The sequence below is a fragment of the Notothenia coriiceps genome, unplaced genomic scaffold (assembly GCF_000735185.1).
Source record: "Notothenia coriiceps isolate Sejong01 unplaced genomic scaffold, NC01 NC01_scaffold00037250, whole genome shotgun sequence".
Classification (NCBI taxonomy): Eukaryota; Metazoa; Chordata; class Actinopteri; order Perciformes; family Nototheniidae; genus Notothenia; species Notothenia coriiceps.
The window spans coordinates 15,784,839-15,856,092 of NW_011369951.1; the positions used below are offsets into that span (position 1 = coordinate 15,784,839).

Here is a 71,254-nt window from a genome sequence, read left to right on the forward strand (position 1 = left end):
CTTTATACCTAACCTTTTCAGTTTCCTCCTTCCTTGTATAGCCTTCTCAATGTCCCCTAGGTAGAAGGTACTATCCTCTTATTTTTTATTTTACATTATCCCAGAAATGGCTTTAGTTTGGTGCAACTCCAGAAAACCTAAGCATGTTTCGTCTCCAGGTTGTCATAGAGCCTCCCTCAAAGTTATAGGTCGCCATCTGTCTGCTTTGGTCTGCAGTGTCATAAGGAATAGATTAGATTTTTCCTGCCAAAAAGTCTCAATACTCATGGGAGAGTGGTAGTACATTGTGTAGACATTTTGCACCATCATTAATCCAAAGAAAAGGTATATTTAACTCTTTATTCTTATTCTTTGTTCAACTATAGCATTGATCCTCCTCGTTCTTTTCCAAGTTTCTGAAATGTACCGAAAATCTCTCACACTGTCAGTGCTTACTGCGGGGTATAGTGGTCTATAGGTTTTATATATATATTTAATGAACATATCTCTTCTTGTTTACACGCAACCTTTAACAGGTTAAGTGGGTATATGGGATGGATGGATGGCTGTTCTTGTTTATTATTACTACGCTATTAGACTACAGAAGCTACATGGATATGAATCATTCAGCAGGTTTTAGAGAGGTTATCTCACCTGCAGCTAAAGATGCATACAGTGATTTCAATCTGTGTATGCGTGTGTGTGTTATCCCCAGATGCATTGCAATTAGTGTACATACAAAGCTTTAAGTAACCGTTCAGTCAAATTCACACTGTAAAAATCAGGATGTAAGAGAGGAAAGCATCTACCAGCGCTTTAAAAGCCATTATTTGAAACATTCATAATTGAATGTGAAGGGTTCGGCTGTCATCAGTAGTCCTATGATTGTACTGTAGGCCTGCCAGCCCAGCTTTAAGTTAATCCTTATACCGTCCCTCGTCCAGCCTGGGGTGATATCTCTCTCTTTTATTACTCACAGTGAAAGTCCCACTATCGTTGACCCTTTTTAATGACACCATAAACACATTTTGAATGCAGGAAACCTTGGAGGACATTGACAAGAATGGTGACGGACATGTGGATGAAGATGAGTATATTAGTAAGTTTAAGCAATACATTGAGATGAATTAGGTCAAACAAGCTAAGCTCATCATTTGCTATCCAATGCAATACATAAATGCAGGAAAAATAGAAGCATTAACTGTCGCTTTTAATGTGCGTATTCCAGGTTACTTGTTTCTGAGTTGTTTCTTTTGACCTGATGAAGAATCAAAGCTGTTTTTTTTGCATGTGAAATATGTCTGCCTAAAATTGGATGTATATCAACGTAATTTCCCTTGGTTGTTTCAGCTGACATGTTTGCCCATGAGGACGGGGGACCGGAGCCTGACTGGGTCAAGACAGAGAGGGAACAGTTCTCTGACTTTAGAGACTTGAACAAAGATGGTAAAATGGACATGGAAGAAATCCGCCACTGGATTATGCCCCAAGACTACGACCACGCCCAAGCTGAGGCCAGGCATCTGGTGTACGAGTCTGACCAGGACAAGGTGCGTTCACCTGCATCAACATGCCTAAGAAACCTCTCTTACCATGTTGTGTATATGAGATACAACTTTAAAGAGACAGCTTTCATCATCACATTTACACATGTTGTATTTTGATAATGATGTTGTTGGAATAAGACTTGCTTATCTTGCCATTTCCTCTGTCCTCCCCTGCAGGATGAGATGCTGACCAAAGAGGAGATCCTGGAAAACTGGAACATGTTTGTGGGAAGCCAGGCCACCAACTACGGAGAGGACCTCACCAAGAACCATGACGAGCTCTGAGCTCTCAGGGCAGCTTCTGAGGTGTGGGTGTGAAGAGCGTTGGTGAAAATCTTCGAAGACAGAATTACAGACTCTTTCCCTCCTCCCACCACCCCATCCACCACGCCATCTTTTCCAAATAATACTGGAACAGATGTCAGAGTGTTGGATTGTAAACCAACACTGTAGATACCAAGCAAGAGGGGGCAGGGGTCTCTCCTACCACTAACACTAAGGGTCCATCTCGATTTGGTGCTTCTGTTTCTGACATTCAGGAGCAAAGCCAGATCCAGTGGACTTATTTTCCATCAATGGTGCCTTCCAGCCGCACTGCCGGCTCTGCTGCCTCAGAGATCTGTGTAGAAAGTCTTTAATAAACGCTGTCAAAGCTGAATGCTGAGCTTTAGGTGAATTGTCAGATATAGGAATAGTTTTTGATAGCAACGTTAATGTGAAACAGCGCAGCGCAGATCATTCATTCAGATTTTATTTATTAATGAAATCTATTCTTTGTTTACACATTTCCTGGCCATATGATTTTAATGATTTGTTTGTTTGATTAGTTAAGTGCTTTTAAAACTGTTAAAGACTGATTAACTGATGTTTAACGGCATGGTTTTTGCACGTTTTTGGTTTAAAAGTAGTCTGTGAAATATATTTTCTTCATATATTTAGTTCGACATTTATTTATTGGTATACTTCAGACCAACAGTGCTCCATGTTAGATTTGTATTGACCTTTGCTGATGTTACATTTGAGCTTTATCGTTTTATAGATTTCTTATTTAAATACGCTTTTTTTTTAGTACTTTGTTTATTTGAACACGTAACTCCACAGAACTCCTTGCATGGTCATCTTTTTCAATCAGATTTACCAATTTTATTTCCACTGCATTGGCTTTGTATATAAAAGCATGGTGTTTACAACATCAGAAATTCATCTTCTGTATTTTTTTTATCACAATTTCTGTATTATTATAAATAAATATGTTATGTGACAGTGCATGAACGTATGCAACTTGAAAAGATCAAACTGACCAGAATTTGTCATTTTAGTCAGCACTTGTTGTGCTTTGTTGTCCCTAACCTCAGTTGCATCAATTTTCCACATATCACACAAACACATTCATGTGTCTTCTTTTCCAAACGGCACATGTGTCAAAAATAAAAACAATAAAAGACATTGTGTATTCTGTGTATTCAAAGCATCACCATGTATTATTTCTAATTTCTACTGTGCGTGGATAGAGATCCAACAAACTGCTGAACTGTGATGAGCAGCCTAAAGGGAAAGGGCAATATCTTTTTTTAATCCACGGATGATACTTGCTAAGAGTTAGAAAAGATCAGTACTGCTAGCAGCTCCTCAGCTTAGCTTGGCACAAACACTGGAAAAAAAGCTTTTAATTCTGCTGCATGTGTGGCAAGGTCATATTGACATAAATAGGATATTATATATTATAAAGAGAGCTGTAGATGTACTTTTTATTGAGCCATTTTTCCATTTCCAGTCTTTGTGTAAAGCTTAACTAACCGACAGATATGATTGGTATTGACCTTCTCATATAACTCAGGGCGACAAAAATAAATAAGGTAGCTTCCAAGTATTTGAAAGTATTCCTTCATTCAATTGAATCAGTATGTTATGACGTATCTGTTCTTAGTCTTGACAGATATAGTCAATAGTGTATAAAAGTGAAATACTGGCTTCCTCCTGTCCAGATTAAGCAGTGGCTTACTTTCCTTCTCCTGATGCTAAAACACCTGGATACAGGTGAACACTTCAGAGAGAAATCAGAGTTCAACCACATATCACTTAAAGCACCGTCTGTGCACTAGTTTCTTACAATCTTTTCTTAAGCTCCAGCTAATGCTCCGTCTTTCTCCGTCTTCTCACCAACAAAGGACATATTCCAAAGACACATTTTGTCACGATTTGGTTCCCTTTTTTGTGCTGAGTACATGTGTGCTGCATGTTTCCTAAAATGTCACATGTTCATGCTGTATTTCAGGAGTATAGACCTCTTATATGTTCAAGTCTGCATTTGACTTTGAGGTCATTGAACACCAGGAACAAGCGGATGCTGTTGACACTTCTCATGACTAATAGCAGAGTTCACACACGCACAGCGGAGATGGAGTTATGCTGACTTGCTGTTGCTGCTGGCTGTTGCAGTAAAACTCTCAGATGTAACTGAGAAAGCAACTCTGCCACCCAGCCTGTCCCCTCTGCTTGCTCATGTGGAACATATGGATATATGTGTGCCAGTTAGCAAGACAAGTCAAGCGGGACCAATGCGATAAAGCTCATTAGGAACAAGGGACAGGGCGATGTATGTGTGGGCTGTGGTATTCTGTTGTGAGCTTCTTCAGACACTCTCAGACTAAAGACTGCAAGAAGCCATAAACATCTGAAAATCTTTTAAATATTCAGCTTGTTGGATATTCTGATTTTTATATGAATTTCTTTGACATGTACCAGGTTTAAATAACTTTGTAAGAAGGCGACATGACAATAACAATGATTATTTCATAACAATTTTGCAGAAATAGGTTACCGAATTCTGGCATGGCTCCACTTGTACAGCTTCTTCCAGGAATACAGATTTGTTCTTTTCCTCATTTGTTCATCTAACAAAAAGCTCCAGGTCTGAGGACATTCAAAGTGGAGGTGTTGCCTGTGGTGACATTTTAAGTTTTTAGTTATTTTTTGTCTTTATAATGTCCATTGGATAATTTATTTTTGCTCTATTGCCTTGCTAAAGAGTGTGGGGTCAGTCTTGCATCATGCATTTGAATAATTGGGAGGCCTTAACCACTAAGTAGCTCAATGCACTTCCTCCAACTAGCATATGAGGTTTGTCATGTGTCAGGGTGCATCTTTGTGTCTGGGCCAGTGTAAATGAAGGTTGAGTATAAGTGGTGAGCGGAGATGTAAAAGAACCCAATGTGTGTTTGCCTGAGTAAGATGGGGGCACATGGACTATTTGTGCCTCGCGGCCATGTTTAACAGCCTGCCCCTCCTGTTTATGATAGGTTCCTAATCATTCACACTGAGGGAGTGTGTGTACAGTAATGCCTTTGGACAGTTCTCATATGAGTGTCTGTGTAGATCAACCCCTCTCCACTAATAATAATGAGCCCTCTGGGTGAGAACAGGGTGAAGACAGTGGGAGAGGGTCATAAAGTGTAGAATATTAATGTCTAAGACTATAAGCCCCCCCCATCCAGTATAATTTACACTTAGTCTTGTCCTCCAACAATCTCCTTTTAAAGAGCTTTTTTCATACACTGCCATTTCCATATCAGCAATTAACAGCAGCAATGCCAGAATGACTACTACAATTAAACTGCCTTCATAACAAACTGCAGTGCATCCCCCCACAACTCCCCTGCTCCTCCCGGACTCTTATCATCATGATGCCCTATTTTTCATCGGAATATATATCCGCCTCTTCTTGATCTTTGTCTTTTATCTGTTGTGTTTGTTCTTTGTACCCTGGGGATTTGTAGCCCACTGTGTTGTTTGTAATGATCTTTGGGACATCTGACCCATCCTGTGCTGAGGCTTCCATAACAGGATTTCTGCCCATTATATAATAACAGGCATAATGGCAAAAAAACAAACAATACAATGTCCGTTTGTTATCCAGCTACTTAGACAAAATATTTGATATTTACCAAGCTAAATGGTGACTTTACATGGTTAGATGACAGCTCGGGGGATAGGCTGTCCCTTTGTCTTAGTTGTATCACTAAACTGAATGAGTCAAATGCACAAACTCTTTTTCATGGTAGGTTTGTACAATTTAAGTTAACATTGTATCACAACATCGTTATTATAAAAATGTTATTTTTACAATTAGAGTTATAAACTCTTAGTGTAACATTTAAATTGTAATTTCTTTGTTCATATGACAGTTTTACCAACTTAAAGGGAGGATTCTATATACTGTATAGCTTAAAATGTGCACACGGAAAATACCTTATAGGATGATTCCAGATAGTTCGTAACATTCCTCCAGCACCTAGTCAACATAAAACATTTAAAATACTGTAGCAGTGGTGAGAGAGTTCTGTCAGACATGAATACAACTTTTTTCACATTACGCTGCAATTTGTCTCATTTACCTCTTAAAATGATTTATTCAGAAGAGTGAAGATAAAGGCAAATAAAAGAACAGCGAGAACAGTCTGGTAAATAAAATAGTTGAGTAATTTTACTGTAATGCAGTCTTTAAAACAAGGAAAATTACGGCAATTACGAAATGATATCCAAAATCTAAGATGACATAATAGTCTCATAACACAATATCCCTATAATATAGATATATACTTCCCATATCCTCTCAAATCTTTTTCACACACACAAGAAAACATAATCTTTCTTAAATCTCAAGAAGATCAAAGTTATTGTATTTGAATTTGACTAAATAAGGGCAATAAATAAAGTATTCAAAATAGTTTTGGCTATTTTTAACTAGAATTGTGTTCTGGCAGTGTAAATTTAGACCATCATTAAAATGTATTGAAAATATAATTGAACAGACAAATCATGTAATTTGCTCTTGTTTGTGGTGTAGGGGCTGAGTTTGGTTAACTTTGACCCATGACCTCAGCTTTTCCAAAATGCTGGCGACAGCCCTGATGCTACACAGGCCGTTCCTTCTGTGCTTGTGCAAGTTATGTGATTGTATGTGCGTGTGTCATATGAATGAAGGCTAATTCGGCGCCTCACATGCTTCTACTTCTGGAAAATGAAGCTTGAACGAATCCATCAATCTTTCATGTCATCCCAGAGAAAGTGCTCATCCCTCCCCTCTCCCATCACAAGACTCTACTCCTCCTAGTGGTGATGACACAGAACAAGAAACGATCTCCTCTCTTTTTAACAACTGCACTTCTGCTCGTCTATCATCATGAGTTTTTATGTACCCATCAACGCAGTGTAGATAGGGAATCGGCCATTAATGACTACACAATTAGAGAGGAGGCTTTAAAGAGCGATACATTTCAATTTAGGAAGCATAAACCTAGTGAGTTGGTAACTAATTGTAACTGCCTCTGGAGTAATGGGAGCTCTTTGGACTGAGGTCAGGATGGCTCAAAATCAGTTTCAAACAGCTTTTACACAGCTACTTCTCTGCTTTGGTTGCCCACTCAGTCTGACAGTCTGCTGCGTATCTTACAATGATATATGAAGAAAGAAGCTTTTACAAGTTTTAATTAAAAGATGAGCAAAGCTGCCCAGAGTAGAGTTGATTTTGGAGTTCATGACAGTGAGAGTGGAGAAAACGCTTTCCCAGTGAGACTGATATCTTTGGACAAAACGCCTCTCTCGCTCCATTTGTCAACATTTGTCTCTTTCGTTTCTCTGGTCCTCTCTCCATGTCCCAGCATCTGGATACCTTTAGGATGGAGGGGAGGAGAGGGTAGACGAGGCCTTGTTTCATCCCTCCCGTAACGATGTTCCCCAGGGGGTTTGGGTTGGTTTGTGATCTTGTGTCTCACATGATAGAGACACATCTAATCCTGTTAGGCCTTAATATCTTCCAGCGGAATAGAGGAGACAGCGGGAGGGAGGAAAGAAGAGAAGATGAAAGACCTGATGGTTGAGGAGAGAGAGAATATTTAAAAAGCTCTGCCTCTATTTGCTGGCCCACATATTGGTTTTGGGTTGGAGTATACATCCATGTGTGTGTTTGTGTTTCTGTGTCTGTGTTCCCTCATGGGATCTTCCCGGCTGCTGCCTGCATATCTGACAGACTCCTCTTAAGGTGTTTTCCTCTCGCTGTCTTTTTGTATTTGCTCCATCTCTGCTCCCTGAGTGAGAAAGTTTACCCTCTAGGCCCCATCTGAGCTCCAGGCCCCCAAGGCCTCTGCATTCCCAAAGCTCCTACACACCGGAGCCCCTCAGGCTCCCTGCTTTACCACAGGGAATACCCCCAAGAACCCCTAGGCCCCTCAGACTGTGGAGCAGCAGCTCTGCACAAGAGAGCCAGCCCGAGGGGAGGGGGGGCGCTGTCTGGGAATACAACTAAGTACATGCTTCACTTAACATTTGAACATTCCCCGACAGCGCCTCCTGTTGGTGTAGCATTGTTTTTGCATGCAGGGCTCCCTGTAACCCCCTCTCTGGGGCCTTGACCTTGTTAACAATCCCTCGGGGCTCATAGAGGCCTCTGTGTGCTACATGTGCATTGACCTTTACGGCACCCTGAGGTTAAATAATATATTTTTGGCACAAACAAACACAGCCGGATTCATAGTGATGTTGAATGCACCTGGGACTTCTCAGAATGTCATATTAACAAATAAGACTAAATAAATTAAAAGACTCATTAGTGCAAAGAAAGTGAAGGCGGAAACTTGCATGTATGGAGTCAACTGTTCTTGTTTCATGGCTTTTTAAATGTGACAGTGAGGTTAAATCACACTTGCATTCAAAAAGAAACCTTTTCAGAGGGTTGCATGTGGAGATGGAGGCTGTGAAGCTATAGCAGGCCTGCTGTCCTACAGATGTCTTGGGCTGTGCGTTACCAGGTGTACGTCACCTGAGATTACCCACGCTGACACCCCTTAAAGGCAAACAGCCAGCAGTACAGCTGAGGGGGCATCTGGTGGCGTGTGTGCATGCGAGCTTGTGTGCGTGTATATGTGTGTGTTCATGCATTCAGATTGGCGGTAACGTTTGGAAGAACGAGATTGAGCCCATACATTGTGGTGTTATCAGATATTTCCTTACACTATCTTCAACAACGAACATTTTGAAGGAATGATGACCCCATAGATCAGTCAAGGGTTTAGGTTAGTGTCTCTTTGAATGTGTGAAATAATGATGGCAGTATTAATGGAGGAGATTTAAAGCATGGGTTCTTCACGCTGCACACAGCCTTGGCCGTCTCAGTTAAGAGTGAACTGGAGTGAGTAAAATGTTCAACTCTGCTGCTCTTCTGATCTTCCTCCGCTTCCTGGTGCCCCTGTGGAGATAGAACAAAGAGAAGCACATCTTAATCAAAGTGTATTGGATTAAGAATCAGAAAAAAACAGAACATCACAGAGATACTAGCTCACAGTCATTTAGTGGATTGGAAAACAACCTGATCACCACTTCAAATGAGCAGTCGGTGACCCTTAAACAGGAGAACGGCATTTTAATCTTTCTGTTAGTTTGGCAAATCTCAGGATCTACTGAGGAAATGAGAGCAGCAGTGCAGGAGCAGATGTGAGAGTGTGTGTGTGTGTGTGTGTGTGTGTGTGTGTGTGTGTGTGTGTGTGTGTGTGTGTGTGTGTGTGTGTGTGTATAAGTGTGTTTCTGGTTCTGTGTGAATGAGAGCTGTGGTTTCCATGTGTGAACATGTAGCTTACAGCTAAATATACCATATGCGTGTTTACATTGCTTTTTCAGGTGTGTGACATCATTAGCCCACAGAGCCACGCAACCGTTCTATTCTTCCCACATTGAGTCATATTTTATTTACATACCTGCTGTAGCTGAATCATCTCTTATAGACTTGAAACACAACTTCATCCACATCATGTATATTTCATGGGCCAGGGCATGCTCTGAACGGGCATCCCTCTTTCTCACTTTCGATGATTTTAACATATTTATCGTGGCTATTCAGGGCGAAACTTTAGTGGACATGCACCATACTGTATGAAGACGGAAATGTACAAATTATAAGCATCGGTTCAGTCACACTCCAGGGCTCAGCTCAAGTCCCATCTGCTCGACTGTAAAGGCTAATACTGCCATCATGTGGCTCGATGATGTAAAATACCATTTAGGCTTTATATAGGGACCTGAGTGTGTGTGCTATTGTGTGTGTGTGCATGTTGAGGCCCTGCCTATATGCAGAAAGGGGCAGTCAGTGGGGTACAGCCAGCTGACACGGAGGTATGTGTCTTTTCTAATGAGATTTACTCAACTCCAGATGTTTCTAGTTATGAAGATGTGTGTTAGAGATTAAGGAGGGAGAGATCTGCACCCTGTCAGAGTCACAGTGGGGTGCTGTTTTACTGTCAGTCACCCCCTCATCCCCCGCCACCACTACTCATAGGTGGCCTCTTAACCTGACAACACCAACACCTCTTCTGTCTCTCTCTCTCACACACACACACACACACACACACACACACACACACACACACACACACACACACACACACACACACTCTTGACTCTTGACAACCATGTGAATCGAAGTTTTATAAACTTAAAAACAGAAATTACAAAAAGGAATGCCTATAAAAGTAAGCAAATACATCACATATATACAGAGCAATTTAGTGAGAAATTAAACTGTAAGAATATCAAGATGTTCACATTATTCAAAGCAAAAAATCTCAAATGAATGGACACATTGCCCATTTCGTAATCCAGTTTACAAGGTGACACAATAAAAAAAATCATTAAAAAAAAGCCAGTGCAAGTTTACTAAAATAGTGTATCAACATTTTCCTCATCTCATAAAAAAAATATTCTTCTTGGCTCAGAATAACTGTGGTTGTACCCTCTCAGTCTGAGTTTTTATATCAAATAACCCGAACGAGTGCTAGTTGAGGTGCATCCTGAAGTTCTCGAGGATTACGAGTCTCTTTACGTCGGCTGGCAGAGGGAGGCATCAGCTGGGCTCAACACAGTCTGGCAAGGCACCATAACTGCTGACCAGGCTCCTGCGGCTTTCACCACTAGCTGCCTGGCACAACATATTGTCAGCTTCCTCATCCTCCTCATCCTCCTCCTCTCGCTGCTCAGATGGCAGGCTGCAGCTTGGTCAGGTTCCTCTGGTGCATGCTGTGGTGGCGCACCAGCTCATCAGAACGGGCAAACTTCTTCTCGCAGCTGGACCAGCGGCAGGTAAATGGCTTCTCACCTGACAAGGAGGGGACAAACAAGAAAAAAAACAAGCTAAAGTTACTACAACTATAGAAATGCAAACTTGTGTTATAATGTATTTGAATAGTCTCAGAATGGAGCGGTAGGAAATAAAGGTATACGCACTTGTTTTACCTGTATGAGTCCGAGTGTGCGTCTTAAGATGATCTGACCGTGAAAACTTTCTCTGACACGTCTCGCACTGAAAGGGCTTCACTCCTATACAGGTGTGCAAACAAGTGTTGTATTGACAGAGATAGAAATGAGAAGAAAGCAGAGCAGGGGTCAAAGGTTATAAGATGGAGCAATCAATGTGGAGGTTGTAAGCATTACAAATTGAAACCATTCCGGCCGATTTTACAATCTCAGCATGTTTTATGTATGCATTCATATTATTTATATATCAAATTAGTTAAAGCAACATGGTTTACAATGTTCTTGTTTAATTATATGTTGTCATAGTTTAATATTGATATGAAGCTACAGTATGTGTTGGAAATAAGGTTAAGTTGGTTATAACTGCTTGTTTTATCATTTTTGATCTGAGATAAACAAATATTTAGATTATTTGGATTTGTCATATACATTATCTTGTCTATTTAAAATCCAATGCCTATTTTTGGCCTTCTTCTCAGTGACAGGAACAGATAGAAACATACCAAATCCTACTTATTTATTCATATATTTATTGGCCTTATAGACAAATTTAACTATACTGGGTCCAAAAACGATTGAATCTCCCAGTGGAGTACCAACAGTGGGTTTATTTTGTTATATTGTGGAATGGACAGTTCCCATAGGATCTATAATTTTTTTTAATTCCCAGAAAAGGGAACTGAGTTCATGACGTCAGTGTCCTCAGAGGCAGTCAAGGCCCTGGAGGGATGTCACACCCTAACTCATACAGTAGCTTTACGCCGGTGTACCTGTGTGTCTGCGCTGGTGCCTCTTCAACTGGTCTGAGCGAGAGAATCTGCGGCCGCAGTCTGTGAAGTCACACTGGTAAGGCTTCTCTCCTGCAAAATAAACCATCCATATCCACAGCTTTATCAATTTACTTTTTACACAGCAATACACATTCACACCTGGGCATCATACCAACAACCATATCATTTCTTAAGTTTGTATGAATTTCTCAATTTCATTTAGCAGCAGTTTAAATGAAATCCTCTCACCTGTGTGTTTGCGGCCGTGCATCTGCAGATGTGACAGTTTGAAGTATCTCTTGCTGCAGCCAGGGTAAGCACAAACAAATGGACGCTTTTCACTGGCTTCTGATGACCTCACACTGGGTGGAGCAATGCCAGCTACGCGCCGAACATCCTTTAAGAAAGAGAAGTCAGAAGGCTTAGTAGTCCAGAAGTGCACTTTGTGTATGTATTTACTGTAAGGCTGTGTGTTGTTTTGAGCCTGCATGTGTGTAACTCTGACTGACCTGAAGTCCTCTGAAGACACCATGTGTGTGTATGTGATACTGGGCACTCATGAGCATGGGTGGGGGTGGGGCTGTGGGGTCACTGTCATAGCTGGGTGCATGGGCACTGCTGGACAGAAGCAAAAATAAAACAAATTGAGTAAAACCTAAACAGTTTGAGTGCAAAACTGAGAGTTTTAGCAACAACAAAAAAATGCATCAATTGGTCAGGACGGTGTATCTAGTCCAAATAAAGAAAGTTAAGGGAAACACCTGAAAGTGTTAAAACCTTAAAAATTCCAAAGTCTTGTGGCAATCGTGTCACACACACTTAAAAAAAATCACAATAAAATAGCTATCCTAAACAAGACACACACACACACACACACACACACACACACACACACACACACACACACACACACACACACACACACACACACACACACACACACACACACACACACACACACACACACACACACACACACACACACACACACACACACACACACACACACACACACACACACACACACACACACACACACACACGAATACACTCATCCCCACTTTCTAATTTCCTTAGGCAGTGGGCAAACCACAAACACTGGTCAACAATGACGTATACAGAATTTTATTTAAATAAAAACATAAAAACTCACCTTTTCATCGAAGTTGCCAGGTTGTTCATTTGGTTCCAGGTTACACAATCCAGCTGGGATGCCATTTGGTACAGGTTATCACTGAGGAAAACATACAGCAAATTTATTAGCTTTGGGCAATTTTCGTAAAACATTTTAGGTTTTTGTTGATTGGTGAACAAAATGTTATACTTCAATAATTCAAAATGTTATGGAGGTTAGTTTTGAGGGTGGGACAGATGAAGGGAAAATAACTGAACATTTATTCATTTTTGTCTCTATAAAACTGACAATATTTATGTTACTCTGCATTCTTCCTGTAATTTCTCTTCCCTTGTATGGATAATACTGGGGGAACTTCAAATGGCTCACTTATTAACACATCCTGTCCACCCAGCACACTCCTCACTGGCTTCATTAAAAAACATGGGCTCTGAGCCAATCTTTACCTTGGCAGATCACACTATTGCACACACACACACACACACACACACACACACACACACACACACACACACACACACACACACACACACACACACACACACACACACACACACACACACACACTTGGGGATGCAGTTGTGCACTCTGCGGGGGTGAGTGCCTCCGTGCCGTGTGTGTGTGTGTGTGTGTGTGTGTGTGTGTGTGTGTGTGTGTGTGTGTNCAAAATAGCACAAAATCTCAAAATTGACCAGTGCTTGAAAAACGATGTTTTTGCCTGCCGTGTCTCGCCTTAACTACATTATTCAAAAGTGTACAGTAACTTTGGATAATAACACGGGAATAATAAACGGAGCCTCTCTTTCTTTCTTTCTTTCCCTCCCTCTCTCTCTCTCTCATGCAGCTCGCTGATCCAGTAATGAGTGAACCGACAGTAAAGAATAAACATATTTATAACTAGTAGGGATGGGTATCGTTTGAAATGTATCGATTCCGGTTCATATCGATTCTCCGTTTTCGATTCCAAAATTGTAAAAGAAAGAGGTCAAACGTTTAGATAACAAAAATATCTTTATTCTTTAACTGAATTTTTTACAAATAAAAAATATACATGCAATACAAATGTATTGCACAATAGCTGTGCTTTATTTGAACTGAGCTATACCTGTGGCAAGCTATTAACAGGCATTACACTGTGCCCTGTCTTTATCTTTTTTAGTGCAGTGGAGCCTCACTTTAGAGCGTTTACTGCGATCCATCTTTGGTGTTATGAAGTGACTGAGCTCGTGAACTGTCTACTGGAGGGCGGGGGGAGCCTCGCTGCGGGGCAACTGTGGACCTTTGTCGCCTGTCAGCGCAACTTACATGATGCCGTTTAAAAAAATGAAGGGCGGTTCCGGCCGTCGGCGTACCACTGACGACCGGCCGTTCTGTGATTCTCCAGAACACACAGATGGCATCCGGTGGAATACAGGGTCTACCGCGTTTAGGAACCGTTAAGCAGGACCAAAATTGTGTATTTTGTATGGGTACCCGGCATTTTCTTATCGGTTCTCACCTGGAACCGAGTTTCGGTTCCCAACCCTAATAACTAGTTAAGGTTGTTCCAGAGTTACATAAACTAGCTAAGTGTGTTAGGTCTAACTTGAATTGTGTGTTTTGCTCCGCTCACCGGTCCGTCACAGCGGGCGGAGCTTTGATCATGCAGAGCTGCGTGTCTCTGTCACTCTCTCTCTCTCTCTCTCGTCTGGTTATACTTCGCGTTTATGTCCATATCGATCAGATCTAGCTAGTTCTAGCTAATGATGTGACTGCCTGCGTATCAAAGGATACCTATAAGCGTTGCTTGGCAACGGTTTTGTGGCGGCAAAAGTATAGCGCAGTATTATGCAGCATTAATCATTTGTTTACATGAGGGCTCAAAATGAGGATAACTCTTTCTCCACAGTAAATGTCAGACATTAGAAAGGAAGTGACTGTGCATGTAGCGTATTGACTCTTCTTGTCTGTCACAAAAGTGGCACAACTGATGCGGTATTGCGCTAAAGGGAAATTATATTGACCGGAGAGATTTAGATTTGCCGGTCTTCCGCATATTTTACCGGTCATAGTCCGATAATTACCGGCTAACGGAAACTCTGTTGTATGTGTACAGACTTTTGAAAAAAAGCTAAAACAGTTTTGAGACTCCAAACCTGCTGATCTAAAGTGTGCTTAACCATATCTGCGCTCTTGAATAACATACACTTCAGTGATGAATCGCTTATAAAAACATGTGTTTGAATGTCAAACTGAAAATATAACATTTTTGAATGTGCACTCCAGCCGTATTACAACTGTGCCCTTTGTCTTGCCTGTGAGAAACTGACAGTACACTTAACAAGGTTGAACAGCAAGGATTCATTTGAGGTGAAGTGCTCTTACCGTCAATGACAAAGGCCTCAACGTCATCAGCTCCAATCTGCAGCTCCTGCTGCATGGTGTCGAAGGAGATCTCCTTGAATTCCACAGCCATGCCCATCAATGTCAGCAGGCGCATCTTGGACATGTTTTGCTCGTGAGACAGGCCTGGAGAGCAACACGCAGGGATCATTAAGCACAAACAGTCACAGTCGATTACTCTCCACTCAGGGAGTTTCCCTGTGATAATTGTTTCTGCATTTAGGAGCCTGAAGTCAGGGAATCTACTCATTAACAAAAACACTGCTCCAAATTGTCTGTTTTGAGAGTCCATCCTACACATGCTGGTAATTACACAAAAGCCGTAGTAGTGAAAAGACACACTGCTGACATACGCACATTCCTGCAATGTATCAACAGGGCGCAGTACATTGGCTCAATATCTATAAGACTTTATTACGGGAAAAGTTGTCCAGTTAGTCCTAATAAAAAATAAAAACGGCTATAGAAATCTTGTAACCATTTTAAAAAGGTGGTATTCTTTAGATACACTCTTAAAGTGATAGAAATATATTACAAAACAGGTTTATTATGAAACACAAGGTATAATACACTTACAATCAATACCGATTTACAAATATGGTAAAAAGCCAACATGCATTTTTAATTCTCACCAACTACATTAACGTTTAAGGGGGAATTAGACAATCACTTAACATTCCATTTCTGATTTACTAACCCGTTTGTTTTATCTTTAAAAAAATTAAAAATCAATTCATGGTGTATGTTTGAGTAGAATTCATGCAACCAATATCTCTATTGATAGCCACTTACCAAGAGAGTCAATAAAGTCTTTGTTACTCTGGTAAAACTTTACATAGGCTATCAGTTTTCCACTGACGAAGATGGTTAATAACTGAAACAAAGATTCAGAAAAGAGAGAATTGCCATTATCAGACTCAAGAAACAGTCATTTCATCTTTGGACAGGCAGAAAGTTGTCCTGATATTTAACACAAGAAAAAAATTGCACATCCGTCAGTACTCACGTCATGGATGAGTTCTCCCTCCAGGAATCGAACCGGTTTCAGGGTGAGCAGGTGGTCAATCAGGAAGGTGTTGGGGTCTTTGAGAGCACGGACGATACATCTAAAGATAAGGGGCATAAACGGATGGAAGTTTGTATGACGGTGGTAAGTTATATCGAGGCTTAATGACAATTGTTGACATGTTTACCTGTGGGCATCAACACGTGCTTGTGAAGCATTGTCTTCTGTGTAACTTCCCAGCAGCTCAACCATCACTTTTGCTGCAGCATCGCTGTAAAATGTGTAGATAGATTGTTGAAAACTCCTATAGGTAGGTGGGTCTAGAGGTGTAAAGGCAGAAAATAAACTCTTCTTCCATGCAGTTTATCCATCTTAATTATGTGTATTGATATTTCTGCATCAGTGCATTTCAAAACATGAATTTTACTCATCTGAACCTTTAAGTAGTTACCCTTTTTTGCAGTCAACTAATGCTTCATACACCAGCCTCAAGAGTGTGTGCTTCTTCTCTGTGGTCAGGTTCCAGTCGATAATCCACTTGCGCACCTGCAACCATCAGCAGCACAAAAAGGTTTCATAAATCAACTACAGACAACGTTGCAGAATGATGAGGTATATTTAATAATGGTGAACAGGTATACCTGATCAAGGTCAGTTGGGATGAAGGCAATGGCATTACAAGTCGCAGCCACCTTGATGAGGCCACAGAAGACAGTGTACCTCACTGTGGTGTTCTCGTCCATGCCGTGGAACAGGTTACTCAGCCTTAAACATCAAAACATGAAAGAGATGGTCAAGTGTTTGAACAGAGAACTGATTTCTTAAGTGTATGTTTAACATGTTTGTTTTGAAAAGAAGATAGCAGCTGTCCTGCATATTGATGAGGTAAACAGTATCATTATGTTAAACTCACAAGACCAGCAGGTACATATTAACCAACATCAAAACAATGGCCTATTGTGGATGAATGTATACATGGTCAGATCTTTGGAAACATTAGCTATATTAGGGAATAATGTAAAAAAAAAAAAAAGTAAGGTTGAAAAAAAAAAGCAGAAAGGACCCACAGCTGCATCCTGAGGGAGGGTCTCTCTCCTTCACGGGACTTCAGCAGCTTCTCACATAGACTTTCAATGAGAGCTTCCTGCTTCTCCGTCTCCAGGATTAACAGCAGAGACACAATGCTGTTCATCACACTCTCTACCTCTGCAGGGAGAAAGAGAGAGGGCCATAAGTAATGCAACACTTTATCCAGCGAGAAGCCAGATTCATGGTCCTAGAACTGGGCATCAATCACTGTATAAGCTACCAAAGACATTTTATACATAAACACATATCATTTACTTGTGAAAAAGGCATATCGTGGTGTGGTGGTTAAAAAAGGGTTGTTCTTTATGATCGCCTACCTTTATCATCGTCCATAAGGCACACATCACATGCCTCGATGATCTGAGCCAGATCTACATGAAGTCCGCCTTCTGAGTTCTCCTCTGATATTTCAGCTCCTTTGGCCTTGATGTAGGCTCTTAGCTCCAACGCCTGTAATGTTGTAAAGTCAAATATAAGAGTATTATTGACTGTTACACAAAACCGTAGAGCCCAAAGATACCCGTGTCGATAATGTAATAGATGATTATTAGCCTAACGTGTTTTCCTAGCTGCTATTGTATTGCAAACTGTACATACTTTTTGTTTGGAATACAAATATGTTACAAATAGTTGTTAGAAGCAAAGAGAAAAAACGTTAATACTTTTTTATTAAACCAAGTTAAATGTATCGCCTATGCAGTGATGTAGAGTAACTGAGTAGATGTACTAAAGTACTCTAGTTAAGTACAATCCAGAGGCACTTGTACTTTACTTGAGCATTTCCAAGTAATGCTACTTTGTACAATTCAGAGGTAAATATTGTACTTTTAGCCCACTAAATGTATGTAGTACGTTTAGTTGCATTGCAGATATAAATGAATGATAACAAATATTATCAACTCTGAATTAAGACCTGGATCAAATTCATGCAACCCAGCAGTAAAAGAAAAAAACGTCAAACGTGTTTCACCTTTACTAGCTTGATAAAGAATAGCATCAAAATATATAATATATATGATTCTGAAAAGGACCATACTGCATAATGAGTACTTTTGGTAATTTAAGTATATATTTAGATGCCAATACTTTCGTACTTTTACTTGAGTAACATTTAGATTACAGGACTCTTTCTAATTTCTAAGCTTCGGTATTTCTACTTCCACTTAAGTATAATATCTGAGTACTTCTTCCACCTCTGCACTAAAGCAGGACGTTTTTGGTGGCTTGTTATTGTCTTTTATCTCTTTGTTGATGTAGATGCATGTATGGCCGAGTAGCTAACTTTAGCATTCTAAGCTATTGTAACGTAACAACTTTGAAGAAATGCGTAAAATGTTAGCCATAACCAGGTTGAAATTAAAAAGAAAAGGAAAACGATTTACATACACAACAGTACGTTTAATTGTATCATTAACGACATGCTTCCACATATGTCGCATCATCAGTACGTAGCTCGCTAACAATCAGCATGTAGCTGTCAGCAACGGTTAGCATCTTAGCTTGCTAGCATGCTAAGTTATCTGTTTGGCTGCTTCACATTTAACGAGTCATCCGAAGGCGGGACGACGGAAAATCAGTTCTTAAAGACATGGGTCGTACCTGGTCTTCTTCCGTAATATCGATAAATGCTGGGACGCTCATTTTTGATGTTTTTGCGAGCCTTGAGGATGAAATCCACGCTCTCACCACTACGAGACCTGAGCGGAAAAGAAAACGTAACAGTGCCGGTGAAGCTATTTGCTCTTCCGGTTCAAGATCTTAAAGCCACAGTAACCTACAAAACAACCGTTCAAGTCTCATCACTGTTTGTACCTTTGTGACCCTTTCTTGTATTGTTACTTTTAAAACTATGCGTACTTCTTTAACGTAGCACCATGCACATCAATTATTTGACTTTGATTCATCATTACAGGTGGGTTGTAAACAAATCCATTGCAGTGCTGGATAGCTTCAGCTTGTGCCACCTTTTCTTTCAGAGGTCAGAAAAACCTACTAAATTTCAGTCACCCAGACTTCCACCACCATATCCTTAATATGTCTTTCTTTCTTATCCAGATAACAATCTCCGCTCAGGGAGATTAACCCTGGATGTCTTGGATGAGAGTTACAGAGGTGAACCTGATCCCCAGGAGAGGTTATCTGATTGAGCTGCAGTCCATCTGTGTGGACCACCATGGCAGGCCTGGCCGAGAGCTTTCCAACCCGGAAACACTGTCAGTGTCAAAGGGCAACAGTCTTCCACCATACAACCGCTGACCTATGGGTGCGCTTGATGGGCCCCTGTTCGAAGTGCTATCCTGTGACTTGTTACCATGGCAGGTCACTTGGTGATTGAGGTGATTGAGGTGAGTGAGGTGAAGAGTGTAAGTGGAGCAGGAGTTCACCCTAAAACTATGTATTCGGGTTACTAACATCTGAGGTGTTGAGCAGGCTGTGTCCAAGGCTGAAGACACTGTGGAGTGTATTCCATTTGAAGGCAGCAATGAAGCTCACACTTCATCTGTCATAAAAATATGTGTATTTAAGATGTTTCCACTATGATTCATGAATCCTTGAAAGTTTGCTTGTCATATATTTATTTTAACGGTTTCAGTAAGGGGCATGAAGTCTGTCGCCTATTGCGGGAAAAATAACTTAGTGCTTAGGGGAAATGGCTATGTGTGTTTCAACAGAGTACTAGTATGATGCGTCATTCTTCTGGGGAAAGCAAGTGCCTGGTACCAAATCGCACCCTCACTCTCTCCCAGCCTTAGTATGCTGTCATTGCAAAGAATTTATAGTTGCTTCTCTACAAGTGAGCTTGTGTAACTGTGAGGCTTTCATTATCTGATTAACAGCTGTTGTCAAGTGCCTGGTGTATTTCAAGTCCAGAATAAGAGTTGGGGAGTCTTTGAAGCTCCAGGTGCATGTTTGAGACTTTGTTTTTGTCTTCTTTAAAAGGTCTTTAAAATGCCAGAGCGTGTTATGATGCTTGATAGCCTTTATAATATTCATGGCAGACTGTCCTGAAAAAAGCATGGATATTGCACTTCAGTTAACCTTTTAACTCCAAGGGGACTGTACCTGGTACTCTGTTTTATATTATTTAAAATCTAATCCTGGTAATGTAGTCTTCACAATATTTTTACGTCATATAGCTGCGAACATCATCAATGTTTTTTAGTAACTGGTATCAATGTCTGATAGGGTGTTTTATGTTGGTGTATGTGTACACAATTCATTGGAAGAGTGTTGGTCATTCTATTTTTGTTGGGGCAATGTAATTTCTTAGGTCACAAGGGTGTTGTGAAATAATTACAGATATTGCCAAAGCCAATTCATATCTCCTCTTACCTTGAGGTAAAAAACGTAATGTGCTATGTTAAATTCCAATCCTCTGAACCGTATGTTCGTTCCTAAGCCTGAGTCTTATCTGATTGTGCAGCATACAGAAAATGTGTGTTAAGTCTTCAAAGCTGTACCTCTAAAAGGGAAGGAACAAGCTAAAAAAAAAGGTCTCCTTCAGTCACTATAGTGAAATGTTGATGCACTAGGTTTTAACATTAAGGCAATAGGCACATAAAAAGTGTTAATGTGTTTGTGTATGTTGCCATTGCCAACCATATTTGCTAGAGCAAATAATAATATCTTGGAAATGTATAATTTTAATGAGAACAAAAAAGCTGAAGATCAATTCATGTTTATGTAGGTCTGAAAGATTTATGTTGCCAATATATCTATATTGGCCTCATCCATATCTGTTTGGTTGGAAATAGCACATGCCCTTTCTAAACTGCTGGAAAATTGCCTGCTCAGCCTCGTCAAAGATAAATGACTGTGTGTTAAGAGTTCGTTGAGCCCAGGTGTCTACTTTCTCCCTGTCAGCCAGCCAAGTGGTGAGTATCCATGTAAGCCTGTGTCATGGTCATCATCCAACATGGCCGCCCACCTTCCACACACTAATTGTCTGGTTCCCACAGTTCTGCCTGCCTTCACAATCTCAGAAAAATCCCCTTGCTCAGGCTCATCTATCAGCCAATGACCTTGTCAGTGTGCCTCGCATGATTAACTTCTCCTCTTCCCTAGGTGGAGCAAATTGCTTGTTAATTACTTATAAGCTGACCCACCCTCCCCTAACACGTACACAAATATACCAGAAACAAATAAACAAACAAAGCCATTGTTTTATTAAGTCCACAATGGTCCAAGGCATGCAAAATCCCACAGGGCCTTCTGATGGATTTTATTATCCACAAAAGATACACAAATAAATATTATAAACCCCTTACGTACTTCTTTGTTTTCAATTCAGCTTTTGATATTTTAATACAAATGGCTATCATCTAACAGTTGAATTTCTTGCAACACTGTATTTTAGCTCACTTGCCATACAGTTTACATTGAGATTTGAGGCAGCTAACCAATAATCTAATCCAATCCAATCCAACTTTATTTATATAGCACTTTAAAAACTTTGAGACCAAAGTGCTGTACAGAGAGATAAGCTCACAAAACATAAAATAAATACATTTAAAATAAAAGATACAAACACAAAACAAACCAGATTAAACGTAATGATTAAAAAATAAAAATAAATAAATAAAATAAAACAGCCATATAATAAAAACAATAGACCACTGAAAGCAAATAAAAGCAACAATCTACTTGTTTCCGAATGCTTTTTTAGTGCAGTGGAGCCTCACTTTAGAGAGAGAAGAGAAGAGGTGGGTTTTAAGACGCAATGTAATACTCGAGAGGGCATACTAACAACAGTGCTGACTTTTATAATATGATAGGCTTTGCTGTACACTTACCATTGTCAAGGTGTATTTCCCCCTCTTTTTCCTCTATATATTTCACCAGTAAGATAATCACCCTGCAGCTAAAATGTGTTGTTGAGTAATGGTTTAGTCAAATGGCAGAAACTATTATTGACAAATATCTTGAAAATCAATTAACCGTTGAGAAATTGGGTAAGAATGTTGCAAATGTGCGCAAAATAAATAAAAACAACTAATGCAACTGTTTAGTTTAGGGGTTTTCAAGGTTTCTCAGGCCAAGGACATCTAGGCTGAAGGAAAGACGGAGCAGGGCCCCCCTATCACTTATGTATAAAATGTAGATGCATATTAAAATGGTCGGCAGTGTTGTATTAACATACCTTTTTTTATAATGCATACAATACTAAGCTTTTAAAAGATAATAAATAGCTGTAGCTTACTGTTCACCGTTGTTGATATTGGATGCTAATTGGCTGCATACTCCAGTGAGACTTTCATCATTCAATTATAAAAAATGTTGTTCTTTTATCTGAACGTTTATATTTTACTAACTTGGCTGAAACCATTTGAAGCAAAAACCTACGCCTCACCAAAAATAAAGAAAGGTTGCTACGTAAACTGCCGCTGTTATCTTGCCATATCACTTAATGACCAGCTTCATATCACACCAAAGACTGCAGCAATCAATCAAAGCGAGTTTGCATTTGTAGTGTTGAGCTATCTGAGGTCGTTAATCCCCCCTATGTGGAATGTGTGTGCTCTGTTTCAACCTAATGGCAGCAGAAGCAAAAAAAAAGAAGAAACGCTGCAGTCTTCCAAGAACTCGGACGTTCCTGTCTGGAGAGATCGAGTCACTGCAGTGGAACCGGGGCTCTGTTAATGATGGAGTGGTCTTTTGTCATCAGAGTGTGTTTATATTACACATGCTAGTAGGTGCAATGCGACTTTAAAAGGCACTGTCAATCAAAAAGGCTAATTTTTTTCATTTGGGGATACATTGCACAATATTTGGATTAAAGCCATACATGCCAAGTCTTAATACTAATTAGAGGCATGTTAAACTGTGTGACCCTTCCTTTTATGATACCATTGTTTCATTAGTGCTGATAAATACAATGCTGATGACGGAGAACAGGCAACCTTTAAAACTTTCTCAGTAAAACAATACAAGCTTGACGACATTTCTGCTTTCACAAAAGATGTGTTTGAAAGGGATATTTGTTTATGTTATTCTTCATGATGAGAAATAACCAAGCCTTTAGAAATCAGGCAAATTATTTGCAGCAAAGCATTTTTGAAACATCTTGTCCTTCATGGATTGAGACATTTGCTGTAAAACACCATTTCCCTATAGTCACATTCTTTGATGATTGTGGTCATTGTTATACTTTCCCATCATTGTGCACATACCTCAGAGTCATCATGTAAATGTTTCTTGTCTAGAATCAGGCTCAAGGGTATGACAACAGACACAAAACCGCTGGAGTTATCTGAAATGTTTTCTGATGACTGCTTACGCCCCGGCCACAGCTGCTAGGGTGTGACAGCATGGAAGAGGCTGTGGTTTACTGTAAAGAACTGATAAAGGCCGGCCTTGCTCCTGACACACAGCCACCTGCTGGGATGAGACATAGGTTGTTCTGTGAAATTCAACAAGACACTTTCAACAACACTGTGTTTTTTGTCAATACATTTATTAAGATTTATATGAATGTATTATATTCATAGTGGACTAATTTTTAACCTTAGTTTAAATGTTATATTGTATGTAGCTTTTTATAAAGCTGTTTTATTATTTATTAAAAAATACAATCTATTATCATGCCTTTTCATTTTTTAAATGTAAACACTAATAGACAAATATGTAGGTAAAAGCTGCACTTTCTCTGGAAACACAAAATGTCTCTAACATTGATTAATATAGAGTTTTAACAATAAACATGGACATTTTTTGTGCGTCAATCTCGTAAACACCATCGTGTGCTGTCATACTCACTAGCGCAACAAATGTGTTAAATCAGCAGCTTGAAATAGGCCCCAACACATATCCTGTGCTCCTCTTTTTAAGAAACATTTGCTAAAAAATACAGTGCACAGCCATTTTTTTCCTTAAAAAATGGGATGGGATTTGTTGACAATATAAAAGATTCATAATATATCCAGCTTTCTCCTTTAGCGACTGTCAATGTGCACTTCTTTTAAAATGACTGAGTGTTTATATTCCCTGGTTTAATGAATTCACTCTTGTTTTTGACCCTGGAGCATCCAGCTTTGTATGTATATGATTCAGGAAGAGGGGTTTGGTTTTAGAGGGGAAAGGTGATTATCAACAACAAGAAGAGCCCGGGTGTGTGAAAGATCAGTGCACCAGTGTTGTGTCTGACACATGAACCATGGAAATGCCCGCTCTCCCACAGATCTTTCTTCTCTGTTTCTTATCTCCAGTGCGATATGCAACGCTTTGAAGTATGCTCGGGTATGATATGGGAGATAATTAAAAACTGACGACTGTTGTTTTTCATGTGGGGTCATGGGCAAAAGAAAGAATGTACATGCTGTTTCAAAGCGGAGTTGACATTGAATCTTAAAAAGGCATAACATGACTGTTTCGAAATGTATCCTTAATTGTCTAAGAGTGATGATGGCCAGGGCGTTCAGATTATGTTATCTCAAAGAGCAGAAGCCTCACTGTCACAAATGTCCAAATAGTGCTCTGAGAAAGTAGCAAGGGAAGACAGAGGAATTATTGTTCTGCCTGACATTTGATTTAAATAGTAACCATCTCCTAGAGGCCACAGGCAGATAGGAGGGCGATGATGAAACATTACAATACAGTACTGTTCGGTTGTTTGCCAGTTGTCATGCCTATGTAGAGAAGTCGTACCTTATTTATGCCACAGTCTGTACATCAAAATAACACCTTTATCTTTTTCACCGTCCTCTCCTATATTATATCGCAGCCATTTTTTTAAATTAATCTTATAAGGTAAAGCACCATTGCTCTCGTTTACAAAATAGGAGCTTTACAAATAGTCTATCTTCAAATGCAGTAGTATGAATAATACAGATGTTTATTAAAGTGGAAAGTATTTGTTATAGTTTCAGGTGCTCTGCCAGGTCATCTTTGTAGTTTATCATGTGTCTCTGGCAAGAGCAAACCCATCTCAAGTTCCCTCTTGCTCATAATGCTGTAGAAAGCTTGAGTCTTGTTGTATTTCTTGTTAAGGGTCAGAGGCAATATTGACCATTTTCCTTCCTCTGAACAGTGATGTTGTTTTAAACCCTGGCTAAACCAGAGATTGATCTCAAGAATGGGTGTATTTGGGGACTGCCATCCGTCATAGGGGCTGAAAGGGTTGTTTTCTCCTGGCCCCGTCACCTTTGATGAATCCCTGCTAAAGACTCCACTGGGGAAGGCACGGCTAGCATTTGCCTTGGCTCAGAGGCACGCATTTTATTGACTCTCTACAGATAATTTTAATTGTGCCACAACCTTTTGTACTTGCAGCACATTACTTTAGTTGGTGTTTGTTTGTAGTGGGTGGACAACGGAAGGTTTTTCCAAACTGTTTGGGGAGATATTAATTTTCTTTGCTACTATTTGGAAGTCTCTTTGTGGACATCCTCCTCATGTCTGGGTGTTCCTCAGGGATATTGGTCTGCCTTTGCGCTCGTTTATTTCCAAGTATAGAGTAAGTCAGAGAGCACTTTAGCTTTTCTTTGACCACAAACCACCCAGATAAATCTGTGTTTCGCTTTTAGCAGCTTTTGTAAGGTTATGACCGTTGTGATGGATGTCATCAGATACACTTGGGCTATAAAATTGTCATATATTACCCTTTGCTAAAACTGGGGGATAAACTGGGGAAACTTGTAACATAGATGTTGCCTCATTGTAGTCGAAAAAAGGGTCTGCTTTTATGCTTCTTCTTTTAGGCCCATTTGTTGCTTCAGAGGAATCTACTCGACATGTTATCAAGCTGGTCTTGCTGCTACTTGTCAAACTAGTTGAATTTTCACTATCCAATAATCAATATACTTAACATTTATTCTCTGTTGACTCCTTCCAGTAACCAAACATGTAACTTAAAGAGCATTAAAGGAAAGCTCTGTAAACTTGTGCAATATTAATTAATGCTACCTCAGCAGCTTGCTAGCTAATTTCATCACTCTCTCAGTGACTTCAGACTTCCCTCTCTGTTTTTGAATGTAATGTCCCTCCTCCCCCCCACCTCTTCTTTTTAAGTTGAATCCGGGGTCACTGACATTGACTGGAATCCTAGACTAATATTCCAGATGGTGATGACAGGAACTGGCTTACACTCTTCACCTTGCAGCATCATGTCCGTGGATTTTTAGTGCCATCTCGAAATTGAGTGTATAATAAAAGATGAAGTTACATTGTAAAACTCTCTTGTGGCTAATTTATCTCTGTCCATCATGTTGTGGTCTAAATGATCAAGGGGCTCATTCGTCACAAGTAAAGAACTCATGTGGATGGACTGACAGCTTGAGATTTAGTTTATTTTTTTTATTTTCATTAAGTATAATGTCAAGCAATTGCAGATCCAAAATAAAAAACTTTTATAAACACCGTAGACGTTTCCAACTGTCCAGTATTTAAAGATCTCTTATATGATGTTATTGTCTCATTTTATAATAAGCAATACAATATGCAATCACTTTAAAGACTTATAAGTTTGACTTTTACAATAATAATAAAAGTAAAAATTGTTTCACAGTTTTCATCTCATAAATGATTGTTACGCTACATATAATGTAGCAAGGTTTATTTTTAAAAAGCAAAATACTTGTTGCCGTTTCAAGCCTTCTATGAAAAGGAGGAACCCGGCAGCTAATCTGACAAATATAATAATGTTTAAAGATCCACAGCAGCTGTACTGCATTTATGTTTTTATTCCAACTTACTGCATTCCTGTGTAGTTCCACATTGAGTTAAGCTTTTGTTGAGGTCAAAACCTCTATCTCTTAAGCACTGACACACACACACACACACACACACACACACACACACACACACACACACACACACACACACACACACACACACACACAAACTCCCCCTCTCCTCGACCAATAAATAATTATCCTTTTGTGTGATGTGGCTTGGCTCCAAGGCCATGCAGTTTGTGCAAGTTGCTTTAGAAAAAACCGTTCTATTCCCAAAATGGAAAAATGGATACACTCAGAGGTCATTTTCTGCAGGTTTTGCTATTTTTACATTTTGAGTAATAATAAATACATCTTTGATTCTGTTTATTAGTTATTCAATAGTCTTTTTTAAACAGCCATTTCCAGCCAATATATTAAACAACAAACTCTCCCGACTTTCGATAAGTAAACAAGTAGAACACATATAGGTTAAAAGTCCAAATGCAACTTCACCAAAAAAAATATGTTATATTCTGATGCTCGCATTGCCTCTTTAATTCATAATGTATATTTGTTAACTTATTTTGAAAGTGAGGTATATTTCATCTAACCAATGAGTCAGAAGAGTCAGAAATGATGATGAATCTCTGAGAACGGCCTATGTCTATTTTAGTTTAGTTGTTTTTAAAATGACATTGATTTAAGTTTTAAATATTTTGTCGACACATACTGAACATTCAATATTTTTTTATTTTACAAATCTCATCCATGAATACAAAAATTACAGTTTAATCTGCGCAAACATGGGCCTTGACACAAAATAGACTTACACTCTTGTCCTTACGAAAAACTCGTATCAGTTTTATGCTTAAAGTCAGTACAGTCATTCTGAGAAATTTATCAAATACTCTCCTTCTTTCAGACACTTATTCATACACACTAACATAAACATTTAATATGAGCAACACTTGAACACGAACAAAGACGGAAGAGCAACACTCGCTCATGCAAATGGGATGTTAGTTAGAATCTACTCAGAAGTGCAGTCACCGGGGGTAAGGCAAGGGAGTCATCTTCTCCTCAGCCTCCCTCGCTCCTCCCCCTGTCCAATGGGTTCTGCAGTATTAGAGCCTTCAGGAGAGTAAGGAAAGTCAGACATTATAGAGACAGAGGGACAAGGACTGCTGCCCTCTCAGACTCCCACTCCTAATCCAGGGTGCTTGAAATTTGGTGTCCACATTTAGGTCATTAATTCATTTATGTTTCAGTTCATGACTTGTGTGAGGAAAGATGGCTGCTATAGTGTGTTGTGACCACTGATGTTTGTTTTTGCGGAATAGTTTGCTCCCTGCTTCTTTAGGTTGTTGTTTTTTAGTTTTTGTTAAACCTTTTTAGGAGACTTTGTAACTGTGAGACTCCCAGCTTGTGGAATACCAGCCCTTCTTTCTCTGGACTGTCTCAAACTGCTTTCTACAATGCTGACCGACCCGTGTGGAGCCATGTCGATGGGGTCAGATGTTCGGGATCTGACGCTCCTACCTCCAGTGCCTCCTGGGTCATCCTTACCGGGCGCTGGTGGCGGCTGTGGGATGTCTGTTGGGGGTGGTCAGTGGACCCAGCTGCTGGACCTCCACCCCGGCTCTCCCTACAGCTCCCTGCCCTCCCACCACTCCCTCATCAAGCAGGAACCAGGTTGGGGGACCGCTGATCCGATAGAGGACCCTCACTGTGGACTCGGGGCCTTCACATTGCACTTCTCAGGCCAGTTTACAGGCTCGGGCCCCTGCCGAGTTGGGGCCTTCGGAGAGCCAACTGGAGGTCAAGCGAGGATGTTTCCTAATGGTACCTACCTGCCCGGCTGCATGGACAGTCCTCCTACACACAGGAACCAGGGTAAGCATGCACATCCAGTACTACAAGTCTTCTTATTAGCTTAATGTTAAATATTAGTCACGACAAATGAAGAGCATACACTTATCAATACATCTAGACTATTACTGTTTATTTCGATTATTACTTTGTTATTGCCTATTTCCTGCTGTGTATGTGGATGATATCACTCCATGTTATGGGTTGTCAACAGTTTGTGTCTGAGCAGGATGTTTTGTGCTGTACTGGGTCATTCTGTCCCGTGTCAGGAAAAAAGCTTGACAGCTTTCTGGTAATGCTCTGGCAGACATCTAGAAACAGTTCCTTTGCAATGGGTTTTTGAGCAGAGATGCTGATTTTCAGTCATCGTCACAACAACCTGTAAGGGTACATGCGTATTAGTAGGTAGATTATTAATAAGGCTTCACCAGTTGTTGTTTTGACTGTATTGCCCATACATTCCAAATGGTAACTATAATGCATCTTAATCTTTTTTTCTTATGCTGAGCCAGACACAAACTCCCTTGCCGTTTTAAAAGTCATGCACATAATTATGTTTAACTAACAACAGGTTTTTGAAAGTATTATGCGACAGCAGAATTAATATAAAAATATCACTAGCATTGGGTCAAAGCAACCCGAGCTAATGGTTATCCAATATTGCATACATACCAACCAATTTAATGAATACACATATAGACATTAACATTTTTTTAAAGATAGTGACGGGTTGAGCGGCCACAGTTCATACACACTGTTCAGAAGAAGCTTAGATCATCCAGTAAATTCAAATTGGCCAAAGACCGAGAACACAAAGATACTGAATATGCTCATCAGCTCAGAATGAATGAATTATGTTCAGGTTTTGCATTTTTGAGTTTATTGGCCTGTGGTAATTTTAAAATGATATGGAGTTTTAAAAGTGAGTACATAATCTTCAAAATAAATCCTCTGCCCACAATTGCTTGGTTTAACAAAACAACTTCTTATGCTATTAAAAATATATAGAAAAACTCTGAAGTAATACACATTGAATCAATAGCTTTATTTACTACGATTCTTTTTTTTAAATCCCAGCAAATCTTCACAAAACACATGGTAAAAAATCAAAACTTTCATATTTTCATTTAATTTCAAACCTTTATTTATCCAGGTGTATCCCTTGAGATCATTGATCTCTTTTTCAAGGGAGATCTGCTCATATATTTGGAATCTTAATCCGGCACCAAACTTAATTTTAGTCTCCTGTCAAATCTTAACATTGTGATATCTCTTCCTTCTCTGTAAACATTGCGTGTGAATGTTGACTATTAGGACTTAGAGGTCCAGTGTATGTGTGTCTGCTGATATGACTTTCAATCACTATGTAGCAAGTCCTGTAGTAATAATAAACACTAAGCGTAGTGCTATGCAGACTGCTGGGATTAAGAAGTAAGAATTTGTGAGTCATTTTTACTCAGAAACTTTTCAATAACCCTCTCGGGGCTGACTCAGGAAAAATAGAGGTTGCACTCATGCTGTGCTTGAATGATCACTTTCACATAGCTTTCCTCAAATGCAACATTTTCTAAAATGTATTACACTTTAATAATTGCAATCATAAACATAATGTTAGTTAATGTTACCATGCGTGTCCCTTATAGCTGTAATTAAATGAGCATACATTCAACCTTGTTTTTCTACCAAGAATATTCTACAGTAGCTCATCTCAGTCCGCCTGTGGTGTGTTTGCCAAATTTATTTTTCCACCTGCCATAAATAATGAAACCACAAGGCCAAAGATAAATGGGGGGAAAGAGAGAATATGTTACAAGAAAAAAGGATTTAATAGTTTGATAAATGTGTCTCTGTGTTGACCCTGCCAGGGACTAAGAGCCACTACCAGGGGATTCAGATAACTGACCAGATACTGCAGACCCTGCATGTTTTATTTGCAAGATGATAATCTAAGTGAATAAAATCATTTTAACTTTCCATTGCTTCTCTTTGTGTTTTCTCTTTTTTAGGTTATGGCGCAGTGGGTTTAGACAGCAACCCCAGTTATGGTCACACTCCCTCTCATCACAGCCCTCAGCTCTCCAGCCTGTCCTTCAAACACGAGGACACTCTGTCACCGCAAAACAACATAGGTAACTGTCTGCGTCCTGACGCCTTCTCTCAGAATTGACTCGCAGGCCGGAAGACTGTCATGTCACAGCAAGGTTATATAAGTAACCCGCCATTTTTCACATCAAAATAGAAACGCTATTATCCATTTTTCCTTCATCTCTCTCCGTCTCTGTCGGCACACACATTCATACACGCAGGCATACATAAACACAGCCTCCTCTCGCTCTTTAAGCATACGTATGGTTAATGACTCTGGAAATGATAACTTGAGGAAACAGCTTTATGGGACTCTGCTGGAATGTCAAAAACTGTCTGGGGACTAATATACTATATGTACCTGAAAAGAACCACTGTTTCTGATTGACCGGGTCTCTCTTTGAAAATAAGTGCATACACTACATGCATGTACATAAGTGTGCATGTGTTTTTTATATTCATTTTAATAGTATATTTTAGCTCCAGCTCAAAAGATATAGATGACAAGCTGCTGAATGACAATAGAAACTTAAACAACTAGAAACATGTGAAGTTGAATTCCTTTGTCGATAGGTCGATCACAAAACAATTATTCATACATTTTTTATTTGACCAAGTGTAAATATGTGCCAGTTTTGTTATTGTTCTGTAATAAGTAAATAAGAATATTTGTGTGAGTTTAGCTTGAACAAACAAACAAGTACTTTAAGTGACGTTAAATCAATTTGTTGATAGGTTGATCACAAGATAATCAGTTATCCTCAATTGTAATAATGGTTTATCAATGTTTTATTTTTACCAAAAGTGTGTATACTTGCATGTTTCCTCAGTCTTCTATGATAGGTTAAGTATCTTTGTGTGAGTGAAGCTTGAATAAAACAAGCATCTTGTGAACATACTTTTTAAAGACCAAACTGTTCATAAATTATGGAAAAAATAAGCAACTTTTGTATTTTCATTTACTTTTCAGTTGACCAGCAGTACCCAGCTCCTCCTCCCATGTTTGGCTGCCACAATCCTTCAGAATCGTGTCCGAGCAGCCAAGCTCTGCTGCTGAGAAACTACAGCAGGTAATCATTTGTCCCTGCAGGCGCTTATTGTTCCTGTATTTGACTCCTGCTACTTTGAATCCTCCATCGGCACAATTCGGCCTTCCCAATCGCTTTTAGACTCCTCACTCGTCAGCTAATGTCAGATTCTTTCCACCAACACCACATGCAGCTCGCCCACTTGCTAGCAATTTTGAGAAGTGTGAACTCTCTCTGATCCTACGTTAAGCCCTGCGTCTGCCTCTCCACGGCCTGGATCCTCAATCCTAATTTGTTCTGAGGTTAAGTGCTGCCCACTGGTGCTCAGCAGGCCAAAACAAACACTGAGTGATCTACTGCTCATGTGTCTGAGTCCACCATGAGGAAAAACGAGGGGAAAAGTACAAGAGACAAGTTCAGTGAAAGTGAAGTGGGGGATGTTGGGTTGTTAAAGCTGGGAATCGTCTCATTTTAACCTCTGAATGTTTTACCAACGTGCTTTCAATTTGATGCAAAACATTTGAAGGGGTAAATAAGGGTAAAATACCTTGAATACCACCCTGCGATGTTGTTGGAGACAAGGAACATGTGCAACCCAAATACTGGAACAGAAGTTGATAAGAGGAAGGAAGCTGTTGTTAGAGCAAGAGCTGGAAACCCTCAAACAAACACGGAGACATCCACAAGCACATGCACATGCACACGCTCTCACACACACACACCATGAATATATGTCAGATACCAGTGAGTCTTTCCACAGTGTAACATAGCTCAGAGCTGATTAGAAGCCATCCCGATCCTTCCCTCAAGGACTTCTCAAGGAATGCCGTCCAGAATTCCCCCGAAACCGGTTCCCGCCTTTTAATGATACTGAGGACAGAGTGATGTCATGCACTGGTCCACGGTGTACTAGGCACGGAGGCACTCACCCCCGCAGAGTGCACAACTGCATCCCCAAGTGTGTGTGTGTGTGTGTGTGTGTGTGTGTGTATGTAAAGTGAGAGAAGGCACACTGCTGTGACATATGTGGCTTCCTCTCTCTGTCATTCTCTATCTCTGTGACATTAATTTGCAATGGTGCTGAGTGCATAGTGTGTAATTGTGGTAGCACATATAGCAAACTCAATCTGTGACAACTCAACTCCCCTGTCTTCTCCAATAAAGAAGTGAAGGTTAAATTGTTGGAGAATGTCAGGATTACAAAGGCACTCAAACTAATGCGCTCTCCCTGTCTTTCACACCTTAAAGATACTTAAGGATGCAAAAAGCATTCCCCTCAGCCTCCAACATGCACACACACCTTTCCTCAAACACGTGTATGGAGGCATTCTGCTGAGTAAACGGGTGTCGGAACAATATGGGGCTTTTAAAAATATGCTAGCGTGTTTTCCTCTCCATACGCAGCATCATTTGCAATTGTAATCTTAATCTCAACCCACTATTCACATAAATAACTCAAGATAAGCACACTCTTCGCTTCTGAGCAGATAAGAGAAACCCAAAGGAGGCAATCTCCTGTTTGTTTTTTTGTTTTTTTTAAGGGGGGTTGAGGGTTTAGAACAGTGACAAGAAACATTTCATTCAGTCTTCTGAATCCACTTTTTTTTTTCTTGTTCTTCAAAGCAGTATGCTTCTTGGATGGTTTACACTGACTCCTGGTAAACTGTGTTGTAATAGTGACGCCTACTGGATAAAAAGGGGTACTACATTATCACTGTTTATTTGAAACAAGCTTGAAACGTTCACATGTGTCTCAAACTTTTGACATTTCTGCTCACTTATTTTTCTCCAATGCATTTTCCTGTTTTTTGGGTAGAGTTACTGTAACTGTATGAAATCTTGCAGCAGCTCGCCATAGTAATTGTTTTGTTTTTGTATTTTACACATCTCTCTTTATTCACCTATAATTATTTTGTTCACTTTACTATTGAGCAATATCTAAAATAGTCCCCCAAAATCTATGGACGTACTGGGATATTTACCGCATTAATTTTTTGTCATAGTTAACCTCCCAGTGTTGATTCAGACTGCCACATCACTTTGAAAAATGCTCACTCTCTTCTGATATAAAAGAAAAACTGAAAACATTTAGCAGATCCAATTAAGAGAGAAAATCTATCGATCAGAAAATAATATTCTATGTTGTAAAACATGTCAACCCCTTTTTTCTTAAAATTATGGAACCTATTCTTGTCATGTTGATTTCTCTCTCCAAGGTTTTCAAATAGAGTTTATGGTCTTCCCTCATGATGGATCATCTCAAACACAGCCATTTTAAATTGTATGTGAGGGCATTCATTTAAAACCTAAAAATCATCAGTCTCTCAGCTTCCTCACCAACTGCATGAACGATTCCCAGAGGCCTCAGTGGTTTCAGATCAGCATGCATCACATTTGCATTAACGGCTTACTCATGACGTCAAAGGAACAGTGTAAGTTATATGGCCATTTAGCAGAGCTTTCAGACGCTTCTTTGATGTCACAATAGCTAAGAGACTGCTTTAAGCATGACCGTGACGGAGAAGCATTTAAAGCAGTGTTAAAGTGAAGATCCTTCTTGGTTATGAGCAAATTAGTGTCTGTGTTAATGTTCTCTGCGTAAACAATGTTGAATATATAATTTCTTAACATTTCTTTAGTGACTGCTCCTCAACAAATTAAACAATGCACTTTTTTAAATTATTAGTACAGTACAGTAAACACAAATACCCAGCACAAAGCTAAAATCTCCCAGATACAGACAAAATGCCTAAACTATTCACATAAGTCTCATTCAATGTGAATATTTGGAGTTAGGGCATGTGCTTTTAGATCACATGCAGTGATACAGAACTGTATCAAGGATCAAATTAAATACTGTACATTTGTGTGATTTTGGCTGTATTTATGAATGTGTGTGTCTAGAGAGAGGCGTTTGACGTCTTAGTCTTCCAATGGCCTGCTCCGGGCAGTTTCCCTTGCATCTGCTACTGTGTGACTCTCGAGGGGATATCGCCAAAGCACGCACACAGACACACACACACAAACACACACACACACACACACACACACACACACACACACACACACACACACACACACACACACACACACACACCACAAACACCGACACATGATATTATCAAATGGCATGGCCACACACCCACGCTGTGTCCTAATTAAGATCTGCAGCGGGCGTCGTTCAGCCGAGGCAATCACTTTTTATTAACATTTGCACTTTGCAGTTGTTAATTCGGCTCCTAATGATGATGTTTGCATGAAGTCTCTCTGTTCGAATGACAAGCGTGCAGAGTGCCCGCTCTCTGTAGAGGTGGTTGTTTAAAAATAAAATGGTATTTCCCATTGGTGAAGAAAATGTAGTGACCTACTGCAGATGCAAATGTGCCTCACAACTGCATTAAATATGCTTAGGCGCCGAAATAATGAGCAAATGGTTGTCCTTGGACGTTTGCCATATAGTACAAAAAATGCTGCTTTAGAGACGAATCAGTTCGATTTTTCACATAATTATTATTGTTATAAATAAATTGCAGCGTGCAGATTTTATTCAAAGCTCTTATGTTCATGTAAATATATATTTTATTATTGAATTTAAAAAATATAGTTCTAAAGATTTTTTTGGATTAAAATATTTTATTTGAAGTGCTGTGTTAACATTCCTTGGGGACAAATGGTGAAAGACTATCCTGGACATTTTGTATTTGTGGCATTGATTATAACATTACAACGATTTTGGGACGTTTACATTAATCTAGGACCGATTGAAATCGTGTTTTGGGCCAATTCTGGGAGGCTTTTTTAACATTTTAAAGAACGTTTTATTCGAAAACAATCATTTTTGTATTGTTTTTTTTGGGTGAGAGTGCTCTTATGAGGCTTTCACACCAGCGCTTTTCCCTTTCTAGCTCGGAGCGGGAGCTTTTCTGGTTCAGCTCCGGTTTCCCTTTTCTGCTCCCGCTTTGTTCACACCGCCCAGAGCTGCCGCTGCTGCGTCATGACNCAACATTGTATACCTAAAAACATGGCAAGAATTGATATTTTAGGGCTGTTGACAGTATTTTCTGATTTATGGAGTGATAAAAAGATATATCCAAAATCCCTTCTGTAAAAGCCTTAGATACTAATATGACTACAAAATGAAACAAGAATTTTGAACCTGGCTTTATCCAAAGTTCAGATTTCGATTCCTGAAATGTGTTAAAATATGCACATATTTGATGAGATAATGGCTAATTTGCATATTTAAACATGCTATTTCAGAAAACTTTTAATACAAAAGACAATTGCCTTATTGTAAGTAATTAACTGGAGAAATCTCTAGCTGATACCTTTTAAGTTACAAAAATTACCCTATTCACCTGGGGTGTCTCGCCTTAATCTACTATAATTAGTTTGTTTAATATAGTCGTTATGAATTTGTTTTAAAGCTCGATAAATAACAAAGAAAACCTTTGACCGGCACTTTTCTCATTTTGTCCGGAAGATATAAACTTTTAACGGACATGTTGACCGCCAAAAAAGATTCTAGCGGAAACTCTGACAGAAAATATCTCATAAGAGTCTATTTTGACTTGTACACAGTTCCATAGTGTAGTAATTCCTAATAATACATGAGACATGTATAGTGCTTAAACTCAAAGACGCTTTAATGTCACCCAAAAGCATTTGCACTGCATTGTGTTTCATGAACAAGTATGTTATTTTTCCTAAAGAGAATTGAACAGGGCTTTGATTCACCATTCAGTCCCTTCATCAAATAAAAGCAGAATATTGATTTATATTTGACCAGTCTGATGTGCGTCGTTATACCGTGCAGCCTGTTAGTTGTTTCCATCTCTTTGAGAACGGTTAACACGTGTTGTAGGGCCGTACATTATATGGCGCTTTGCTATTAAGAATGGACCTCTGACACCCGTCACAACCCGGTGTTGTTTGAATGACAATTGTATTTTTAAGCATTTGTTTGTCAGTGATGTTTAAATGTTCAGCCTCTGCTTCATTGACTTTCTTTCTGCTTTCTTCCTATAGCTGTACGGACCAAGATGGTGTACTGCAAGATTGACCAGACGCAGAGAAAGGTTATTGTGAGGTAAGTCCTTTCATCCAATAACATCATATATGGCTTATCTGTATTGCCTTCTCTAAAGTAAAGGCTTAATACCAACCTAGACCTAAAGTACCTAACCTGGATCGTTGGAAAAACATGCTCCTGAAAGCAGTCCTAATGCTGATGGTGCCACCACCTTTGCGTTCTTGGTGATTTCCCCTCATTACATAATATTATTTCGCAGTACAGTTGATGTGAAAACATCAGGTTCAAATTCATGAATTATTATAAAAAAATGTAATGCTGTCAAAATTATCGCGTTAACGGCGGTAATTCATTTTTTTAATTAATTGCGTTAAAAATATTTAACGCATGTGCAGAATGGCCCGCCCCATACATCCCACCAGTGGCAGCGCTGGGGTAGGCTACAGCCGTACCAAGAAATGGCTTAGCCCCACCATGAAACATGATGTTAAAGTAAGCAAAATAAAGTCCGCCAACTCGCGCGGAGTAAATTGTTAGTAAGATTGATTTCAGCAGTCACTTGTCTGGAAATACAGAAGACTAGAAACGGTTTTGAAAACTTTTGTCACGTAGTGATCGTCTTCTCAATAGAACATCTTTGATAATGTCTTCTGGAATCAAGATAACGGCGTGGTGTTGTTGCAGGAAGTCCCGATGGAGAATACTTTTTGCTGTAGTACATCTCTATATACATCGATACAACATTACGTGTTGATAGAAATCAACACGTAATGAAATAAGACCCCACGGTTTGATGATTGATAGGTGTGTGGGCTGTCTTTCATTTTGACACACAGAACAATGTTATAATTAACATACATACTGTATGTTAAATGGATATATCCGCCTTCTTTCATTTATCTTTCCATTCCCACAACAATATACATAAAAAAATGGCATATTTTGGACATAGTTCGAATGGTGATTAATCATAATTAATTAATTTTTAAGCTGTGATTAATCTGATTAAAAATTGTAATCGTTTGACAGCCCTATTTTTTTTATGTGGCGCCTTTTGTTTATATGTTATGAAAAGTCCTTATATGCTTATGTTAGGCTAGTAACAGGCTACAAGATTGACTAATTAACGTGAAAATTGATACGTTTATTTTACTGAGTCCAGTCAAAGCTGTCTGTTCTCTGGTCAAGGTCAACAATGCTATGAGTTTAGTTGGTTCTGGTCTACAGAGAAATGTGCCATGTGTGTAGAAAATATAAAAAAGTACCATTTATCAAGACATTTTTAGATGTATTTTTATAGAACACGATTTTGGTTCTTTATAGATTTGATGTAATGTCCTAATACAGAAAACAAGCAATGTCATGTTTTTTTGTCACCCCTACATTTACTATAGCTATCAAATGTATTTTCCCAAGGTTTAAGACGTGACCTTTGCTTTCTTTCTCATAATTCTTCATTTAACATTCTTGCTTTTCTGTTTTCCACTCAATCAGCCACAGCACCCACCGCACCTTTGGCAAGCAGCAGTGGCAGCAGCTGCACGACAGCCTCAGCTCCTGGAAGGCCAACCTAGCAGCCGTCAAGACCAGCCTGCAAGCCCTGTCCCCTTCTGCTTAGTTCCACCGTAACCCGACTGCCAGGCCCCCCATTATTTTCTGCTTTCCAAATCACCAGACTGAATTGATCAGTTTTTATATGAATCCAATAAAAGAACTGTGGAGATCACCTGTCGTTGCTCTTTTCTTGTAAAAATAATTGGAAGATTTCTTGGGGAATTTTCATGTTAAGTTATGTCACAGCAAGTTGTGTAACACACCATAAACTAGAATTTGATGGACATTTTCAAAATGTGTGAAACAGCCAAAAGCCAGTAATGGATAATACATATATCATCAGTCTTTTCAGACGACTCGCACATTAGTTGCCTTATGATTATTTTTCAGAAAGCCATACATTCACTTTAATGGGGGCTCTTCCTCTAGCGGCTCTCAACATCTGGTTTAAGTTAAAGGACGGCATGCCAGTATTAGATGAGCTGTGTGACTGGGGTGAGAAATAGCCTGCAACAGGAGGGTCACTTGTCTGGGAACACATGAGAGGTGACAATAGTAATGTGAACTTAAGATGACCCTGTCTGCTGGGGTCGGAGCTGTATTACTGTAGCGTCAACACTTAAGAGCTTGTGGCGAAGGCTGATTCACTGCTACTAAATGTATAACTGTCAACTGGGGTAAAATATACTGTTCAGCTGTAGTCAGAATGAGACACTGTCTTTGGATGTGTGTGAAAAGTGGAAAAACAAGGACTTGTACATTCCAACTTTGAGTTTACCTTACTTTTCCCATTGATGTTAAGTTCCATTTACTCCGCACTCTTCTCAGGCATCGTCCAGAGCATTAGGATGTGAACTCTAGTGATATATGGCTGAGGCATTAGGTGTAAAAGGGGTCCGTTGGAGTTCTCTCCCTCTGGGGCTGTGATGAAATCAGCCCAAACTGACAAAGTGCAGACTACTGACATTGCACCCTGCCCCCACCCCCTCCCCAAATACACAGATTTTCTTTGACTAATAAAGCCACAGCTCAACCTGTTTACCCTCGTCTTTTAGTGGTGATCCACTCCTCGTTCTCCACCCATTAAAGTCCTAATCTGATCATTTCAGCCCTGCCACTAAAATATTTCCACTCAGATGAAATAGGCACTAGAGGTACACATTTATTGCCGCAGTGTGTATTTTTTCCTATCATAGCTGAGGCCTGCAGAGGCTCACCGCTCACTTCTGTCCAGTTGTCCGCAGGGAGCAAGCATCTCCGACTCTTATCAGCGGGTGTAAATCACAGAACACATTCTCAGGAGCATAACCTCATCACAGCCACTTGCAAGGTGGAGCGTAGAGCAGATAGAAACAAATGTGACCATGGCTTAACACAATGTTTGCAAAGCCCTATATCTTGGTTTCTATAGCTCAGCAAATGCTCCTTTACCCTTCTTTTCAGCTACTTTTCTCATTATGTTAAAGGAATATCTTTCTCTTGATTGTAATTTGTCTCCCTGGCTTTAAGTAACTCTTTTTCTTGATAGTCGGTCATGTGAGATGTCCCAGATGTAAAATAATGTGTGCTGTGGTTTATCTGGCTCAAGCCTCATGACCCCTTCTTATCATAGTCAGATAGAGGTAGTTCTGAAATGTTCACAGATGAAAGAAATTAGTTGATATTCCAATTGTGATGTGAAGTCCTAACTGGCTTCTTTTGCACATGCAGCTCAGGTCATCAGCAGATATGGTAAAAGTAACTTAGTACAATTTACTCCAATGCTGTACTTACTTACATTTTCTTCTAAATTATACTTTCACTCCTCTGCATTCCAGCGGGATTGTTGGGCTTTTTGACTCCATGCCGTTTATTTAACATTTACAGATATTGATTTAATCTATCTAATAGGGGCCCCTTGTCATGTTTCAGATTTCTTTGAGCTGTCACCAAAGATCAGAAGGTTTTAACTTGAATTGCTCTTCACCAAAGACCTAAAAGTATCCAACATTTCACACAATTAAAGCAACAATTAACAGCAGAACTTTTTTTGTGCTTTCTTACGTAAGTCACAACCCCTCAGATCTGTATTGTGACCTTTTTTGATGGAGTCTATAGATTGACTAAGCTAACTGTATAAAGTAGTTAAAACTAGCTTAAGCTTAGCAGTAAAGGCATTTTTTTCCAACAACAAGTACTGCTACTTTTCATAAGCATAGTACATTACATATATTGAAGCTTTGTAATTTCACAGTGTTAGCATTACTCTTAATTTGGTGCATTGGAATTTACCCAGGTGATGGATCGAAATACTTGACCACCTCTCAGAATTCACTGTTAATGAGCATAAACCTTTCTGTGTGGACTGATGAAAATCCACATGAATTTCCCAGAAACAGGACACTATTAATCATTATGACATTGATATGGCAGTATGTGGTGTAAGGTGGTTATCTCATCTGACATCACACACATTAGATACAGTCTGGAATTTCTCATTTTTTTACCCCTTTTATTCATATCAACATTCCTCTGGGAAAAATCTAAAACTCTGACGGTATCCAGAGATGTAGCCAAACACAAGAGAGGGGCCCTCACTGCCTTTCAATTAGCACTATCCAGTAGTCAGCAGATACTGTTCAATTGTATCCTATCTTTGCTTTACATAAACACTGGCCAAGAGGCCCAGAGGCTCAGAGACAGATATGTGTATGTACATGGTTGGAGAGTGTGAAACATAAACACTATAATAGAGGATGGTTTGCCAGGCATAATGGGAAACGTTACAGTATCTTGACAATGTTGCTTCATGTTTTGTTGTTTGGGGTGTCTCTAAAGTTGCTATAGTCCACAGTGAAAAAGGCCTGACTACATGCAATTTAACAGACGCCTCAACTCTGTCAAAAAGACTCTGGAGCCCATAACACAATCTTTTACCATCCAAGGCCTGTGCATATTGATTTAGTCTCCAGCTCCCGAGTTACTGACAGATCTTGACAAAGGAGGTTAAGTGCTTTTAGAAGAGTCCTCATGAAAAGATCCAATTTTGTGCATTCTGTTACAACAGAAATGTCATTTAACTAAGATTGCTATTTAAGTCCAAATAGATTTTAGTTTGGAAGATCAACTAGCGGTTACATAATAAACAAAAAGTAATTAAACCATCATGTCAGTGCCTAAAATGGAAAATAATAATTGTGTTGCCTATTGAGGCTTATTCATGGAAGCCCCTTTAAAGTTAGTATTTCAATAGGCAATATATTTAGTACAATGTTAATACAATACAAAATGTATTTATTTATGTAAAAAGCCTTGAGAAGAAAAACGCATTAATATAAAATTAATTTTGCCTTTTTGCATTTTCATTTTGGATACTTATAGCTGTAATTACTTTTCAGAGCAAATCCCTTTAAAATAAAAACCTTAAACATCCAAAGCAAGCTGCTTAAGTAGCCATAGATCACGAGTAAATGCCTAATGCCAAACAATGGGGTTTTGTCATCGGGAGGAGTGCAGTTTTGGCATCTGACTCATGCAGATGATGATGATGCGTAATCCAATAAAACTTCGGTGTGAATCTTTATACAGTCTATGGTGTGAATAGCCCTTCTGAAAATAGGCCTGTAGTATCGGTAGGCCTACTTTCACTTCGTGGTTTTAGCTGCCCTCTAGTGTCCACTTACATAACTTATCCAGGTAAACGTGATCGATTGGTTGAGCCTGCGCAGGTGGTTTAGGAGGAGCTGAGGAAGCCACATCTGTTGGAGTAAACAAAACCTTTTTTGACATACCGGAACTGTCCTGCGTTTCCCAAGGACAACCGCAGCTAAACTTGAATGTTTTTCAACCTTTACGCGATATCAACGGCTAAACTTTTCAAAAGGAGGTTTCTAAACACAGCTGTTGTTTGTCACTATAGATGTGCGTTTCCTGATTCATCTTATTATCGCAAACTCGTACATCGACCTACCGCTCCTTTAGCTGGCTTTCATTTTGTTGCTGTTGAACTCTGCCCTTCATTATGAACCACGTTTCATTATAGGTAAAGTATGACATCGTTTTTTGGTGCGGGGTTGTGAAAGAAAAGTGTATATAGAGTAGTTTAAAGAAGCTGGGTGTGTTTTTAAGTGTAGGCTCCTCTGCCCTGTGATCTGCCAATTAATGCTCCACCCGCTGTCCGTGCGCAGGTGCATGCTTGGCCATGTTGTTCCACCTGTTCATACTCCTTCAACTCCTGTCATGTGGAGATCTGGCCTGTATGAGGAGGCTACTGTCCAACAATGAAGACAAGGAAGGTGAGATATTGTACTCAGATGTAGAAGAAGTACTCAGATGTTGATCAGAAGAAATAACAAAGTGAAAAGTAAAAAGTCCTGTATTCAAAATGTTACTCAAGTAAAAGTACAAAAGTATTGGCATCAACATATTCTTAAAGTACCACAAGTAAAAGTCCTGTATTCAAAATGTTACTCAAGTAAAAGGACAAAAGTATGGGCATTGAAATATACTTACAGTACCACAAGTAAAATTACACATGTAGATTTGCCCTTTTTCAGAATAATATAGTATTGATTATGTTTATTGAAGTGTTTTATCAAGCTGCTGAAGGTGGAACATATTGTAATCACTTTACTTACTGGTGGGTAGCATGTGAATTTAATCCGGGTGTAACTAAAGTCTTATTTAAGTGTTGATCATATTGTTCATATCTGCAAAGTAACTAAACTGATAAATGTAGTGCAGTAAAATGTTTACCTCTGAATTGTGATAGAGTAGAAGTACAAAGTAGCATAACATTGAAATACTCAGTTAAAGTACAAGTACCTCAAAATTGTATTTGTGTTTGAGTAAATGAACATACTTTCCACCACTGATTGTACTGAAGAAGGACATAAGACCTTACTTTAAACACTTTGAACATCACTTCTCCTGTAACCATGTCACCTAATTGGACTGTCATCCCAGTGTTTGTAGATGAAGGAAACGCAAACTCGTTCCTAGGTCGCCATCTGCTGTTCAACCGGTTTGACTTTGAGATTTTCGTTCCTGGAGATCTGGAAAGGGAGTGTAAGGAAGAAGTCTGCAATTATGAAGAAGCAAGGGAGATCTTTGAAAACATCCCAGATACAGTTGAGTGTTGATGTTCAGTGTGCTGCTCACTAAAGTCATTTCATGAGCATAAAGAGGGTTGCATCAACAGAATCACCATACTAATGATGCTTGGTTTTGCAGGATGCATTTTGGAAGCAATACACTGAAGGTAAGAGAAAAATATACATATCCCACTTATTACTTATGTCATTTGAATTTGGTATCTACTCAATGATGAGTGTGGTTTAAGGAGACTTGTGCCTTGCGAATTACAATTATGTTACTGGTGCTTTCAAAACTTGTTTCACCACATTTTCAATAGCTGATTTGAATATGAATGCTGGTTGCTTTCATTTTCGGTCATAACATCTCGGTCATGTGTTTAAGAAATGACTGAATTGTAAATATGTCTAATAAGTGTGTATCTGTTGCTGCTCGAATTTAACACAATCTTAAACGTAAATATCAGTATAAATTGAAAAAAGGAACACCCTGTGATATTCAGCTATCTGCTTTTTATCAAGTTGTTTGACTCACTCTGTCCACTGTCTGTTACTCACTGTAGTCTTTGATAATCCACAGATAAGAACAAGCATCCTTCACGGGTGGATGTTACATCTCTTTTGGTCGGACTGATTGCTGGTGGAGTGGCTCTTGTTATCATTTGCCTCCTGGTCTGGTATTTCTGTCATGGCAAATGCAAGAACAACTTCAGCCGTGCAAAGTAAGTGTGATATTACTATTAATAGCAGCTACATTATTCCTGCACACGTTCGCCATACTTTATAACTATAGACATCAAGAGAACTCTGTTTAACCTGAATACCTTTTAAGCGCCTTTTATATATAAAGTGGATACTTTTTCAGAGTTTGGACATTTTCATATGCAGACAACTGCAGTTTTAGCTGCGACCATTAGCTCTATACCTCTCTCTGTTGGTCAGTCCGTCAAAATGTGTCCATGGTTTGGCGCCCACAGTTCTGGCCCTAGGAGGCAGACATTTGGCATTGAGAGCAAATGTTTTGAGGCTGAAAATGTATGAACCAATAAGGTCTGGACACGTACATTGTCACAGCTTTTGCACATTTATGAACGTTACACCCGCATTGATTGTCCATTTATCATACCTCTTATAGCAACATGTTTCTGCTTCATGTCACACGTAATGTACATATAACACCTGGGAACATAGCCATTTAATATCTAAGTCAGTTTTATAACAAGAATAAAGTTCCACCTTTTCTATTTGAAGATATTAAGTCGGTCACATATGAATGACATGATGTGTATGTCTATGCTCCTCTCACAGCTCCATTCGGGTGCGATCCAGGAGGAGTAATGCTTCTCTAATAATACGACGGCTTGAGGAGGTTTCTTTGCAACCAGTCCACCCACATATACCCCCACCCCCTATGGATGAAATAGACCCCCCGGGATTGCCTTCCTATGAGCAGGCAATTGCAAAAAGTGGACCACATGACGCCCCACCTCCTCCATATCCCGGGTATTTACATATACATTTGTATTTACAGTTATGTCATGACTCATTTTCAAGTTTTTCTTGTATATGAGTCATAATGCAGTTACAAAAAGGTTTTTATATAGCATATTTGTATAACATCTTCTCTTACTTTGGTTTTAGCTCACGACCTGGAAGTATTCGGCGGTAGTATCTTCAGGACAACATCTCCCAAATGTCTATCAACATTAAACACACAATTTACAAATAACTTTTATACAGTGATTCTCTGCTTGGCAGTTTAGAATGTTTATCATCAACATATTGAAAACACCTCCTTCTGTTTATTCCTCTGATTATTTTTGTTATTCATAGATTTCTAATCTTTCTGGTTTGATGGCTTAATTTTTTCTCATCAGTTAAATCCCCCTTTGTTAACATCCTTGTGCCAAAGCGTAGTTTTGAGGTAACGTCTACAAACTATATTCCCAAGTCTGATTATTGTTTGTAATATAACACCTGTCCGCTGTTTTTTATTTAAATGTAAATGAAGAATCAATAATGTATTAGACAAGAGCGATTTCAGTTGCTGGAGTACTAAGGCCCTTAAGGAGCAGTTTCTTTAGACACAGCATGCACAGAAGGCCCGAGAGCAGGATTAGAAATCTTCTTAATTACAAGATAAGTATTAATTGCAGTTAAAGAGAGACGGACTGATTTGTTTAATCCATTAGCTTCCTGTCTCCTAAAGAAGGAAGACAAATAATTACAGCAACACTGATTTCAATGGCACCATGGTATGACTTATCATTCTGCCATACAGAAAAGGCTTTTAAGGATAGTACGGTAGTAAGTAGTAATAATTGTTTTATTTTGAAAGTGATTTTGTTGTTGGTTTATTCGTTTGTATTGTGTCAGGAATTTATGTATTTGTCATCAACTAATGAGGATGTTCTTCTGATATGTGAAGTCATGTTTACTTTAAATATATATATATTGTGGTCGATTATACCATGTAAAATAAATTGGTGGGAAGAAATGTTTACAATATTTAATATTTACGCATTATACATTTCTGCAAGAAGATAATAGCTTTTATTATATGAAATATAAAACATGTCAACAGTTGGGATGTAGCCCAACAGTTTGTCCTACATCTCACTTCAATGATATTTTTGAAGGAGCAATTTGACATGCCTGGTGGATGCTGCTGCTGTTTTCTCATCAGATGATGGAGAAAAGCAAGGTTTTAGAAGATATAATGTCCTTGTTAATTGTCAAAGTTGAATCATGACCTTGTGGGAAGTTATTGAGGAGTAATTTTGTTGAAGCTTCTTTTATAGGATTTTATAAATAAAACTAATATTTTAATTATGTTTTGTCTCATCTTTCAACTGTGTTTGTGTGTCCGAAATGGCTCTTCCCCCATTCTCATTTTCAAATGAAATGAAAATATGAGCAGTTATGAGGGCTTTGTCAGTCATTTTAGATTTGAAAAAAAGTGAACTATTTAAACCATGTTCACAGCATTGGGTTTTATTCTTCAATATACAGTTGCAAGAAAAAGTATGTGAACCCTTTGGAATTACCTGGATTCCTGCATAAGTTGGTCATAAAATGGAGGAAGCCACTGCTGTCCAGAAAAAACATTGCTGCACGTTTGAAGTTTGCAAAAGAGCACCTGGATGTTCCACAGCACTACTGACAAAATATTCTGTGGACAGATGAAACCAAAGTTGAGTTGTTTGGAAGGAACACACAACGCTATGTGTGGAGAAAAAAAGGCACAGCACACCAACATCAAAACCTCATCCCAACTGTGAAGTATGGTGGAGGGAGCATCATGGTTTGGGGCTGCTTTGCTGCCTCAGGGCCTGGACAGATTGCCATCATCGACGGAAAAATGAATTCTCAAGTTTATCAAGACATTTTGCTGGAGAACTTAAGGCCATCTGTCCACCAATTGAAGCTCAACAGAAGATGGGTGATGCAACAGGACAACGGCACAGAAGTAAATCAACAACAGAATGGCTTCAACAGAAGAAAATACGCCTTCTGGAGTGGCCCAGTCAGAGTCCTGACCTCAACCCAATTGAGATGCTGTGGCATGTCCTCAAGAGAGCGATTCACACCAGACATCCCAAGAATATTGCTGAACTGAAACAGTTTTGTAAAGAGGAATGGTCCAAAATTCCTCCTGACCGTTGTGCAGGTCTGATATGCAACTATAGGAAACGTTTGGTTGAGGTTATTGCTGCCAAAGGAGGGTCAACCAGTTATTAAATCCAAGGGTTCACATACTTTTTCCACCCTGCACTGTGAATGTTTACATGGTGTGTTCAATAAAAACATAAAAACATATAATTGTTTGTGTGTTTTTAGCTTAAGCAGACTGTGTTTGTCTATTGTTGTGACTTAGATGAAGATCAGAACACATTTTATGACCAATTTATGCAGAAATCCAGGTAGTTCCAAAGGGTTCACATACTTTTTCTTGCAACTGTATATTGTATTTACGTAAAATTATTTAAACCAATATTAAGATTTTACAGCTTTGAACTCAAATGTATGTTATCTCCAGGGCCTCCAGGCCTACATTTCCAAAATGACAAACCGGTTATCAATAGCTGCTGATGAAAGAACAAACATTATTTTAAAATAAATTAAAGCTGGCATACCAAACACCAAACAGGCTCTAGTGACTTTTAAAACAGGAGGTCTCAAAAATGTACATCTTTGAAATATTGTTCAGTGTTTTTGGAAATATTTAGACACAATTTCATAACTTTATTAAAGCAGAAACAGTCTATAACACATGTTTGCCAACTGGAATGTTTGGATTGTATGACATTGTAGAAACAAAGTTTTGAAATCTCATATGATGTCAAAAACAGGCTGATAAAGTTTTGGTGGAAGAAAGGAAAACTGCAAAACTTCCAGTCAAAGTCTGCGGTGCATCCTGGGAAATCAACCAACATGGGTACGTGAAACCATGCAGGGCTTGCACTGCTCTCATGACGGGAGATGAACGAAAATTAAACGAAATCCCCCATACTCAAGGTACACTTTTATCCAGGATATAGCACGACTTCACGGCGGCTTTGCGGACTGTGCAGTGCTCAGACGGGACTCCCTATCCTGGTCGCTCGGTCGGTTGGTGGGTCGGACCCCCGGGCTGCTACGATGTGTGTCCGCTGCTCCACGAAGCTCCGCCGTGGAAGTGAATCTTTCACCGGATGATGGACAGGAACTACCCGACCTCCAGCTTTGCGGACGCGCTGGCTCCACCAGCACAGACCGTCGCTTATTGGGCCTATGACCGCAGCACCGCTAGTGTCAAGCCAAGGTAAAAGATAAAGGAGAGGGCACTTTCCCAAGGAAATATCGGTGATGGAGGGCCTAGCTTTGCAGTGGGGAGAAAAGTGCATTTGTGTTTATTGCCAACTCTGAAGGAATTTGAGACATAACCGGAATTTGCTCGGAGTTGTGGAGGCTTTGACTTGTTGTTTATTAGCCGTGTGTAACTGCCTCCCACCTTGCTAGTTTTCGCTAGCACACCACCTCTTCAGCATGGTCATTTACAGAGTTAGTGCTAACCAGAAAGGCGCATTATTTCACATATGTAAACATTCGTCCAGCTAGACAGCTTAAACATTAAAAATGTTATCGGCTTGTTTTCTTAACCCTCAGGTGATCGCCAATGCCTAAACAATATAGGTAACTAGCTACCAATGCTACTCATGTCAGTTGTGGCACTTCAAATAAGTGTTGTATGGCTACTGGTGTTGTTTCCAAAGAGCTAACAGACGACGTGTCGGAGTTTGTACATATTTATTTAATGTGCCCGTTAAATGTCCAATGCTACCGTTGAGATAATTTTAACTTGTTTTTATTTTATAAAACAAACATAGCAAATGTAAACACACAAACTGCCAACATTGTAGCTAGAACTCTAATTTAGTCCTACTGGATTATTATGCGCTACTCCACAGTGTATTAATTAACAGGGATCACACTTAACAAAACTGGGGTAGCTGATACAAAAAAGTAAGATTGTGCTCACAGACACGAATAAAAGCAGCACTTGTACATGAAAGCCTAAACTATAAAGACCAGCGCAAATAAAGTTATCCACTAAATGATGCTGCAGGCAGGATGACTAAATCTGTGTTTGATGAGTAATACTTATTACTCTTCACTCCCTATTGAAGATGATGTATTAGATGAAGCATCTGTGTGCCACTTTATAAGGTACACCAGTAAAATGCAATTCCATTCAACAGATCAATCATCCACTTTTCACAAGATAATAATGGGATGTTTTAGAGGTTGTAGTTTGGAGTGGCATGTGGTGTATTAATCTGCATTATATGGAGAGGTGTTTGAAATGCTTTGTCCACCTGATTACTTACATGAGAGGGAGGAATATTAGGAACGCATTTCAATATAATGCAGTCCAGTACAACTCTACGAAGAAAAAGAGGCAGATTACTCTCTTTCAACACTCCGTTCTTCCACAGATGTTTACCTTATGGCAAAAAGCGAACACTTCAGATCAGGATGGCTGCATCTGATTACCTCTGACTTTCCAATGAATTTTCTCCCGAGAGAATATATAGTCACTGCCTTTTCACTAACTTTTTTTCATAATTGTCTCAGATTACACACATTGTCAGAGCAATGTTTTTTATGTGCATGAACAACAGTAACTCGTGAATTCAACAATTCAGAAACCACTTTAACATCTATCCAGATTTTCACAAGAACTATGAACTTCTATAGTTGGTTATTTACCTAAATGTTTAATAAAGCATACACAGTCATATCGCAAAAACTCTCATTATTTCCACTACAGAATAAAATCACAATTTGTTTTACTTTGTTCGTCTCCGTTTTTACTAAGAACAGTGGCCATAGTACACAGTGAACAGTGGATAGTTGGATGCTTCAGTGCTGCTTGTAAAGATGCATGCTTTTATGAATGTGTTGTGTGTTGATGCAGTTCCAGTTATGGTGCAGCACACCTTGATGCAGAGCTCCTTCAGCGGCAAAGCTACACTTCAAGCCACCAGCTTCCCACCTACACTACTACACATCTTGCTGCTCCAGCAGGTGAGTTATGAATGCTATGCAACGCATTGTTTTTAAAGGTTCAGTTCACGCAAATTATAATACATTTAATCTGTCACTTATTTCTAGTGGTGTATGCTGTGGTTTGAGATATCACTTTGTTAGTGTTTATAAATATATAAAGGATCTATAAAGGACTGAAATACACAGGCCTGGTTGTGGACAGTTTTATTGTGGTATTTTATTCAGTTTAAAAACTAATTACAGCCTTAGTTTGTATTTGTTGTCAACCAATATATAGTTTCCTGTTATCACTAGGGTCAAAGGAGATGATTTTTTTTTAGCAATTGTGATATATATATATATGTAACTATTTAAGTAACTTAGTAGTTAGCACATAGGTATGTCTGTACTTTGTTGCCCCTTTCTTTGCTTATCCTTCTCTCCCTCTTTTAACAGGAGCACTTGACTCAAGCATTAATACTTCTGAGACCTCAATCATGAGCTTCCTGTCAGCCATGGAATCCAGAAGCCTTCAGGCTGGTCCTGTTAGTGCCTCACTGTTTCCCCCTTTTAGACCCCCATCATGGCCTGCTGGTGAGAACACATCCACTCATTCTGTTATTCACATGCTGCTTACATGTCACACATTTTTTAATAGGTGTTTTTTATATGCATTTAGTCTTCTTATTTTATTTGATGTATCTTAAATAACCTGACTTCGGTACAGATTGAATATGTGTCACAGATTGTGAATACATTATCACATACTTTGAGCTAAGTTTATGGTGTTTTTTGTCTATTTGTGAGAAACATATTAACTGATGATTTTGCCAGTTTATCCAATAATCTAATACCCGAAATAGATGATTGGCTCGCTACCAAATAAAGGAACTTTGCATCATATGATTTCATAAAAGATTGTTGTAAATATTTTAAACTAGGCTAAAAGGCTTTCACAGACCAAAAAAGGTTGTTGATTTGGTTGTATCTATTGTGTACAGAGATTTAATTCATTCTGCTTGGTTCATATCTCTTCACGTTGCCTGTTGTGTCCTAACTTTCTGTATCCTGTGTAATGCAGGTACCAACTCCTCCGCCACAGAGCTGTATTTGACTGGTGCACTGCCTTCTACTGCCACTTTCTCCTCTCCTGCTGCTCTGTCCTCCTATCAGCACACTGGTGCCTACCCTTCCAGGAGTTATGCTACCAACCCATCCATGGCTCTCCAGGATCCTGCCTTCAGCACTTCCACCAATGGCCTGTTTTCTCACCATGACCCTCTCCTTCATCTCAAACCAGGCCAGGGCGTGCTTCCCACTGCACTTGCCTTCAATCATCTCTCTTCCTCTGCTTTAGCCTCGGCTCTCCCTGTCCAGTCCTCCACCTACCGATCAGCCCAGGAGTCAGCTCCCCACCTCCTGCAGCCCCAGTTCAGCCTGCTACCCTCGGCCCTGCCTGCTCCTCATGGTGCATCACAGCCCTATGGAGCAGCCGTTTTCTCAGGCTCTATTGAGAGAGCTCTTCAGCGTGAATGTAGTGTGATCAAACACCACCAGAGGCCTTCTAGTAGCCACACAGCCTCAGAGCAACTTCCCAATTCAGAGCACTCCTTACAGGGGTACTTTGGTTCTGGCAGTGAAGCGGATGTGGCCTACCAGCAGGACCCATCCCGTCAGACCCCGGTGTCCTGTAGCACCAGCGCAGGAGCAGATTCCTCTCAAGGGGTCCATCGTGCTCCACAAACCAAAACAGACTCAGTAACTCAAGCTAAAGACTGCTCTTCCGAACTAGCTCCCCACACTGCTGGTGGTGAAGAGAGTCACGAGCAGAACCTGACAGGAGCGTCTCCTGACCGGTACTCCTCCCCAGGACAGAAGCAGAACTCAGTCATTGCTAACCAGCAGTCAGTCCAGCTCTCCAGCCTCATGTCCAGCAGTTTAGCTCAAACCTATATCACCTCCCAGACCCAGCCACATCCCCCCCATTCAACCTCAGACAAACACTCCCCACTTTACGAGACTCTCCCTTCCCTCTCCAGCCAGTCTGACAATGTGGCTTCTGTTAGTCAGACTCTTGTTTACTCCTCAAGTCCCAGACTTAGCCAGGAGCAGGAGATCCAGTATGGAGCCCAGGTTCAGGGCTTGTGTCGGGGGAATCTCTCTGAGAACTACCCCACATCACACTCTCAGGGGCAAACTTTAGTGACTCAGAGCTACGCCACAGGACAATCCCTTAACCTTAACTCATCGTACCCAACCACATGTGTGCAGAGTCTGCCCACATCAAATTCTTCACAGGACTACACCCTCATGCAAGCCTCAGTGGGAGGTAAAACACATGGCACGCTATCCCAGCAGCACACACAGCCCCATAAATATGTTTTGTCTGCACCATTGCCTGCCTACTCTTTAACTTCTCAAGCCTTACAAAACAACATCAGATCCTCAATACAGGACATAAAGCCAACTTATGGCAAACAGAAACCTGGAGAGCTTCCAATCCAGGACATAGATGCTCTCCAGCAAGCATCAATGGAGGCCTCTGCTGCAGCTAGCAATATGTCTGCTCACAACAATGTCATCTATGTAGTTTCAAAAATGGACGATCATCACAAAACACAAAGCGTAATCCGAAGCAACTCGCGTTCTGATGATCAGATCATGGTACTGGGTCACACAAACGCAGCACAGGTTAAAGATGAAAGGATGGGTTCTCTGAGCCAACAGCACATTCATCTAAGCAGTGCCAATGGTCAGGACACTACCAACACAAAAACGACAAACTCCAGTATCATATCTTCACATTTACACCTTAGCTCAGAACAGCTAAAGCAGCACACCTCTTTTCAACTGAAGTCTCCTGAGCAAAATCAACAAAACCACCAGAATCATTCTCAGTCCCAGAGCCCAATAGCCCACCCCCAATATATCACCGTCCCCAGCACTCAGGTTTTTCTCGAGCCCAACCAGATGATTCTGCTCCAGCAGCCCCTTGTCCATCATAGTCAAAACTCTTCAAAGGTGCTATCAGTGCAAGGTATCCAACAAGCTCAAGATCTAGGCCCTGTTCATGTCCAGTATCTGCAGATGGGCAGAGAACTAATGGGTCAAGGCATCACTGAAACCCAGAGGCAGCAGGGCACAGTAGAGTCCGAACAAGGATGCTCTGATTCCTCTAAACACCACTACAGCCATTCAAACCAGCAGCCACATGATGCCAAAAACCACTTTGCTCTCAACTCCATTTGCTTCCCAGACTCCATGCTTCTTGCAGATGACAGAACTATTTTGTCAAATGTCGATGATATTCTCGCCGCTACGGTGGCAGCCTGTGGCGTCGCGCCCCAAGATTTTGTCAAAGCGACATCCTCTGCTGAGGCAGAATTGGCAGTGATGGCAAGACCCATTGATTCTGAAGGTCACTACCAGACCGTGGATATAAGGCACATGTCACCTAGTTTCTCCTCTGCACAACAGTCAATCATGACCAACACTAACTCTCACAACATGACTATGACACTAAATGGAGTTCGGATGACCACAGACTGCCACGGTCAGCCTGTGCACCACAACAACAGTTCTGAACTTGACACAAATGGAGATGGGGGAGGCTCTGAGAATGACTTTCACTTAGCTGGGCAGGTGTATGACCCCCAAGGTTTCCAGAGTAGAGTCAAAGGGAATGCAAAAACAACAGAGGACAGCCTCATGGAAAACTCAGGGGGTGAAGAGTTTCCAAAAAAGAAGGCTCGCTCTAAGTCCCTCACCAAACCAGGTGGTTCTGAGGAGGACGGTGGACAGGCCAAACCAGCGAAGCGTGGCGGGCAGACAAAGCGTCAGAACTCCAGGGGTAGTGACGCCAGCTCGCCATCTGCTTCACAAGGTGTGTTTGATGGTTGTCCGCAGCAGGAGAGAATCAGACAGAAGATCCGCGAAGTGGAAGAGAAACAGCCCGAGGTCAAAACTGGATTCATAGGCTCTTTCCTGGACTTCATCAAATCAGGCCCCAAACAGCAATACTCTCCAAATCCTACGCGGACTACCAGTCGCCCGAGAAAGCCCTGCACCTCCTCCTCCTCTTCCTCCTCCTCCTCCTCCTCATCCTCCTCCAACAAACCACAGCTGTGTGCTTTACCTTCTTTGCCTCCCAAACTACAGACTCTGCCCGGGCCCATGATAACTCAGGAGAGCCCAGGTGTGAGCTCCCATCAGAAACGTCTGGAGGAAGATCTGCAGAAGAACCTGGAGACTCTGCCATCCTTCAGCTCGGATGAGGAGGAGAACACTGGGAAGAACCAGGCCCTGAGGAACAGCATCAGCTCAGCACTCTCCGCTCTGGATGAGTCTTCAGATCGGAAATCCAGGCCAGGTAATAATACGCTGCTTAAGCTTGTCAGGAGCTGCCAATATTTATAACATGCATTAACAATCTTTTATATTATTATCCCTCCATTTAATTTCTGATTTATAATGTATTTTTAAATACAATTTTGAAAATGATAACAAATCCTAAAAGTAACTTGAGTCTAGACTTCCTGTTATACTTCCCTGTGTGATAACCCTGTAAAACTGGGTAACAGTATTCTTTGCTGTGCTGTTTTTGGAACTTCATCATACCCGAGTTTTCTTTTGGTACGTTTTGTGAATAAATGCTGTCTGAAATCTTTTGATTTATCGTACATAAAAGGGGTATAGTCAGGGGTGCACATAACTGGTACGCAGGTACGCATGCGCGGCAACAATCTGAAATGCGTACCGTCACTTGTGTCACAAAGCGCATTTGCGTACCGACGTACTTGTGAAGCTTTTCCAGAAGACTATTAGATCACCGGACGACAGAGTCGGTCTCCGTGTGCACAGACAGGGCTGCTGTCGTCGGTCTGTACAACGGAATTGGCCCAAAACTACGCCAACCGACTGCGGAGGGGGACTCCACCCCTTCACTGGAGAACTGCGCTAAAACAGCTGATCACAGCGTTCACGCTCTGTGGTCATGAAGTACTCCACTAGCCCCCCCCGTCGACTTTCCTGAAGTAGGCTACTCCACTAGCAACCCCCGCCCCCCCGTTGACGTTCGCGATACAGAGGGCTTCATCAAATAACTTTGAGTGGAGCCAGAAGTTGGAGTACCAAACACTGACTCCAGGTACTCATCTGAGTACCTCACTGAGAAAGTTATGTGCACCCCTGGGTGTAGCTACGTTTTTCATGTTACTTTCTGAAAATGCTTTTCTCCAATACATTCATATATTTGCAACTCTTCTCTAGATGACCACATGCCTGGTCCGATGATGAAGCCAGACCAAGTTCCCACCATGCCCCTCACCGTCCCGCTGACCTGTTTGCCGCGGGTTACCATTCCTATACAGACAGCAACTGCTGTGTCGTTAGGGAATGTGTTTGTGGTTAATGAGGAGGTTAAACAGACCCCACCGGGACAGCTAGCTGTGGAGCTGATGAGTGTGGCCATCGAGGGGCTGACTGACGAGGAGCTGTCAGACAGCGGGGGGGAGGGCATGTACCGGGAGAGAGACGAGTTTGTCGTCAGGAACGAGGATATCGAAAACTTGAAGGTAAGGCCTTTGGAAAACATGAACTGTAAATGAATGTTTGTGAACATGAATATTGATGTTCAGCAGCATTTGGGATAGTCGTGCCACATCTTGTGTTTACTTGTAGTTAAACATTTATTATTACATTTTTCTCTTAGACTGATCGTCCATGCTGAACGATGCTCTACACTGTGTTTTGTGAATGTTTCCAGGTGACAATGAGATCAGGCAGCGAGCCTCCAGCCATCTGGAAAGTCCAGAAGGCTCTGCTGCAGAAATTTGTGCCGGAGTTGAGGGATGGAAAGAGAGTCTTCTCAGCCACCAACAGTGTAAGTTAAAGCAGACTCACCAATAGACGTGTGTGCGTTCAGGAGTATTAAATCGTTCTCAAATGTTTCTTTATACTGCGCCAGGTAACATGTTGTTTTTCTTTGTGTGTAGTATCTTGGGTACTTTGGTGACGCCAAAACGATGTACCAGAGGGTGTATGTGAAGTTTTTGGACACAGTCAACAAAAGGGAGTATGTACGAGTTTGTAGTCGGAAGCCACGCTGCAAGCCTATGAGCTCGCTAAGGTACGCTTTGAGCACTGACTGATTTGATACTGGTTTTTTTGTTTTAAAAAATGACTCTTCAGTGGTATTTCTTTATTTGATTCTGCCTCCCAGGGGTGTTCAGGTGAAAACTTTGCTGGGCTTGACAGCTGCCCCTCCCTCAGTCTCCCAAAGCCAAAAGCCTCGACCCAAACAACTGAAGCCCAGAGCAGAGCCCCCGCCTAAGAAGAGGAGGAAATGGAAGGAGGCGCTTTCCCCTGCTGCCTCTGGATCATCTGCAGATGAGGGTGGTGACGATGATGGTAAAGAAGCCTTTTAACTTATCTTGTTAAATCCATTTTGAATATAAGTAGAAAATATTGTAGTTCTTAATCTTACCCCCCTCTCTCACTCACACACACACACACACACACACACACACACACACACACACACACACACACACACACACACACACACACACACACTCTTAGAGTTGACCCCACCAGTGCCATTTGCTTCACGGCTTCTCAACACGCGAACCATGAAGGAGACATTCAGGAGCTTCGTGGAACTGCTCATCAGCATTGCCTTAGACGAGGATGTGATGACTGCTCTTGAGAGGGCAAATGGTGAGTGAATTGACTCTGTATTTCTCTCCACTGGTGTCTCCCTTCCCCTGCCTTGCAAATAGCATAAATGTTTGCCAAAAATGGTGGTGAGTCAGTATTACAGTTATGATAACTTGCTAAATGGTCTTGTTTCAGATGAGTTGCTGCTGCCACCTATGAAAAGAGTGGATGAGATGATCACTGACAACAGGAAGCGCCTGCTTCACAAGCTGCACATAGGGCAGGTCCTAAAGGTTGGTGTGATTTGGGGCATGATTTTCACTTCAAAAGGCTTCGTCACAGTAAAAGTGAAAAACCTCTATGTATTAAAGCCATTAAGGTCTTCATCAGGCAGAAATACATACTGTAATGATTTCCTCTAGAGCTCATTTTTTTATACATGTCAGCAAGTAGACAGATGGTCAGTGTTGATGAGTCAGTCACATGATCTGTGTAAACAGGTTAAGTCACATGGCAGACTGTCTTGCAACGAGGGAACCACACATTAAAAATAATAACTCAATATTAGGTCAGAACAGCAATAAATTCATAAAGAAATATCGAAATCCTCTAAATATTTTTACAATAGTTTACAAAACAAACGGGGAAGACTGCACGCTGTTTTTTGAAATACTCGAGAACACCAGAGCACCTTTTCCACTACCAAACAGCACTACAGCTGTTTGTGAATGCAGTGCACAAACCCAAGTCTCCCTCCCGTTGTGTCTTTAGACGGCCCTAGACGGCTTCCCAGAGATCTCAGTCGTGACTGAACTGAAGAAGGACAGGGAAACCCCGGCCTTTAAAGTGCGTCTCAGCGGGAGGGCCTACAACAAGAAAACCCTGAAGCCCTACAAGATGCCCAACAAAGTGCCACAGGTGAGACTGGATACTGTTTTGGTCATATTCACTGTGCAGTCATATGTCCAGCAGAGGGCGCCGTGTCAGCATTTCACTCCTCTCTTCATTCTCCTGAGCACTGAAGCCACAGTGCCCTTTCCTTTGGCGATTTGATCTTTAAAAATAATGTTCAAATGTCCTTGAATAACATTGTGTGGATTTTCCCTTTTTCTAGGAGTATACAGTGGACCAGCAGAAAACTCAGTGGTTCTCTCTGTACCACTCTCTGCAGCATTACAAGTACCACACGTACCTCATGTGTAAGGATGAGGTGAGATATGCGTCCTTGTGTATATGCCTACTTTTCTAACTTGTTCTGAATGTAATGATTTGACTAGGCTTAGAAGGTTTCCTTTTAGATTCTTAATATTCTGGTAAACTTTGCTCTATTTAGCTCTTTTGTTAAAACATTTCTGTTTGTGTTCTGCACTCCAGATCGCGTCTCTGCAGGTGCAGACAGGACACCTGGGGCAGGAGGAGACGGTTCAGAGGTGTCTGCAGAACGGAGCTTGGGTAGAGGGGCTCTTCGATCGCTTCGGAGAGTTAATAAATCAAGTGCAGCAGGCCTGCCGATGATCCCACCTTCACAAGCTCAACTTTAAACAACCAAGTCCAACACTTAAAAACATGAGGATGCCTTCAGTTCAAAATGTCAGCAGATAAGGGTGGGGTTGGTCTCTCCTTTCAACCACAGAGAGATTTTTATCAGGGACCTGTCTTCTGACTTTTATAAAAGACGCTGGGATTCCTCTGGCTTAAAGTGGCAGCAGGGGAACAGCCGGACAGCAGAGAAGTCAAAAGTCTGATCCCAGCAGAAAGCAGAGACTTGATCAACGCAGGATAAGGACTTCGGTATTCGAAGTATTTTTGGACGACTTCCATATAATGCTTCTTCCCCTATCTTTGTAGGTTTTTGTAGTCACAAGCCCACTTTTTATGGGCCTTTTTCATAGATTTATAATGAGTTTTGAAATGTTCAATTTTGTAGTTAAATGCCATATTATAACCAGTGAGTACTAACCAGATAGAAAGCAATTGGCATAGGAAGTAGAGCACAGCAAATAAAATGCAGAAATACAATTGCCTACAGTTATAATAAGCCTTCGTCAATCATTGATAAGGAGGCTCGCATACTGAGAAGTTGATTTATTGTAAAAAAAGAAAAAAAAATCTATATTATATTATGTATAACCGTAGATATATACCGTTTGTAAAATGTCCATTTATTAATGGACCGCCAACTTATATATAATGTACATTTTGTATAAAAGAAAAGGGGTGTGGGAACTGCAGCGATTCACTTAAGGAGGGATTTCTGTTCTGTATCTATAGTGAGGATTAACGTTTATGCTTCAAACACCCATTTGCTTTTAAGATGCAAGCCAGTGCTCCAGTACTGCTTTTTAAATGTCTTAATCAAATACTATGACGTTGAGTTACCTGAGGGGAAAATGAAACAAAGAAAAGTTGTCTTTATACTCTTTTACAGACATAGGCCACATTTTATGACAAATAGATATATATTTTTCACAGAGGTAAATATTATGTTCTCATTACAATTTCTAAGACACTTTTTAATTGTTTTTTCACGCTTTTCTAAAATTGACTTTTCAAGTTAATTTTATGCTATCAAAAATAATCTTGTTCTTTACAGATGCAGTTTGTAAATAAAGTGCCGCATGTATTAAATGACTGCTTTGTTATGTTCATCTCTGTGACCGTTTCATCTCAAAATAATTTTGGACCGGAGTTTGATTCAACAGATTAAAACAATGATGTAGTCTTAGTTTGGAGGGCTTTTCTTAATGTCATTACCATACTTTACACCTTCTGAACAGGAGTACAGTCTATCTGTGTGGATTATTTTATTTTGAAATACTTTCACTTGGAAGACCGTTTCTAATTTGAGCAATTAGAGAAGGACCTGGCAAGAGTGTTTGGTATAATAATACAGTCACTCTATTACACAGACTCCAATTTAGTTGATGTTTTTTTCATAGGGCATGTCTTAGATAAATTTGAGAGGTAATATTACCATCCTTCCTCGTTCTGTTATGATGTAAACACCTTGAAAAGCATCAACTTTGATTCCTGGGATCCCAGGAAAGCACAATAAGATCAGATTTGTGCTTTCCTGGTTTTCTTCATATACTGATTCATACTAAATACAACTGCTTGTTGGAGTGTGCACTTAAAGGTCCCCTATTATACTGTTTTTCATTAATATGTTACAGGTCTCAGATACAAAACATGTCTCTGAAGTGTTTGGCTCGAAATACCAAACAGATCAACCATTGCAGCATTACCCATAATCCCCTCTGTTTCAGCTCTGTTTCCAAAGTGCTGATTCTCTGTTTGTTACTTCAGATGAAAATAAGGAGCCCCTCCCCACGCCCCTCTGAGAGATATTTGGTTAAAAAGAACACAATGGTGCTCTAGGAGGAGATTCAGTTGATAAGGTGGGGGGGGGGGTTACCTTGGTTGGTGATTGGCTAATGGCCAAAAAATCGTTATGACATCACAAAGTGGCCGAAATCTGATCAGCTCATTTTCAGACAGGTTTTTATATAAATGGATCAGGACAAAAAGTGAGAGAACCTTTTTTCCTGAAAAGTTCAGAATCTCTTTACACAGAGGGGACACATGTTGATGTATAAGACATGAAAAAGTGGATTTTGCATAATAAGTGACCTTTAATATTGGCTCATATTCTTTTGGGGGAAGGAAAGTGCTGTGATGCTCGCCCGCCATGCTCTCACGACCAAACTATTCCCTGTGAAAGGCTGGCTGACTTTGTGTCGTCTGAGAAGGTCTTGAGCCTGTTGAATAAAATATGATTGTCCCGCCAGCCCAGCCACAATGGCAAATTGCTGGCAGCCCCCAAACAACAAGAGTGTCTCTGTGCTGCAGCTACAGCTCAGTGAGGGAAAGCTCTGTCCTCTGTCCTTTGGAGTTGCGGAGGATGCTCAGTCAAGCCAGCGTTTGAGATTCCAGTACGGGCACAACTGGTAGAGACAGATACTGAATGTGCTCTCCAGATGAGAAGCTTATGAATTTGTTATCTACTGCATTGTTCCATATGTGGGAGACGAATGAGAGGACGCTTGAGGCAGCGTGAGAATGTGAGAGGGACACAGTGACTGGCGGCTGTGTGTTGGATAAGACGGCTGAACTCTCTCTGCCTATTGGTTTGGGAAATGCCCTGCAGTATGGTGGTGTAGTAAAAAAGTTTTAACCAGCCACATACGCACTTCCTGAACATCTGTATCTGTGCATTCGGTTGTGGTGGAGTAAGATTTTAAGGCACTTTACTTTATTGTTACTTCTGATCGTTTATCATCCTATTCTGCTTCAGTTCAGAGGAAAACATTGTAGTTTTCCCTCCACTATCTTTATTTAACAGGGTCCATTTTCTACAACTCTACACAGCACACTGCTAAAATATAAACAAACAATCTCTATGATAACTTAAAAGAAAATAAACCAACATTTCTGGCTTGTTGTTCTTACCAAAAAGCATCTGGTCACTTACCAATTCAATTTTGTACCATCTAAACTTCCTAATTGGTTTTATAAAAACAAATGTTTCAAGCTAATGAGGTCAATCTCAAAGATTTCAGTAAGCAAAAGCAAGATTATACAGAGATTTGCCTTTGAAAACGTTTAAGTTTTGCTTTTTTTTCTTTCTTAACAAATTGTTGTTGAACTGATGTGACCATCAGAGTGATTATAATTTTACATTGTGGTATTTCTGTTTTAATTTCTTTGAAGGATCTGAGTACTGGGGCACTTGTTTCCCATGTTACATTGGATCACTCAACAAAAACGTTGTATTTTCTTCTACTTTGTGTTGCTACTTCCTGGAGAAAATTCCTTTGTCATTATCATGACTGTAAACAAATGACGCCTTGCCTAACATTGCATGACCGATAAGTATGAAGGGGAAAGGAAATACAAAAGGTTTTCCGGGCACATGGAGAGAACCACAAGAGTAAATATTGGTTTTGACCTTGTGGACCAGAATTTCTGATTATATTAACCTGAGTGCTCTCTCTTTCTCTGTCTATGTTTTCTGTGTTTGAGTAAAACAAGTTTCTCTCCACAGTGAAGTCTGCTGTGTGGCAAGTTTACAAAAATACCAGCACATGAGACTGCAATGCATTCAGTTGAAGTTGCAAAACCAGTTTGGTCCTCAACCAAACATTTCTCAGCTGAACGCACTGAAGTAACCTCTCTTTTAAGGTGTGTGTTTCCTTTTAATTCCATTTGCTTAAACATGACGTCTGTATAATTAAAAAGATAATCCCACATAATACAAAAAAATGTGAGTATACACATACAGCACTTTGAAGCAAAACAAAAAAAGTATCCTTATCTGATATGAATTAAGAGCTCAGATTGTTTGATGCAGAAACTGACATCAATGTCAAATGTTATTGTTTCACAAAAACTATTCTGTAAAGGGCAGGCTTAAGTTTTGTGACTGAATGCAAACAAGATAACATTCTGATGTGATATGCTTCTTTTATATCAGGGGAAGGGGGTTTCACTTGGGCAGCTATTAACTGATGTTGCCATTAACCCTGCAGAAAAAAGGGTACCACTTTACAATAAGACTACCCTTATAAAGGATTTACGAATAGTTTGTAATTCATTTATTAATTAGGTTGTGAACACTTTATAAATCAGTGAGCTTTTATAAGACATGAGATAAACAGGGCAACTGTGACCGGTTGCTTGCCAAATAGTGAGCCCACATTTATCTGTACTGCTAAGCCTTATAGTGGCTACTTAGCTTACTTCGTCTTCTTCATCAGCCAGCATCCTTGGTATCTGATCACTGAGTTGATTCTCACTAAGTAGCCAATATAAGGCTTAGACCTCTTGCCAAATAGTGAGCCTGTGTTGATGTATGACAACTATGTTAGAACTGGTTTATGAATGGTTCTTAATGATTAATAAAGTGTTTACAACCTAATTCATAAACTAATTANAATGATGAATATACTGTAGTCAAAGCTTCATTAAAACGTTATTAACGTGCCTAAACTCCAGTAATTCACCATTTTCTACGTGACAACACACTTTGTCCGTGTATCGGCTCTCTCTGCGGCACAGGCACACACAAACATTCCCGCATTTGACGTCACTGCCGGGGTGGAGAACCTTCTCTCACAACCTCCAAAGGCACAATCGCAAAGAAATAGTTCCCCCTACGATTGGCTTCGACAAAAACATTAATTCGCATCAATTATCGGCGAAACGGTTAAACATCGCCTTTTTCTTTTTTTAAACTACTGGAGGGTTCGAAGATTTTTTACTTAGTTAGCCGCCACCTATTTTTCCATATGCATTACACAACAGGTTGGGTTGGGGTTCGTGTCCAACAGGGCTCTTTAATAATATCTTCATATTAATAATAATAATAAATATATATACATAAAGTAATATACAGTTATGTGTCCGAAAGGGAGCAGGAGGAAGCAACAACACAAAAATATACAAAGAATATATACTGCATATTTAAAGCAAACGATTGAAGGTAAAAGATGAGCATAACAAACACTACAGAAGTGTAATGTAAACATTTACATTATAATTAAGACTGATTATTTAAATATATAAAGACTATAATACTTATTGAATTACAAGATTAGAGTATACTTTAGTTGATCTAAATATTGATGGTGTTCAAATGCTCTTCAAAACACAACTGAAAGTCCATGAAACTTGTCTTTCTGTATTTGTGAATGAAGCGCCATCTCCTGGTTAAAACCTGAAATTGAAAATCTGGCAACGCCCTCTTGGAAAATAGTGGGAGGGCTTAACATTCCTCTATACTGGTCTTTGGCTGTCGTAGGCAGGAAGCTGTAAGCTGGAGTCTGAATTTCAGTGCTTCCATCTGTCTGTATGTGCTGACACACACACACATCTCAAGCTTTCTATGAATACATGTCAGATGTGTCCTCAAGCTGTTCACCAAAACCAGCCCAATATAGTCTCAAAACTGGTCCAAGGTCTATTTCAGCTGATTGTACACCAGAAACATATGTGACACATGACTCACACATAGCATAAAAACTGAGCTTAGAGCATCAAGGTCTGATGTGGTTTTGAGGCTAAAACCAATAGATAGGTCAAGGATAACTGTAGTATTTTTCGGATAAGTGTCACTTCTGTATCTTCTCAGGTTTTTGTGCCTAATGCGGACAGCAATTTTCTGAAATTGGTCCAGAATTGAGCAGAAGCGCTACAGCCGCCAAATGGACTGCTATGTAAGTCCCATCAGGCGAATGGAGAAGCTTAAATGTAAATCCACTAACAGTGGAGCCACTGCTCAGATTGGTTAGTATACTTTTCTGACAGAATTATGGAAAGGATCGCAACAGAGAAATAAAACGTTGTGAACCCAGCCCGAGCACACACCACATACCTGCAGCCTGGCTGTGAGTGCGCTGCGTGTGGGCTCAGAACGAGCCCAGGCCGAGCCCCGCCGCGTTCTCGCCGTCTCAGGCTGGGTTCAGGCTGAGAAATCCGCGGAGCTGCAGCTGAGAAAAGATTGAATGTGTGTGTGTTTGTGAGGAAGTCCGCGGATTGGTCGAAATTGGTCCATTTGGACCAATCCGCGGACTTCCTCACACACACAGACACATTCAATCTTTTCTACGTCACTATACCCAATACGTCACTGTACTTACTACACTATAAGAAGTAAAAAATGGAAAAAGATAAATCTCCAATGAGGCGTTAGAGTTTTACTCGCTTCAGGGTGTACTTTGAGGGTTTGTGACTCGGCGGACCGTTTACATGCAGACAAAGCTTCATAACACACAAGGGGAAGGGTAATAACCGGAAAAGCATGACAACGGACCTTTAAATAAATGGTGAGAATCAACTCAGTGAACAACAGATACCAAGGATGCTGGCTGATGAAGAAGACAAAGTAAGCTAGTGCCAATATAAGGCTTAGTCATCTTGCCAAATAGTGAGCCTGTGTTGATGTATGACAACTATGTTAGAACTGGTTTATAAATGGTTCTTAATGATTAATAAAGTATTTACAACCTAATTAATAACCTAATTATAAACCCTTTATGAATCCTTTATAAGGGTAGTCTTATTGTAAAGTGGTACCAAATGTTGCCATGTTTCCTGCAGTTACAGGCGAATATGTGCTGAAGAGGTTTAAAATAATGATAAATAATCGCTTTCATGAACAAACTGCTTTGTCAGGAAAAGATTGGTAGCAATTTTCTTGACAATCTGTATTTTGGGAGTTTAATAAAAAGCTGGACCTACAGAAAGTGCTGATTATCTTCTTCTCCTGAAGTGTTAACATGGTCCAAACAACCATCCACTAATAAATCACTTCTGCGCAGTCAGCTGTTCTATAGCATCTGCTTACATCAACATTAGTTAATGGCCTAATAAACAGATATGGAGATACAAATATTTAAAACGTGAATATTTAAATATCCCTGTGGGATTACAACCAGTGTTGCGCATACAACGATAGGGTAGGCAATTTCAGTCAGAGTCAATAACACTGCTGAGCTTCTATGGTCACTGAAATATCATATATTATTAATAATAGAAGAACATTAACAATAAAACAGTATTTTTCTGTTGTATTACCTTCATTGTTCAGTCTCCAAGGGAAAGTAGCAGCAAGCTGTTGGGAACTGGTAAAATGTAAAGTTTACTAACAAATAATATTTTAAAGTAACAATTAGGACTATCAACGTTACAGGTTAACGCTCACAATTTATTAGGAAACCCTATTGCATTACAACAAATGCATCCCTATTAATCACATTACCAAATTTGTCTGAAACTTCCTCTGGAAAAGTAAGCGGGTAAGATAAGATGGACCTTCCTTTATCCCTGTGGGGAAATTCAGGAGTTTGAATAAATGACACAAGATACATTTAAAACACAATGCAGTTCACAACTGACTTTTTTTTCGTCTTGATTTTCTCGATGAATTCATACAGGACTATCAACGTGAACGCAAATTAATCACAGCAACAAGACCCAGACTTCCTACCATAATTCAGTTTACCATGAATTGCATGGCAGTGAAAAGGAAAATAAAGCGGAATATTGGCCCAAGCTACATGTATTGCACTGACTTAAGACTACTGGACCTCAGTAAGCAGTAAGCAATTTCACACCTAATCTGAGAAATGGCAATTGCATTCAGGTGTGGTGAACACAGAGAGGTACTTCGCCAAACTATCCGCCAGTTTCTTGAAGTTGCACAAGATTGTGAGATAGTGGAAATGTTCACCACTGTAGGAACAGATGGAGCTCGCAGTATAATAGCAGCACCAAGAATAATACCATACGAGCTGCATATATGCCCTGTGTAGCGCACATTATACGGGGGGCAATCACAGCAGCTCTCCATAACAGCAGCTCAAAGGTTCGGACATTTGTCAGACATTATTTGTCAGACATTATTTCATTATTTCCTGAAAGCGTTTCAGGGTGGGGAACACCGCTAAAAGCTCCAGATAATTGATGTGTGACCGTTGGAGGTCTCTGCTCCAGAGACCCCTCACAGGTCGACCTTCGTATATACCCCCCCAGCCCGTCAGATATGCGTCTGTGGTGACCACCTTCCGCGATAGGACAGCACCCATAGGCACGCCCCGTACTAGAAAAGTCGGGTGTAGCCAGTGGCGCAGTGCCATTACGCATTTCATACTGACCATCACTCTCCGCGCGCCATGACGCGCGGGGTCCAGTCTGAGGGCAACTACCCAGCGCTGAAACTCCCTCATGTGTAAGCGTCCCAGTCGTACCACCAGGATGGCTGACGCCATGAGCCCCAGTAACCGCAGACATGATCTGAAGAGAACATATTTGCGTGGCTGGAAATGAGCGAGGCAAGCCCTGAAGGCTTTCACTCTCTCTGCTGACAGGCGGGCTGTAAAGGGCACCGAATTCAGGCGTAGGTCCAGGAAGAGTACAGTCTGGGCTGGGGACAACATGCTCTTTTCTGTGTTTATTACGAAACCCAGGTCGAGCAGGTGTTTTACGAGGACATTCGTCTGCGTAATAGCCTCTTGCTCCGACTGTGCGAGAAGGAGCCAATCGTCCAGATAAGTTGCCAGGCGAATACCCTGTTGTCTTAACGGGGCTATCGCGGCTTCCGTACACCGTACAAACACTCGTGGGCTGAGAGACAGACCGAAGGGAAGGACTCTGTACTCGTAACAGACACCCTGAAAGGCGAACCTCAGATATTTCCTGTGTGGATAATATACTTACGAGTACAGAGTCCTTCCCTTCGGTCTGTCTCTCAGCCCACGAGTGTNCAATTCACATGAACAAATGTGGCATTAGGGTGCAAATGACTTATAGTAACTGTGATTGAGTCACAATTAACAGCAGCGTTGATTCCAGTCAAATAAATGCTCTATTTCCAGCATTGTACAATTTCGGATTTACCTTAAATAGGACATTAACATTATTTTCTTTCAGATTTGATTTGAAACATGTTGCAGAAAACACTTTAAACTGTACATGGCTCCTCTGAATCTTTCATCTCCCATTAGCGATGCCTGTTCTCTTGTGATGAGATTTCACTCTCACAGCAACACAAAGTACAGAGGCCATGTGTTAGCACCTCGGGGGTAATAAAGCCTGTCTGTCTTTACACCGTGATCAACAACCTCCTGAGCAATTTACTTCCAGCCTCAAAGTAAACAGGATCAACTTTTTGTTAGTCAAAAGTAATATGATATATAATATAATTGTTCACTCTCTTGCTGCAAGTTAGAGGAGATGCTTGATATCATTGTCATGTCTATACGGTAAACTTGAAGCCACGGCCAGCCAGTTAGCTTAGCTTAGCACGGGGTACGGAAAAATAGGGGAAATAGCTAACAAGTTTCAGTAACAAAATCTGCTCTGGTCTACAGCTCACCAATTAATAAAGAATGTTTATATTTAAAATGTGTAACACATTGTGGTGTAGCTAATATGGTTATGGGACAAGCTATTTTTTGTCTGGGCTCAGAAACTTCCTGAACTCACCACCTAAAGCCGGCCAAGAAGCACAGAACCTCTGATGAATAAATAATAGTTTTTACATCTACAGATTTTATATAACAAACAAACAAGTTATATCATTTTGATCAGTTAACTTTGGTTAGGCACTATAAGGGCACATAAGGGAAAGTGCCTTGTGGATTTATATCTGTTATGTCTTTTTGATTTTGCTAATTCAAATCTGTATTTAAACTCATGTCCGCACATTGGTAATGAGGGTTATTGGAATGTAAGAGTATCAAGACATGACAGCATGATAAGAATTTAGGAGACCCCGGTCATGCCTCACTAGTTTCCAGCGGCACCCTGTTTAATCTATACTAGATTAGCTCTGGAGGAAGGAGAACAAAGCAAATCAAAAATTAGATCTAAAGATGTTGTGACATGAGTTTGTACCGTTCACACGATGGACTGTTCTTGTTCCTGTTCATGCCCGGTGAGTCATACCCGCTCTCGATGGTGCTGGTAGAGTAAGAGTTGGTGTTGGTCAGAGACGATGGAGAGACGTTTGCCGGGCTCAGGAACCTGTACAAACTGAAGCTACTGTCCTCAAATGTGGCTGTCTTCTTTTCCTTCCCAAATACTTTAATGCCCACAGGCTCAAACGCCCTGGAGTCCATGAGGGCCTGACAGAGACGGACGGCCTTGTAGCGCGGCACCTCCTCGTCACCGAAGAAACGGCTCAGCGTGATGTGTGCCAGCACCACGTCCACGGCATCTGAGCCCAGGAAGCAGTCAGGGTAGGACTTGAGGTTGTGCCGCCGGCGCTTGACCTCCACCCGAGAGTTGAGATTGGAGATGATGCTGCTCCAGATAAAGGTGGCCCGGAAAGGATTCCCAGCCATGCTTGTTGCTGATGGAGGAAGAGGAGAGGAGAGTCAGTGGATGGAGGGAGGGAGGGAAAGACAATGAGGGGTGTGGAAATGAAGGCTCAAGTGGAAGTGATAAACTCCTAAATCAGCCATGGTGCCAGCTCACAAGAGGTTAATTGCTGCACAGTTTTTACCCAAATGGCAAAGATAACCAAGCAATGACAAAAGGTTAACGCAAAAATGCACTTATGGAGTAACTATAAAATCTACTCCTGCCTGAAGAGTTAGTCGAATCATCAACAGACACTTCATCAACAATACTTTTCATATTCAATTAGTATTAATCCAACAAAAAGTCCAAACATTTGCTGGTTTAGAGCTTTTCAATTGTGAGGATTTGCTTTGATTTACTAAATAGTAAACTGAACATTTTTAGGTTTGGTGTTCGCCATTTTCACTTGACTACTTTATTTAATCATCTAATTGGATGATATTAATAACACGTATGATTATTTGAGGAAAAACTGCAAGAAAAATCAAGAAATAAAATAAATCTTTATGAACGCGGTAAAAAAAAACTAAGATTTTGTGATTCCACAATTGACTATTGTCTGAGCATGTTCTCACAAAATACAGGGTTTGTGCTTTCTGTCTTTACCAAACACACCCTCTATCTCCTCTGTGTATTTTCACAGAATCAGTGTTCAAGTTACTGTATGTGGGTGTAACAGCAAAAGGTCCAGAATCAATGCATCTCATGAGGGCAGGAACCGAACCCTAATCTCCTTTGAGGCATGCTGTGTGTATAATGCTCAAAAGCTTCTTCCTAATTCACTCCACAGATGTTTAACACCTAAGAACCAAATGCTGTAGTCAGTCAGCATAGGTAAAGACAATAAGAAAGAGAAAGAGCATCATCTGTGATCTAGACACGCACAAGTAAACAAGACAATGATCTTATTGTGAGCCTTCTCTCACAATAGATTTCCTCATTATGTCCTTGTTGTATTTTCCACTGGATGGGCTGCTTTGTTACTAACACTCAAATCAGTAGATGATTAATGCGATAAAACACTGACACCGCGTTCAACACTCCATCGTCTGTGTTTAATGGGTCTTTGTTGGGGGGAAAAGGACTTCTGGTGATATCCACCGAAAGCCAGACCGATGAAAGAAAGCAGATCTGCCTCAGTGAGATGTTAGAGAGGCTTTAATCTCACAACAGGAAACATTTAAGGCCTGTTGAGCAAATGTAAGGGGAGGATCTGAAAGGCTCACTGTGACCAGGGGCTATAAATCAGGCGCTGTCTGCACCATACCAGGCTCCATGTTATGATAACACAACATGACAAATACTATTACAAGCCCATCTGTAACAAAGTGAAAACAGAAACACTTAGGAACAGTACAGCAGAAAGCAGATGTTCGCCCACACAGCTTACAGAAAGCAAGAGAAGGTGTATTTTGGTGGTCTGCTGATTAATGAGACAAATCTATGTCAAACTGCGTGTCCCTCCCAGGGGAGAAGAAGCTGTCCTGAGCTGGGGATTTGCATTTCAGTGAAAAACAACTGGGGCAGCAGCAGTTGTTCAAGGAAGAGTATCTTTAAGGAGCTTTTTTGTTTTGCATAATGGAAATCATGAGATATAGCAGCTCATGTTCAAATGTGTCTTTCAATGCTTCAAGACATATCTTTAAATAAATGTGATATCTCCGTGCAAATATGAGTCACTTAACACAATTAAAAATGCAGAATTCCACAGGAAAAACGCACTTTTTGGTTCAGAACTATTAGAAACAAACTGCATTATCAGAATCAAATCCTATTTAGGAGTTAGGGCAGGACCATCTGGAGAATCCCATCAGGGGTCCTTGGATTAACAGTCACACAATAAATCCGGATCTGATCAATATACATTAATGCTTATTAAAAAGAGAAAAAAGGAGGGTCAATAGTGGGTCGGAGCAGTCCTGGGAACCTCGCTGTGCGCTGTCACCTCTTGTTGCTTGAGCTGTGCTGAGATTTGAGCTCAGTTTGCACAGCTGACGCCAGACTGCCTGTGACTTTAGTCCTCTTTATCAAAAAAAAAACTACAGATGGACTGTAGGAAGATCAAAAGAGAGTATGACCTGCTGCAATTCAGCCATGGAAAACAGTGCACCGAGTGTTTGCACACATTAGTGAAGGTAAATAATCGCGGAGGGAGCAGCGCAGTAAACACATGGGGATGCTCCTTTGGGAACACCACTCTCAAAGCCTGAGCTGGTGGCAGGAAAGAAAAAGTAGCCCTATTAAGTTATTTTTTGAGCACTGTTGCCAGAAATACAAAGCTCAGGTCTGATGATTCAGGTGAGGAAAATGCTCCGTGGCACCTTCAGAGGCAGCAGGTAGCCTACCTTCATTCCTCTAACATGCTGAGGCTTGAGATTAACCGATCAGACCTCAGGGCACAATGTGATCACGCCAAAGCACGGAGGAATATTGGCCCGTATGCATTTGCACCCTCATATCCTGTGCATGTTGCCTATAGACACGCGCGTAATAACCCTGCTCTGCCGGTGTTTGAACACAAACACAGTCTAAACAGTCTGCTGAGTCTGCACTGAGCGCTAAATGTCAAAGAATACAAATATTGTGGAAAATCTACAAAATAAATGGTTTGTTAAACCTTAATAAAGACAGTAGCCCAATAACATACCATAAATGATTAATAGCCTACATTATATCCAATTGTTATATATCTTAACAAAAGTA

At 40.3% G+C, this 71,254-nt stretch overlaps 5 protein-coding genes and 2 long non-coding RNA genes across 7 annotated transcripts in view; 6 read left to right on the plus strand and 1 right to left on the minus strand.

Annotated features, from left to right (window-relative positions):
• Positions 1-2,977, plus strand: part of rcn1 (reticulocalbin 1, EF-hand calcium binding domain) — a 5,619-nt gene extending 2,642 nt beyond the window's left edge. Inside the window, exons 4-6 of the mRNA XM_010796483.1 lie at positions 1,018-1,078; positions 1,330-1,529; positions 1,704-2,977. Of these exons, the coding sequence (XP_010794785.1) occupies positions 1,018-1,078; positions 1,330-1,529; positions 1,704-1,811 (369 nt within the window). The 3' untranslated portion in view covers positions 1,812-2,977. The remainder of the gene's footprint in view (positions 1-1,017; positions 1,079-1,329; positions 1,530-1,703) is intronic.
• A 7,015-nt stretch (positions 2,978-9,992) lies between these two features.
• On the minus strand, positions 9,993-18,926 carry eif3m (eukaryotic translation initiation factor 3, subunit M). Its single transcript, XM_010796781.1, has 15 exons — positions 18,808-18,926; positions 17,526-17,658; positions 17,187-17,325; positions 16,761-16,884; positions 16,571-16,665; positions 16,307-16,390; positions 16,120-16,219; positions 15,906-15,987; positions 15,041-15,239; positions 12,750-12,830; positions 12,106-12,214; positions 11,846-11,993; positions 11,597-11,686; positions 10,806-10,889; positions 9,993-10,668 (listed from the first exon to the last, which is right to left on the minus strand). The coding sequence occupies exons 1-15, from the start codon at positions 18,847-18,849 to the stop codon at positions 10,547-10,549; spliced, it is 1,632 nt and encodes a 543-aa protein (XP_010795083.1). The 5' UTR covers positions 18,850-18,926; the 3' UTR covers positions 9,993-10,546.
• Positions 18,927-19,105: 179 nt separating this feature from the next.
• LOC104967087 (uncharacterized) lies at positions 19,106-26,417 on the plus strand. Its single transcript, XR_800726.1, has 3 exons — positions 19,106-19,186; positions 19,264-19,553; positions 26,215-26,417. It is a non-coding gene; the product is annotated as an uncharacterized lncRNA (long non-coding RNA).
• Positions 26,418-28,045: 1,628 nt separating this feature from the next.
• LOC104967373 (Wilms tumor protein homolog) lies at positions 28,046-31,889 on the plus strand. The gene is made up of 3 exons (XM_010796782.1): positions 28,046-28,754; positions 30,737-30,859; positions 31,786-31,889. The coding sequence occupies exons 1-3, from the start codon at positions 28,337-28,339 to the stop codon at positions 31,887-31,889; spliced, it is 645 nt and encodes a 214-aa protein (XP_010795084.1). The 5' UTR covers positions 28,046-28,336.
• Positions 31,890-36,841: 4,952 nt separating this feature from the next.
• LOC104967088 (uncharacterized) lies at positions 36,842-38,601 on the plus strand. Its single transcript, XR_800727.1, has 2 exons — positions 36,842-36,932; positions 38,370-38,601. It is a non-coding gene; the product is annotated as an uncharacterized lncRNA (long non-coding RNA).
• Positions 38,602-42,137: 3,536 nt separating this feature from the next.
• Positions 42,138-46,317, plus strand: prrg4 (proline rich Gla (G-carboxyglutamic acid) 4 (transmembrane)). The gene is made up of 7 exons (XM_010796485.1): positions 42,138-42,450; positions 42,596-42,703; positions 43,374-43,537; positions 43,641-43,668; positions 44,082-44,223; positions 44,810-45,004; positions 45,143-46,317. Exons 2-7 carry the CDS (start codon positions 42,610-42,612, stop codon positions 45,168-45,170), a joined length of 651 nt encoding a protein of 216 aa, XP_010794787.1. The 5' UTR covers positions 42,138-42,450; positions 42,596-42,609; the 3' UTR covers positions 45,171-46,317.
• A 1,537-nt stretch (positions 46,318-47,854) lies between these two features.
• Positions 47,855-59,364, plus strand: qser1 (glutamine and serine rich 1). The gene is made up of 13 exons (XM_010796486.1): positions 47,855-48,305; positions 49,962-50,071; positions 50,489-50,626; positions 51,114-54,401; positions 55,301-55,605; positions 55,797-55,913; positions 56,026-56,159; positions 56,253-56,440; positions 56,612-56,749; positions 56,885-56,982; positions 57,461-57,607; positions 57,804-57,899; positions 58,064-59,364. The coding sequence occupies exons 1-13, from the start codon at positions 48,196-48,198 to the stop codon at positions 58,202-58,204; spliced, it is 5,010 nt and encodes a 1,669-aa protein (XP_010794788.1). The 5' UTR covers positions 47,855-48,195; the 3' UTR covers positions 58,205-59,364.
• The last annotated feature ends 11,890 nt before the right edge of the window (positions 59,365-71,254 follow it).

What these genes read in the sequence shown, in the direction of transcription:
- eif3m (XM_010796781.1), bottom strand. Translation starts at nt 18,849, where the DNA reads ATGAGCGTCCCAGCATTTATCGATATTACGGAAGAAGACCAG. An exon ending in CCCTCCCTCAGGATGCAGCT is followed by an intron (nt 16,885 to 17,186) that starts GTGGGTCCTTTC and finishes TTGATGTTTAAG; the next exon opens with GCTGAGTAACCTGTTCCACG. An exon ending in GCACCAGCGCAGACACACAG is followed by an intron (nt 10,890 to 11,596) that starts GTACACCGGCGT and finishes ACACCTGTATAG; the next exon opens with GAGTGAAGCCCTTTCAGTGC.
- qser1 (XM_010796486.1), top strand. Translation starts at nt 48,196, where the DNA reads ATGATGGACAGGAACTACCCGACCTCCAGCTTTGCGGACGCGCTGGCT. An exon ending in AGATCGGAAATCCAGGCCAG is followed by an intron (nt 54,402 to 55,300) that starts GTAATAATACGC and finishes ACTCTTCTCTAG; the next exon opens with ATGACCACATGCCTGGTCCG. An exon ending in TGCTCTTGAGAGGGCAAATG is followed by an intron (nt 56,750 to 56,884) that starts GTGAGTGAATTG and finishes GTCTTGTTTCAG; the next exon opens with ATGAGTTGCTGCTGCCACCT.
- prrg4 (XM_010796485.1), top strand. Translation starts at nt 42,610, where the DNA reads ATGTTGTTCCACCTGTTCATACTCCTTCAACTCCTGTCATGTGGAGAT. An exon ending in TTGGAAGCAATACACTGAAG is followed by an intron (nt 43,669 to 44,081) that starts GTAAGAGAAAAA and finishes GATAATCCACAG; the next exon opens with ATAAGAACAAGCATCCTTCA. An exon ending in AACAACTTCAGCCGTGCAAA is followed by an intron (nt 44,224 to 44,809) that starts GTAAGTGTGATA and finishes CTCCTCTCACAG; the next exon opens with CTCCATTCGGGTGCGATCCA.
- LOC104967373 (XM_010796782.1), top strand. Translation starts at nt 28,337, where the DNA reads ATGCTGACCGACCCGTGTGGAGCCATGTCGATGGGGTCAGATGTTCGG. An exon ending in TCCTACACACAGGAACCAGG is followed by an intron (nt 28,755 to 30,736) that starts GTAAGCATGCAC and finishes TCTCTTTTTTAG; the next exon opens with GTTATGGCGCAGTGGGTTTA. An exon ending in GTCACCGCAAAACAACATAG is followed by an intron (nt 30,860 to 31,785) that starts GTAACTGTCTGC and finishes TTTACTTTTCAG; the next exon opens with TTGACCAGCAGTACCCAGCT.